General features: G+C 36.6%; 1 protein-coding gene across 1 annotated transcript; it reads right to left on the reverse strand.

Moving 5' to 3' along the window:
- Window positions 1-30,175: 30,175 nt before the first annotated feature.
- LOC113083912 (paired box protein Pax-2a-like) lies at window positions 30,176-60,561 on the reverse strand. The gene is made up of 9 exons (XM_026254735.1): window positions 60,359-60,561; window positions 59,121-59,318; window positions 56,004-56,083; window positions 54,800-54,919; window positions 41,251-41,426; window positions 36,874-36,988; window positions 33,728-33,829; window positions 32,207-32,293; window positions 30,176-31,251 (listed from the first exon to the last, which is right to left on the reverse strand). Exons 1-9 carry the CDS (start codon window positions 60,559-60,561, stop codon window positions 31,178-31,180), a joined length of 1,155 nt encoding a protein of 384 aa, XP_026110520.1. The 3' UTR covers window positions 30,176-31,177.
- Between the last annotated feature and the right edge of the window lie 10,532 nt (window positions 60,562-71,093).

A 71,093-nucleotide genomic window follows, 5' to 3' on the forward strand; every position in this document is an offset into this window, starting at 1 on the left:
TGCATTTAATAGATGATTTTATCTAAAGCATCCTATAAAAGAGGATAACATAAAAAATTCCATAGTGTACAAAAACATCTTCTATAATTCAATGAACATGCAATTTAAATGTTCCTTATTTAAAGAAGAAGAAGAAGAAGAAGAAGAAAACAAATATTTCTATATTTCTATAAGTTGAACAGTGTTTTATGTGCATTGCTCCTGCAAACAAATAAATTAAACTAAATTTAAAACAAGTGAGAGAGATGGAAATGAGAAGGAAGAGAGATGGAGGGAGATATCTGTAGCTCATGTGTCTTACAGGTAATGGAGAACCTCTCATATTCAGCTTTAGAGAGTCTGAAGTCTACACGACACAAAGAAGTGGAGATCTTAGACCACCCAGAAACAGGTAGACACACACACACACGCACACACACACACACACACACACACACACGCACACACACACACACACACACACGCACACACACACACACACACACACACACACACACACACACACACACACACACACACACACACACACACACACACACACACACACACAGGGCTTTGTAACTCATGTCTCTTTGGGGAACTGCCGAATGTCCGGTGTTTCTAAAGTCACAGCAGGTGTATCAGGTGTTACACACTCACACACACACTTTATTATCATTTACTAAACACAGGCCAATTTTCATTAGATTTAAAGGAACAGTTCACTCAAAAATGAACGGAAACGTTCCAAAACACAAAATTATAAATGTGACAGTGTATACACACACATATCAAACAACTGTATAGTTATGAGTTGGGTGTGAAAAATTCAAAATTAAAGTGAATAAACTTTTTATAACAGTTTATAATTGAAGCGTTTTCTACGGTCGTCTCCTTTCCTCTCTGTCTCCGTTTGTCTGTTTTAAGCTTTGTTAGCCTGGCCTTTCCTAACATTTTTAGCTTTCTCTACTACTACAAAAGCAACGCAGTGGTGCATAAAGCAGTTGTCGTGTGTGTGTGTGTGTGTGTGTGTGTGAGTGTGTGTGTGGAGGCTGGTGTTATTCCTTTCTCTGTGCCAGATCTTTATGAGTCATATAAACACAGGCTGGTCAGAAAACTTTGATAATTGGAGCGTTACATAAATGGCTAAATCCTCTGAGAGGGATTTTTGGGTTGGTTTTGAAAGGGAGGCCCCACAGAGATCCTGCAGCATTAGCGGCTAGCCAAAGAAAACTCGCTAATTACTTCCTGCTGTGGAGATTCAGAGGAAGGTGTTTTTACAAATTAAATCCTAGCCATCTACTGTAAGAGCCAGAGATGTGTGTGTGTGTGTGTGTGTTAAAGTCACGGGTCACTGTAGAGATTAAACATTAAAAACTGGTTCACATGATTTCATGCACACACACACACTCACACACACAAACACACACGCACACACACACACACACACACACACACACCTTGCCAGAACATTGCTGAGAATGTTTCACAAAAAGAAGCTAGTTAGGTTTAAAATAATAAAACAATAAGTTCAGGGGTTAAAACATCCACCAAACACCAGTTCATTAAAATATATGGAGCAAAAAATAGTAAAGAAGTGTCAGAAACCCAATGCAATGATATTTTTTTACTTCTAAAAAGTCCAAATACATTTTAAGGATGAACACGATATTTTAAGCAAGCAATCATCATAAATAAATCAATTGTAACTTCAGCACACAATCTGGAGTCTTGTGAATATGCATGACTCTGACTCTGTCCTGTCAAACTGGATCAGAAATGTGACAAATGTTCAAAAATATTGAAATGTGACCTTTCTCTGTTGTTAATCAGTCTTGTGTGTCTTCCCTTTCTCTCTGTCTTTCCTTCTCCTTTCTCACATTCATCTAGTGCTGTGTGTGTGTGCCTCAGGCATTACAGTGTGTGTGTGTGTGTGTGTCTCCAGAGGCGCAGGGATACCAGTCAAACATTGTGAGATTGTATTTGGTTTAACTCACTTGTTTTAACATATTGTAGAAGACTAGATCCTATTAGTTCAGAGGACGGCCTGCGGCACTGACTCACCACAAGACCCCTAATCTGCCATGCAAATTAAATCTTTCCCCTCGTGTGTGTAAGTGTGTGTTCACATTTCCCTATTATACGCTTTGACTTATTTATGACTGTTATTGCGGTATATGTGGCCCCTGGCAAGCGATTGCTATGTTTGGTTATGTGTGGACAGAAGGGCCATGATTTAATATCATATTCATACAGTAACATCTAAATAATACTTTTTTTTTCTGGTCAAACTTTATTATTTTTTTTTTTCACATCAGCACTGATTTGCAGTTATACTGTAGCTCTTAGAAAATAAAAGATTTTGACATTTTCTGTGGACAACTTTTGAGTGCAAATTCAAATTACTCTGACTTTCATTCAAAAAAAAAAAAAAAATCAAAAAAGTCTTTTCTGGAGAATATTTTTCTAATTTGTGCCATTTCTTTTAGGGTTTTCATGTGTCCTCAATCTTTCTTTCTTTCTTTCTTTCTTTCTTTCTTTCTTTCTTTCTTTCTTTCTTTCTTTCTTTCTTTCTTTCTTTCAAGTTCCTCAGTGACATCATGAACCAGGAAGTGACATCATTTTGGAGGGAATACACAAACGGCACAAACTTCAGTAAGTGTTTACAATTCATATTATTTATTCTGTGTTTTTAATTGATGCTTTAGTACGATTCTCTATGTAATCAATCAATCAATATATAATTAATTAATTTGTTTTCTCTGTATGTGCTTCTGTTTGGCCATCATTTACCAGTGATATGTATAGTATTATATATATAACATTATAGTATTTATTCATAGTCTGAATTAGCTTTTTATTTTCATATTTTTAGTTCATTTTATTTTTAGTAGTGTAAAGTTTGTAATTTATGTTCGTTTTTATATTTATATAAAGCTTTAATTTTAATAATACATTTTATTATTATTTTTATAAGTGTAATTTTCCTATTTCATGTTATTTAAGCTGTATTTCTGTCTTCGTAAACTATTTTTATGTTTTAGTTTTGTTTAACAGTATGATACTGTCGTTTATCAACCATCTTGTTGATGCAGCCCTGTATTTCTTCTTGTTAACACAAATTAGATGTTTTTCATACACCTTAAAGAACGAGTGATTTACGCTAAAACATTTAGTGCATTATATTTCCAAGTTGAAGCCATAAAGCTTTGAGGGAAATCACAATATATATTCATTTAAAATAGTTAGTTTAGTTCTCTGTAACAAACTTCCTCTAGTTCCACTTTTATGGTACTTTTTTGTCCTTTTTGGAACATCCACTTTGTTTATATAGAAACTGAAACTCAGAAATAATGTCTAATAAGAAAATAAAATGCAATAAAAATGTCCGGGTAAGTAATATTTCCCCTTTTCTGCGTGGACACTGTTTGTTCATTTAACTCCAGGCTTCTGTGAATGGTTGTGTGCTTGTCTTGTCAGGATGTTCTTTTAGTTTTTATTTATTTAGTAATTTTTTTGCCTAAATTGCATTAATTTCCTTGATAGAATATCTGCAATTGCTCCACACATTTCTGTTTGTACTGAATGAATGAATGAATAAACAGATAAAATAACAGCATTAAAATCAATCAATCAGTCAATCAATCAATCAGTCCATCCATCAAGGTTTCTCTTGAAGGTAGACGTGTGTGTGTGTGTGTGTGTGTGTGTGTGTGTGCGTGCGTGCGCGCGTGTGCACCTTATTTCAAGCACAATTAAGTTGAAATGAACTGGTGAAGGATCAATAACCTCAGGTTGAGGCCCAGACCTCCTTCACTCTTCTGAAAGAGGAACACATCAGGTTTACTGTCACAGGGACGCCCCTCTGGGACACACACACACCCTTTTGTTCCAGCCACAGTTCATCTTCAGGTTGAGCCACATCATGCTCATCAAGGGGATGTTAGAATAGTTTATCTTTCCAAATAGATTGATGCCTGTTCAATTTGTTTTTCACCGACAGTTTTATCGGTTAGTATAGTTCACCCAAAAATGAAGAAAAAACAATTCTGTCATTAATTACTCACCCTCATGTGTTCCAAAGCAAGACCTTTGTTCATCTTTGGAACACAAATCAAGATATTTGTTATTAAATCAGATAGAAGAGAAGACATTTCTGTTAAAAATAAAGTTATTTTTGTTTTCTTTGCGCATAAAAGGTATTCTCATTGCTTCATGACATTACACTTGAACCACTGACATCAACTGGACTATTTTTACTTTTCTTAAACGTCTTAGTTGCTATGCAGTTTGGTACGAGGGACAAGGGAGTGCAATTAATTGAAATTTTCTTAATTGCTTACATTTAAAACATTAAATCAAAAGGTGATGAATATATATATATATATTTTTTTTTATTTATTTTTTTTTTTCGGCAAACACAGATGAATTGAATCAAAGTGACTGTAAAGACATATATTATGCTACAAAAGATTTCTACTTCAAACTAAAAAAAAAAAAAATTGAACTTTCCATTCAACAGAAAAACTTGAAAAGAAAACAATAGATGTATCATAGTTTCCACAAAAATATGAAGCAACACAACTGTTTTAATCATTAATAATCAATAATAATCATTCATAATTATTAATCAATAATAATATTAAGAATATTTGTTGTGCATCAGATCTGAAGGATCATGTGACACTGATCAGTGGCTGAAAACTCAGCTTTGATCACAGCAATAAATTATGTTTTAATATAATGCAATATTTTCACAATATTACAGTTTGTACCGTATTTGTGATCAAATAAATGCAGTCTTGGTGAGCAGTAACAAATCAAAAAGACCCCAAACCTAGTCATATCACTTGCTGGGAAATTGATTTATTATTTTTAATACATTTCAGCTCTGTCTTTTATCATACTGCTTTCTGCATTGTTTTCTTAAACGAATAGGGCACTCAGGGTTGTGTTTCCCATGATGCATCATGCTTTGATATTTTGACCTTAATAAAATCACTGTATTTGTTCACATGCACTTATTTTTGGGTGGTCCAGCTTATAAACTCTTATACTGTGACAGATTGGCCATTGTTTTCCATGACGTGACTCCTTCAAAAGGTTTTATACTGAAACTTTACACATGATCAGGTTCATAGTAAAGCCAAACACATCTCTGTGTGTGTGAACGTGTGTCTATTCCCAGCACGGTACTTCCATTAACTGAATCTTCCCATTACATTTCCACTGAGTTCAGAATTCATCTTCTCGGCTCTAATGGGAAGAGCTGTGTGAAAGAGACTCATGGGAAAATCTGCCCAGTTCCTCCACACGCGCTGCATAATGTCTGTCTGAGAGGAAAATACAGTGTCACATCACAAACGCAGCCTGATGCTCACAGAAAAGCCTCCTGAGAGGACATTTCAGCTCAACATCCAGCCACACAAGCACGTCATTTTCTCTGAGATCGCAGGCATATATATACTGCAGAAAACGAGGAACTAGAAGCTGCATGTTTGAATGAGTTAAATCATGTTTTTCTGGTTAGAATTTTATATTATTTTAAGAAAATATTCAAAAAAATAATCTCAGGCAAGACAGCATAAGTTGATAGGGTAAAGTTTAAATTATAGATATCCCATACTTCCCCCTGTTGATGGAAGTTTTCTAAAACAATATGTTTAAATATTCAAATGATTCATTATGCAACTAAATATGCACTAATTGGAATTAATCTCCAGAAGATAAATCTGAGCATTGGATAAAGCCAAGTTCAAAATTCTTATTTTATTTTGTTGACAAAAGAGTTATTTTGATTATCTGTTTTCATCACTCCATCTGAAAATACCATCGATAAGCAGAAAAAAATCACCATGTTTTTGTTATAAAATTATATATAAACCAGACCAAGTTATATAGGAACAAACCTCTCTGTACTATCTTTCAATATATAGATAGGAATAAAAATGTTAGGTTTGGTGGATGTAAGTTCTGCTGTAGTGGAGAAAACCAATTGCCCTTTAAACAAATGTATCGCAATTGAAATGAATAGATAGTGTAATAAAATAAATACTTAAACGTAAATTTTGGATGTTTCCTTTCCATCAGTCTGACATAAGACTATAAGCAAAATACTCTAAAGAAATTGGCCAAAAATGTACCATTGCTCATGAAAAGCAAGTTTTGACTATAACGTCTTACCTAAGGGTAATTTATTTTAAATGCATTTATCATATTATTTATTCTTGCCTTCATGTTTTTCATGCATTTACTGAACGCCCTTGAATTAACAGCAAGGCCTGTTTTAGGAGTTTACATTATATTACGTTTTATTCAGTCATAAGCTGTTGAAATGTTCTCTGTATTGCTCTATAATGTCAATTCCAGATAACACAGTGCTATTTTGACAAGTACATAGCTGATGAGATGCTCTCATTATTGCAGACTGCTGAAAACTCAACTACTGAAGCAATCAGTACTTTAGAGGAAAAGGCAGCTGTTACATTGGCTGAGTGATTTTACCCATCTGCCAGGAAAGGGCTGCTTTGATCCCTCCGTGTTTGGTGCTTGCTGTTTAAATTTGTACATAGATATATGCAATGTGAAAATCTAGTTGTACTAATCTTTGCTTAGAAATGTCAGTGTGCAGAGTTGATTTGGGGCTTTCATGTGGAATCGTTAACAAACTGAACCGTCTGAGGAAATGCCCTCAGTCTGTGGTACACTCAATTTCGCCGTTAAATCAGAGAAAAACCAATGGATGTAAATTGTGTTAACAGTAGAGTTGAATGTGATTTGAGTGTATGATGTATCCTTCAGTTCACTTTAATAGGCCTCCTGTGGTTCAGACAAAAGGGAAATGTGGGTGTGGCCTATTTCTGATAGTTTGATTGACAGGTAAAAGAAAATGAACAGCAGGGTTCTCCAGTTATTTTAGAATGTGAAATGTCAACATTGAATCCTAAAACCAAACTTGCAGTTAATCACTGTCATATGATGACATTTTATTGAAGAAAAAAAAAAGAGTTTTTTATTTTGTTTTAAATGGAACTATTCTCCCCAAAAAAGGAATTAATGTTGTTCTGATCCGGAATTATTTACTTTCTTCAGTGCAACACAATCACATTTCAGGCAGAATGTCAAAGCAACTTAAATTGGATTGAGACTTATACAGAAAAAATCTCCAAAAGGCACAAAACTATCCCAAAATTAGTCCATGCATCTTGTGTTTTATTTCTCATAAGTCTTCTGAAGAATTACGCGTTATTCAAGTAATTACGTACACTCTTAAAAATAAAGGTTCCAAAAGTGGATTTTTTTTTCGAAGAGCTACTGGCTCCCCAAATAACTTGTTTTATCCCCCACATTAAAAACATCTTTTATTCAATGGAAAGGTTCTATGGATGTTAAAAGTTCTCCATGGAACCATCCATGCCAATAAAGAATCTTATTTTAGGAGTGAAATGATTATATCCCCCAATTCTTTTCTGTTTCTTGTAGAGGAAACAGATGCTCAGTTATTCTTTTAAATCTCCTTTTGTATTTCGTTGGAGAAGATCAGCATTAAAGGAAGTAAAATTTGATGATTTTCCTTGGAAATGAGCCTTTGTGCAAAGACAAACCATGTTTTCCAAACTTTGTCAAACTGCCGCCTCTAACTCTCTGTAAGTTTAGCATATAAATGGCGATTGCCTAAAGGGTTAACATGGATGAAATGCAAACTGTTACTTGTTTAAATAGACGCCCACCTACAGAGCCCAGCCAACTCTCTGCTTGTTCATATCAGAGTCAGCGGAAAACACAGAGCAACATACAGCCCACCCAACGGGGGGTAAATTAGACCTCCGAGATGAATGATCAAACAATTACAGAGTCGAGACTGAGCCAAAAAAGATGGGGCGAAAACATTCTGCCGTTCATTAGAAAGGAGGCCCATAACCGGCTTCACAGTTCTTTCTTCGCACGTCTTTGAAAACCAGAATTACAGAAAACTTTTCAATTAAAGTTGAACTTCTGCCAGATTGGAGCTCAAAAAGGTTCAATTGGCTTTTTGATACCGTACGGAGAGGGCCCTTAAGTCATCAGTGCGCACAATGCTTTATAATTCTCAGCTATTTGTTGCCATCTGCCTTCGTAACTGAATTCACCCTTCCTTCCACCGTCACTTACGTTCTCCTTCCTGGTCGTATTTATTTTCTTTTCAATTAAAGAGTCTGAATGTGCGACGCTAAAATTGCCAGCCCTTAATTAGCTCTTTTGGTGAAGAAGAGAGTCCATGAATGCAATTGTTACTTTCCCAATCTTGGCAGCCGTTTCATTTTGATAAAGCAGGATCCCATTTCAGGGTGAAGGCTGAATGAGGACCGCCTCCATTTACACTTTTTCGACCCTTGATGAATGTGCTTTTTTCCCTCCCCGCTTCCTTTCAGCAGTGATGGAATGATATTATCGATGTGTTTGAAGCTTCACGTTTCATGTGCACTGCAGAAGTGAGGGTCTGGTCTTGTGCATGACATTCATGTTCATGTGAGAGAGAGTGTGAATAACTTTCAGAAGTTATGGGAGTTAGGTTGTGTTCTTGAGCAAAATAAACGTTGGTTACTTAAGGACTGTCTTTCTATTAAGCAAGTTGACTGCCTTTGCAAGTATTTATTGAATAGTTTAGTTAATTTGACCATGCTTTCAGCTCCATTTTTGACTGCTTGCACACTAGTGGCATCACTGATGAAGTGTTCAATGGACAGGAAAGAGTAAGATGTGTTTTGAGGGTTTGAAAAGAGTCAAGCTAGTTTGAATACACTGAATTGGATTTCACTGAATTTCTCATTGGTCATATTGGTGCGTTGCAGAAAAGTTAAGTTTTCTCAACTTTACTATTAAAGATGTAATACTCTAGCTTTGTCTTTGTGTAGTTGAGCTCACATTTGTAGGTCTGAAATGTCAACTTGATCTCAGCAATTCATACATATTTTACGAGGTGGCTAATTCGTACTAATTTGTATGAACACACTCGTACAAATTCATACGATTTTTCCCAAATCGTCCGTATTTTACGAGTTGCACAATTCATATGAATCTATACGAATGGCCTACAACTAACCCCGCCCCTAAACCTAAGTGTTCCGTAGCAGCTACAGGAACACTTAGGTTTAGGGGCGGGGTTAGGTGTAGGCCATTCGTGCAATCAAGCTAGTGCAAGGTTAGGGGTTCGATTCCCTGGGAACACATGATAGGTAATAATTTATAGCCTGAATGCAATGTAAGTCGCTTTGGATAAAAGCGTCTGCTAAATGCATAAATTAAATTTTTAATTTTAATTTTAATTTAAACCTAAACGACACTAGGGTTTAGACAAATCGTATAAAATCATATGATTGAGGTCATACAAATTCATACGAATTAGCCAACTCGTAAAGTACATACGAATTGGTCGCGAAATAGTGTTGGAAATGTTGTGCTGACAAACATGGTAAATTGCATAAATCAAAGGAGTGTTCCAGGGAGAAAATAAATGAATACATAAAAAAGTTGTTGGTTCTCGTGGTTCTTATAGTATTTTGAATGTTTTTAATGTGTTAGCATGATGTTGTGGTTGTTTGCCAGGTAATTATGGTTGATTTAGTGTTTTTCCTGTCTTGTGGCTTGTGTATTCTAATTGGTTGTCTAGGTATTATCATTGTTTGGAATTTTTAGTGTTTTAGCATGTTGCTATTTAGTTGCTTGTGTTTTTGAGAGGCTAGCAGGGCATTGCTCAGTGGCTTCTAATGTGTTCTGAATGCCTTAGCACATTGCTATGTAGCTGCTTGGTTGCTTTGGTGTTGATAAGTGGAACTTTGAGCATTTTTAGCACATTGCTTTGCTGTTTGTTAAGGTATTTCGGTTGCTCGGTTGGCAGTGAGGAGCAGATTTTAGAGCAATGTCTGATCGTCTTTTGAAGAGAATCCTAGGCCTTCCTTCTTAGGCTGTCTAATCTCTATAATCGTTTATTAATGCTTTGTCTCTGCATGGCGGCCGTATGTCAGGCCACGAAGAGAATAAGGGAAATTAGCTGCACCTGAATGAGAAATCAGGGACTCCCGCTGGGACATTGACTGAGGCACAAACACCCTATTAATAGACTTACACCTCATTTTGGCCCTAAAGCCGGCTGAAGGGTCCCTTGGGGGGAGAGAGATGGAGCATACGGATGGAGGGGAGGTAGAGGTCAGCTCTCTTTTACCTCCTGAAAACCAGCTGCAGAGAAAAACTGCCATTTGATTAGCCAGCCCTTCCCGTCCAGAAGGGGACCGTCCGGAACAATGCAGCATTTTCCCTTTCAGGAACAACAGGGCTTTATGTCAAGGAAAAACACACTCCTCGCATTCAACGAGAGGTTGTCTCCACTGACCCGACCAAACTCTCTACTTATCCGAGAAACTATCGATCTGGTAATTAGAATGAAGGCAGATTAATAATGCATAGCTGAACATCACTTTGACGAGTTTATAATGATCTATTTGAGAGCAGCGGACACTGGGAACATAGAGGATATTGATATGAGCATCAATCAGAATTAGTAAGCATTTACAATCGCAAAGAAAAATTACAAATGAGGTCTCTTTGATATCTCTATGACTAGTGACATTTTTGCTGTGGCAAGTTACTAAACAAGTAATCTCGTGTGTCTCCTGTTGCATATATATTGATATTTCTTATTTATTTGAGTTCTTTATATTGTATAATAATAATACATATTTAATGTATATATTTTTTATCTTATTCTGTGTTTTGAAAGTGAAATTTAATTAATTAATTTATTTTTGTGGTTAAATATGATCTGGTCATGTCCTTGAGAAGTTGTGTAAGACAGATCTCCCTGATAGCTTTATACTCTTATGGTGTTTTTCATGCGTTAATAACTGATATTAAGTTCATGCTTAAATAAAAGTGTCATGAGCATTGAATTAGCAAACCTTTAGGGATATCATTAGCTTTTTGTTTGTAGAAGCAAGCATGAAGCAAATTGTATAGCTCAGAAGTTGCTCTTTAAAAGCTCATAAGACTCATTTTTTATTTATGGATCTTAATTTCCACCTAAAATTCACCAGTTTTATAAGATTTAATTGGTATCTTGGTATTAAAAATCTCAACTTGCTGACCATCTCATTGCTGTCTATGAGAAACAGTTGTGAGTTTGAAGAAATCCCATTTTATACTTGACTTTAGTGATTTGATGTTGTTCCTTCATATTCTGGTGGATCTTCTAATTCCTTGTTTTCTCTTTCCTCTCCAGTTCACTTCCCTGCCGTTGAGGCTTAATTATCTCTAGAAAAGCAAGTGCGCATCACCCGTGTTTCTTGGATGACATGGGCCCTGGTGCTGCTGGCCCCCTTGGGTCCCCATCTTTGCATTTTAAGCAGAAATCTGCGCAGACAGACCCTGGACTCCCGGAGTTAAACTCCCGTTTAGGTTAAGTGGTCCCCAGACTCATGACACATATATCTGCCTAGACATGACAGCTGGGGACCCCACTGTTGCTATGGAGATCACTGACATTCGCCAACTCCATTCCCCCCAAAACAAACACACACACACACACACACACACACACACACACACTGCTTGTGTAACAATAGCACACGAGGGTCCATGTCCTCTTCTACTGTTAACAGCTCTGCTTTTTACTGTGGGTCTAGAGTGTTTCATGAGGGTTTTACTGCTAAAAGGACAGCGTTTAGACCCTACAGCGCTGCTATGCCATTGTAGACTGAGAAGTGTCTTTGTCTGATAGCTCGACATAATAAACAAAAAAAGTAAAAACTAAAATAAATAAATAAATAAATAAAATAATAATAAAAAATAATAAAATAAAATAAAACAATTAATAATTAATAATAATAATAATAATAATAATAATAATAATAATAATAATAATAATAATAATTTCTTAGGCATTGTGCAAGTTAATTTCGAGTTTTTTAATTTTTTCATTATTTTCTTAAAAATTAAGCACTAATCATAATTTATTATTTCTTTTTAAAATTAATACACTTTATTTGCATTAGGAGGTACAACAACTAATGCCATGATATATTATATTATATTATATTATATTATATTATATTATATTATATTATATTATATTATATTATATTATATTATATTATATTATATTATATTATATTATATTATATTATATTATATTATATTATATTATCAGAATGTAATGTGCTTAAAAGTCTAAATAATGCCATAATACTAATTAAATAAATTAAATTATTATGATTTCTGAGAGTAAAACATAATTTTCTTTTTGCAGAGGAAACAAACAAACAACAGCAACAACAAAACCCTGTTCATAATTTAAAAAAGAAAAACTTGCCAGAACTTTCCTTGTTATCTGGGAGGTTTAAAGCATTCTGCTTTATTCATTCAGAATATAGAGCACAAGTTGTATGAGCTAGACTATGCACTTTTAAGATACTCCTTTCTATGATGCTTTATATCCATTCTGGAGTTCATGATCACGCTTAGCATCTCCTTGTGTTCCACTTCAAATCCCAGATTCATCGTAAATGAGTTAATATTAGTGTTTATGTACAGACACTTGTGGGGGGTTAGTGATCAAACCTCAAGGGCAAAGTAAAGCAGAAGAAGGGCAGTGTGACACTTTTCTCATCCAGGTGCATCAGACATGTGTCCCGGACAGCAGGGGTTTGACTGGGATCGTCCTGAATCTCCATCCGTCTGAGCCCTCAGAAACAACACACCGTCACACAGTCAGAGATGAAGCGCTGGAGTGGATTTGAACAGTCATGTGAGTCCACCTTCCTCCCTCGAGTCCCCACCAGCAGGTTCACATTAGCGGAAATTTGTTCCACAGTATTGCCGCCTCCTGTTCCTCTCCGAGGCTGGGAGCCTGCGCAGAAGGTGGAGGCAGAGATTTGGGTGATGGCCAAACGCTTCCCGGCCGTTTCTTGTTTTCCACAGCGTGTGTCGGTGACGGGTTCCCCGCTGCTCCTCCTCTCTCCAAACAGACTCCCCGCATATCAGAACAAATGCTGGACTGAAGGAAATAAACTTATCTCATTCAGATGACAACACGTTTCCCCAGGTTCTGATACGGCGCCAGTCTGAGAGCAGCAGCCGGGGTCAATTGCTCATTTCTCGCGCAGGGAGGGCGTCGATGACGGGTAATGGTGCTTCTCTGAATGGAGTGGAGCAAATCTCTGCTGTTTGCCAACTGTGGGAACCACGATCATCTATTCAGCAGCTCTGCCGCGATGTGAGATGGCAAAGCAAACTATATTAGATTTCCTCACAAATGGCACGTTGCATTATACTTTATTGACCATATAAAGAAATAAAGAAATAAAAGATCCACAGTATCTTCCCACTTAGAATTTTATCTCGAATTCAGGTGTCTTGTTTCTCACTCGAAAAAGGTAGGCAAACTGTATTTACTGAAACTATTTATTTATTTTTGGCAGATTCTCACTAATAATTAATTATTAAAAATTATAAACTATAAAAGATTGAGATCATTAAGTTTGTTTCAGTGTTTATAACACTACATTTAAAAAAAGTAAAAATTATTACAGTTTTAAATAAACGTCTTCAATTTGAATATATTGTGAAATGTAATTTATTCCTGTGATCAAAGCTTAATTTTCAGCATCATTACATCACTCTTCAGTGTCACATGATCTTCAGAAATCATTCTAACATGTTTATTTGCTTAGTAAAATCTTACAGACTCCGAACTTTAGTGTATTTTGTTAATATTTTGCATTCAACTTTGCATTATATATATATATATATATATATATATATATAATGCAAAGTTGAATGCAAAATATTGACATAAAGTCAATGATTCTGCAAATATGATATGTAATCAGGAATGATTATCAAGCTAAAGACCTACACAGGCCATTACGTGAAGCTCAAACGTGACCCTAAATAGCTGTAGACCGACTCCATTGTGTCTTTCTCTCTAAACCATTCCCCTAACAGACCAATCTGATCACACAGAGCCTTTTAACGAACTGCTTTCAGCTCAAAGCAGAAGTCCAAGTCAAGAGGAATCTGAGGGAAACAAAGGGGACTTCATTAAATCTCAGTTCATTGTCCCATGGGCCCCTGCTGAATCTTTCTCGCAGAAACTCTCGCAGGTCTTTAACTGCAGCAGAAGTAGGCCTAGTTCATCCAAAAATGCAACTTCTGACATTATTTAGTCGACCCTCTTGCTGTTTCAAACCTGTATGATTTTCTTTCTCCACTGGAACACAGTAGGACAACATAATGAAGCAAAACTAAATTTGATCTCTGTTCTCAGAGCGGAGACACAGGCCTGGAAAACTCTTCCAAATTGGCAAACACGGGGCATGTAAATGAGTAAATGGAGAGTGTTTTGATTGTGATCAGGACATCATTGTGCCCCGAGGTGTGTCTGAAAGCTCTGCTCGTCTGGATGTAACAGACGAACATCATCTGCCTCCGGTGACCCTCACAACGTCTCAGAGCCCTGGGATTCATTTCTTATCAAGAAGCAGTTTCTGGACTTAAAAGGATGAGGCCTAACAGAACCCCTTTAGAACCTAATCAGGACTTTAAGAGGTTTGTTAATTAAAGGCGTGCTGCGTTCTTCATTAAAGCATTAGATGCAGCAGGTTGTGATAGTAAATTCCTTTCACACCATGACATCCATTGGGAAATACTGGAATGAATCTGCCCAGTTTCAGACAATTAAATCTAGAAACATGAGAATGTGTTTTTGACAAATAGCACGTAATACTGTAGGTGTCTTGAGTGTAATAAGGCAATTTAATCAACTTTTTTTGTTTGTTTGTTTGTTTTTTAAGACATATTTAGCAGAATCTCTATTGCAGTTGAATCTACTGGTTTGTTGGACTTAAACAAAAAAACCAACTAGCTGAAGTTAAATAAGATGTTTTATAATACATTTTCAGCTTCTTTGTTATATTTATATTATTCCAACTAATGCATTTAAAAAAAAAAAAGTTGTTTTTTGTTTTTAATTAGTGATAACAACCCTGCTACACTGAAACAACTTATTATATTTCTTACTTTTTTGTCCTGTTTTTGTCATTAAAAATATCTAAATATTCTCAAAACCAATGTACTTTTATTTGAGAAGGAAAATTAGTAAAGATATTAAGTCTTTTTCTGAAGAAAAAAAGAGTAAGGGAGGTTATGCTTAAAACAAGAAAAAAATCTGTCAGTCTGGTAAGAAAAATAATCTTTATTTTTCTTACCTACTGACAGATATTTTATATGTATATGTTTGTTTGTTTATTTATTCATTTTCAGAAAGCAATTTGTCACATGTTGTCATTTTACTTCTCAAGCAAATATATCTTGATATAAGAATGTTTAGATGTTTGTACTGAAGAAAAAAACAAACAAACAAACAAACAAACAAGTGTATAGACCAGAATATTCAACCTGTTAAAATCTACTTCCTAATTGGGTTTTTCCCTCATATTACTGAAGACAAGCCATGAAAACAATAGTTCACCCAAAAATGATCATTCTGTCATTATTTACTCAGCGTACTGTTGTTTGTGACACGTATAACACAAAGATGCATTGCAAGATGTTTTGCATCAGAATTGAGGTCAATGATGCTAAGAGCACCACATTTGATGCATTCACAAAAAAAAATAAAAAATAAAAATAAGTAACATAAGGGCAAGTATAGAATGTTTTTGGTTGAACTTTTGCTTCCCTAGCGATCTCAGCTGAAGTTCTGGTAGTTTATGCTCCTAATATGACTCGTATCTGAGCTCAAGAACTTCTGTAGTTAAGAATTCTCCACCTGAAACGCAGGATTGATCCGTCTGTCAGCAGGCACTTATTTCTTTCTGCTGTGCACACAAATTGTTAACGGTTGTCCACTCTGAACGTCAGAGAAAATGGCACATCCCTGACTTCTGCTCTCCGTCTTCCTTCTCCTTCCTCTCTGGGTTAACAGGGTTTAATTTAAATCCAAAAGGCCTGACAGCACACTTTCTGACGCTTTGGCCGGGATGTTCTGCATGGCTGTTCGGATCAAAGCCGGAGCATCTCTCGTATTGAGCTGTTGTAACCTCTGTCTGTGCTGATTAACAGCGGCTGGATCTGAGAGTCCTGCATAATCAGGAGCAGCATCAGCCAGAGTCACACACGCTGATCATCAATATGGAGAAAACGCAGCGCTGTGCAGAAAACGCCTGACACTGAGCGTAAATCATAGTCTGCGGGGCGTTCTGAGGCATGCAAATGATTCGGGAAATGACCCAAAAGATTCATTCAGAGTGTTTATATTTGACACAGTCTTCTCTGTGGCCATACAATAGCAGAATACCGATTACATATTTGTTTGTAACAGAGAAATACTGCATCCCACAATGCAATGCACTTGATTTCACTGAGGTCATGCGACAGCAATTTTGCATAGTTTCTATACTGTTTAATTTTTGTTAAAATGTACTTAAATTTATATTATTATTGATTTTATTATGTAATAATGCAGAGTGAGATAACTATAATTTTTAATTAGTTTCTACTTTGGTTTGATTCATACCAATATTTAAATATCTTCATATTTATTTGGAAGGCAATGCCAAATCTGTGTTATTTTATTATAGTGTTTATTAACATTTTGAATTTCTTTTTGTGTTTTAATTAAAATTTTAATTGAGATTTCAGTCATTTTATATTGTTTTACTATTTATAAATTCATTATTTTTAGATTAAAATAATACAAATTTATAAATTATAATTATAATAAATTCATTTGATAAGTAAATCATCTCTGTTTACCTGTGTTATTTTAGTATTATTTATAACCTATCATATATTTTTTTTTTCATTTAATTATAAATTTAAGTATCCTTTTTATATTTAGTTTTTATTTTAATTCAGGTTTTAGCATTTTTACTGTGTTCTTTTGTGATTTTTATTAGACTTTGCATTTTTTTTTTTCAAAATTATATATTTATTTGGTTTTAATGTATTATTATTTTATATTGAATCATTTTAGTACTTATCTCAGTTAGTTTTAGATTTTTAAATTGTATGTTTTTCATCAAATATTTATTTCAGCATATATAAATTGCCAAATATATATATATATATAATAAGAAATTAGGATATATTTTCAGGAAATGTATATTTCACATGAGTGTAATATGCATTATTTTTAACATGCTCTAAACAAGAAAAAAAAATACAATTGCAATGGCAATATACCCTTCAGCATGATAAAATATAGTTTATATAATGTTTATATAAAGATTTAGCCTGTTGTGCTCTCTATAGAAAAGTAAATGTCCTAAATGTATTTCCTTTCTTTAAACACAGACCATGCATGTCTGTGTTCTGTATTAAATATTGATAATTAAATGCCATGTACTGTATAGTTAAAATGTGATTATACCTAAAGATAACCAATGTCTGTCAAAGTCCTTCAAAACGCAGTGAAAAGCGCATCAGAGCTGGATAAATGTTTCTGTTTTGAGGTTGCCATCAGCAAACTGCTGCTAGTTGCATCTGTCTCACATTCAGCTCTTATGTTCATTTCATGCAGCAAAATGTAAATGCTCATTGTATTGCTTACTGTAACTGGTTGGCTTAATACAGGCAATTCAAGATTAACAAGAGTAGAAAATTCAACTATAACAATAACTGGCATTTTGATTTGGTAGTGGATCAGGTCTGAATTGTAAAGCATTAGAGCACATTGATATTGTCCCCACAGGGTCTGGCCGAAGTGTGTGTGTGTGTGTGTGTGTGTGTGTGTTCAGGAGGTTAGAAAGGTTACGTGAGTTTAAATCTGAATCCCACCAGCTGTGTTTCTGACTGCTGCACCTGTAGAGGTCAACCACACACTAATCGTTCAGGCTTGAGCAGAAACCATGCTTTGTTTTCTGTTTGCTACTACATAGTGTGCACAAGATGTACATTTAACCCTCACCATTAAATGTCACCATTTAGTGCACATGCATCACATCATTTTATTTAGTTCTTCTTCTTCTTATTATTATTATTTTAATTTGCTGTGTGAATTCTGTATCTATGTAACATGCATGGACTTTATGCATGAATGTTTGAATATTTCATAAGTTCAGTCGGCCCTAATTGTCACATGAGGGATTTGTCCCAATCTTACTTTAATTATGATATTTTAATATAAAAGTCCAAATAACTGGTTGTTTTCAAACATATGTTTAATATACATATATATCATTGTTTTGTATATAATATTTGACTTTCTCCGATTTTGCCATACAAATAGCCCTTGCTGCTTAAATAAATAAAAACATAAATAAATAAGGTTATTCTGTTCTTTGATGAGGAAACATCATTTGGTCAGATATTCAGGGGACAAAAGCAGTTGGAACCAGCAGTTTTCACCACAGTTTGTTAATTCATGATTAAAACATTGACACTTTACTCAGGATTAGACTGTGGAGTGTAACTGAATGTTAAAGCATCTAGTTCAGCATTTCTCATGATCAAAAGAGACGGATAAAGACAGATAGATGTCAGATTGAATCCTCCTCTCGCTCGCCGTGATGCTAATTGTGCCGTTTACCTCAGTGAGACAGACTAACCACGATCCATTGATATATCCAACGATAACTAAAAGAAAAACGGAAAACTCCTCCGCATGATATACTGGCCACGACTAATATATATATATAAACAGCCTGAAAACAGCCTGTTCCTTCTGCAGAGCTCGCTCTCTCTCTCTCTCTCTCTCACTCACACACACACACTCATTCTGCTTAGCTATTCCGCTCAAGCCGCTCTCATTCTCAGATATCAGGCCTCATTATTGTCATCACATGCCACACTTGTACTCTGTTAGGGAGCAAATGGTGATAAAACGGAGCATGGTCTCTCTCTTAGGTGCACTTAAACAAACTGTCTCTGAACACACACACACACAAAACACTCTCTGTGTCCAAGGCTCTTTTTAACCGCTCTACTGCAGCAGAGAGACTCGTGCTGTTAGACAAAGAAACATCTTACAATCAGCATGAAACAGCTGCATGTTGTATATGTGGCAATGTTTGCTAACTTCATACATTTTCTCTTTAGATTAATGTGCACTGATGAATCAAGCATTCGTGTTCACTTTTAGAAGTATTTACACTGACGGTGTTTTCAATGAAAAGATCTCTTTCAATGAGAGATGGATTTGATGTTGGTCAGTGATGTGATCGAACATGCAGGAGGTCTGTCTGTTGTTATTTTTGTCGTTAGGCTATTTGTTGACAAAACTCCATAAAACAGAATTTGATATCAGAGATAAGTATTAATATCAGAGAACTTGATGGTTTATGACATGACATGTTCTTTCTTTGTTGATAATGGGTTTAAAATGACCCGAAACATATCCTTTTTTATTATATAAATATAATATATATATATATATATATATATATATATATATATATATATTTTTTTTTTTTTAACACAACAAAGTTAATTCAAGTTCTCCATTGTAAGAAAAGTTAAAGCCCTAAAAAAATAAATAAATAAATAAATAAATAAATAAATAAATAAATAAATAATAATAATAATATATTATTTCCATCATACAAAGATTTGTAAAAAAAAAAAAAAAAAAAAAAAAATTCCATCGGACCACATTCTTGATATACAAAAGCGAGATTAATTTAATTGTTTGTGAAATAATGTGTGCATGTTTATGTAAAGTGTTGCATTGATTAGAATTGTACTTACTGTATGGATCATTTTACAAACCATTTACTCAGAAATTCATTCTCCTTGAATTTCATGAATAATGACAAACATAAGCTTTGCTGAAAATTATTTATAAAAAAAACATAGTTTTCAAATGCATTTTTGATATCCTCCTTATTTCTTAGATCAAATATCAGATAAGTTGATGCTTTATGATGTCAATAATAAATCACATTCTCCACTGTTAAAAAGGGACAAACTCCTGAAAAAAAAAAAAAAAATTATGCTACATAAATTTGTAAACTTTTTGTTGTTGTTGCTATTATTCTTTTTTTCTTTGAAATTCATTTTTAGGTAACTTTTTAACATTATACTTTTTTCCATTAAATATAATGTCAGAGAAAATGATTTTAGTTCACATTCTCCAATTTTTCTTTTGGTAAAACATTTATATCTAAAGTATTGCATTCATTTACATTTGTGCTATGGATCAATTTTACAAACAATTTACAAACTTTTGACAAAGCATCACAATCTCTAGCAGCAGGTTAGATGTTGTAACACCATCCTCTTGAGAAAGTGTTGCATCATGTTATCAGTCGAGCTCTAGCAGCCGTCGTGATGTTCAGCACATGTGTGTGTAATGATTTGAGCAGCACCTCACTAGAGTAAACGTGTATTTACTGCGCTGAGGAACCGTCTGCGTCTGACCCGCGTGCTGCCAAGGTCTTTTCTCTCTGTCACGCCGTATTCCTCTGGGGTTTCACATGACAAACTGCAGAAAGTTGTTCTGTCACGCTGTACCTTTATACGCTGAGGTTTTTTTCCATCGTCAGTCGCTGTCTGTGCTGTCAGCCCACAGTCTGCACCTGCTCTCACATTCCTAATTAGACTGGTTTAATTCATTATACTCAGCAACAGAGCAACCTCTAAGCACTCTCTCGCTGTCTTCATCTGCTCAGAGGCTAAGCTGTTTGTAACAGTTAAAGTACATAAAAATAGTCTGGAAGAGTTTTTCATGGTATGAGCAAGAAATATTCTGAATGCACTGTAAGTCGTTTTGGATAAATGCATGAATACATCACTAGACTGCAATCAGAAATGTTGCTTCCTCTTATTTTACTTCCTGGTTACACAAAGTGAAATTTCACTATATTAGCAGGTATTTTGTCTCTTTTCAGGCCATTTTCATACATATAACTTTGCAAAATAAGTGGCTAAACATTTCTATCACACAAGTCTCATACTAACTTAAACTTCATGCAAACATATACTTTCAATGTTATAAGATTTAATAAGTATGTATATAACATTTGTGACATATGTAAGATTTTATATGGAATTTTTTAATGATCACCAAGGCTTTATTTATTTTATTTTTTTACGTATCAGTAATATTACTGACACTAAAGATGAAATGCAAGGTTACTTGCTGAATAAAAGTATTAATTTAATTACTGAACCCAATTAACTTTTGAGTGGTATTGGATATATAATTGATAAAAATGTAGGATAGGACTTAATTGTATCCATTAGATTTTAAAAAGTGCTTGTTGATGCCAAAATGGACTTGAATATGTATTCAAGTAGTTATTCGGATATATATTCATTTGAATATATATTCAATAAGTTATTTGGCAGTCAATTGTAATTATCCCACTCTGAAGTGAAGTCATTTCACAGGCAAAGCATTATATCATTATATATATATATATATATATTATCATTTTATCATATCATTATATCATATTTTTCATGAAATAATGTAAACACAAATTTGTTTTTCTTTCCAAGTCATGGGCACTGATGAATCTCCGCAATAAGACCAGGAATGCATATTAATACATTAAATGGGGTCATTTTTATATTTTATATTTTATATATATTTACAAAATGTAAAAGATGCATATTCAACATCCTTTGTGCTTGGTAAATTTACTGTAAATGCTAATCACATGCATATATTTATGCCAGACATTAAAAATGTAAAATGTTCATCTTCTCAGCAATCGAGTCCAGAAAGAGGTGGAGGCGTCTGTAATCAGGTGTGCCGTCTCCACCCACCTGCTCCAGGTAAAGCACACCTGTCACACTCAGCTGCCCTCCAGCTGTCCGATCCCCTCTTGATCTGCAGGAGCAGAAAAAAAGAGCCATGAAATATTCACTCCCTGATCAGCCTCTGCACAATAGAGGAGAACTTACTTCAGGCTGCAGTGTTGGACAACAACCTATTGGGTTTCCTGCTCGCTGGCATCAGCCATATGGAGGACAGAAGCTCATGCAACATGGTCCGGGTTATCACTCCCTGATCGTGACCCCGTCTGAGGTCATCACCCCTCAAGGGTAGCATAAAATCCTAAAAAAAATAAAAATAAATAACCAATGCACACATTATTTGCACGTTTCGGTAACTATTTACTTGAAGCCTTTAGTGGTGCATTATAAAATAATTTTTTCTGCATTAAAGGAATAGTTTACCCCAAACTAAATATTCCTTGAAAATGTGCTCACCATTTGACCATATAAAATTATGTTTATTTATTATTAATATTTTTATTATTATTAATGTTCTTGGGAACAGGTGTGGAGAAATGTATCATTGAATCACTTGCTCAGCAATGGATCCTCTGAAGTGAATGGGTGCCGTCAGAATAAAAGTCCAAACAGCTGATAGAAATGATCCACAGCACTCCAGTCCAAAAATTAACATCTGGAGAAAAAAAAAAGATAAAACAAATCCATCATTAAGACTTTTTTTTATCTAAAATATGAGTCCATAATCTATAATGACGCTTCCTCCAGTGAAAAGGTTGTCTGGTCTTTTGTGATGTTTTTATCAGCTGTTTGGGCTCTCATTCTGACGGCACCCATTCACTGCAGAGCATCCGCTGGTCAGACACTGATGCAATGCTACATTTCTCCAAATCTGATGAAGAAACAAACTCATCTACATCTTGGATGACCAGAGATTAATAACATTTTCAGCAAATTCTCATTATTGGGTAAACTATTTCTTTAATGATGTGTTATAGTGCTCATTCTGTAATATCATGAGTAATACTAACCACACTTCTAATATTTATCTATTCACTGTTACACTTATAATAAAGTATAATACATTAAAACACTTAACAAACAACTAAGGAATCTTAATTGCATTTTTACATTAGTTACAATTATTTATAATACATTGTGAATATAAAATGCATTCCTATGTAAATTCTGAATGCCTGTATAATGCATTATATAAAAAGGCTTCAAGTGCAGTGTTAGCAGTATTTCTAGGATGTGGAGTTTGGCGTTTGGCTGTGGGATGCCCCTGCTCTGGTCAGTTTAATTAATAAAGGCCGTGCCAGGGGACTCCTGCGATGTCCGCTATGACAGGATGTGTCTCCAGCGCACCAAAGCATTAAATGACCAACGCCTGTCAGGATAACTTCCACTGCCTTCCCTGGAGACCACTCACTTTTTGCTTTTGATTTTCTTCAGGTTCTCTCCTGAAAGAGAAACCCTTGCTAGTTTTGTTCTGTCTTCTTTTTCACTCCTTTTTTCTTTCTTAAAGAGCGCAGCTCGTGGCTCTCTGCTCTGGGTTTTTCTGTGTCTGATGGCTGTAGTTTATTTCTGCTGAATTAATTGGTCCCTGAATGAATTGGCTTGACAGGGTAATTCATCATGAGTTTACTCTGACAGAGAGGGGGAAGGGAGGAGAGATATACAGGAGAAAGAGTGGGAACTGGGAGCATGGAGGTTGATCATTTGGCTCTTTCTCTCGCTGTTAAAGAAATAATTAATCTGAAATTAAAATTCTTACCCTCATAATGTTTTCCCCAGGCAAGTCAGCAAGGATGCTCACACTATCCATACATAGAAAGGGAAAAACTATGGACACTGTTGAGCTCCATGAAAGGGCAAAAAGTACCATGAAAGTAGTGCACCCCATGCACCATTCCCTCTGAAAAAAGACTGAAATCTCATTTGCAATCATGTGCAAATTGAAAAACAGTGTCTTGATGCATTATGACAGGTTTCACATCATTGACAGCAGATGTTTTAAACAAACACAGCACGCCAGAATGTCATTTACATATTGATTTTTGTAAAGCATCTCTGTAAGTGATGTAATACAGTGAAAATAACCAAGATAAACATTTTGGAGATACTTCAAATAGGGAACTTATCAAAACTTTAGTTTGAATTGAATAAATAGATAAATAAATAAAATAAGGATACATTATTGAAGCTTAAAACATTTTCCTATTGTGCTTTTCTTTATTTATTTATTTATTTATTTATTTTTATATTTTCTATATTCAATTTTTATTATTTAATTAATGAATAAACAAACAAAGAAGCTTCAGGTGGATTTTAGTTGGGTAACAACCTAGGTAATTTAATAAATAAAAATATAGAATTTTTGCCAAATTATACACATTTACAATACACACACACACACACACACACAAAAATATATATAAATAGATTTTAATTATAATGACTTTTCTGCCTTTTTGTGGTTTATAGTTCATGCTGTAGTTTTAGTGTAATTGGTGTGTGTGTGTGTGTGTGTGTTTGTGTATATGTTTGCAAAAAGTGTAAATAGTGTTAGATGCTCATTAATTAATGAACATATTTATTTATTTTCTACAAATAATCGAATATACTATTTGCATCTCAGTATATTGTAGTACATTGTGAAACTGTATGCCATAAATACATATCCAATCTAAATAAAGGGATGCTTCAGCATTTTGCCAATTTTAGCGTTTCACAGAAAACTCCACAGTTGGCTTTAGAACAACATGGGAGTGAGTAAATGATAGGATTTTTATTTTGAAGTGAAGCGTTTCTTATATTTCAGTGTCGTAGCTCCACACATTCAGAAGTGTTAAGTGTGACAGACGTGACTGATAGCCATGAGACATCAGCACGTGTTTGGACACTGCCTGTCATTCTGCCTGTGGTAATCACACACATGCATAACATTAGCTTTTAATTGCATCATGTATCACACAATAGCCATTAGGGCTAATTATTGAGTGGTGAGGGAGAAAAGCTTGGCTCTGGCTGGACAGAATCTCTCTCTCTCTCTCTCTCTCTGGATCTCTCCTTCTCATTTGGTGTATTGAGTATGTACAACTTTCACCTGTTATGATTTCTCATGCCTGTTTGCTCTATTTTAAACTCCTTTAATACATTTTGCATACGTTTATTCAGTGCTCAAGAAGGTCTTATCATTGAATGTTCACTAATTATCACCATCCACCTGGAAGACCTTGCATCTCAGTCAAAAATCTTCTATAATTGTTGTTCATCCATCGGTCATCTGGGACGGCCTGCGAACACCCAGCACCACCCGAGGCCACGACTGGCCATGATGCTTCCTTAATGGACCCATTATTTATTGCCAGATCCAATTAGATTCGCAGTATTAAAGTGACAGCTTTGCTTCGTGGTTATGCTGAAGACATGCAACATGTCTGATTTTCTTTGTTTCCATCTTGCGATGAAAATGAGCGCATGAGATTCACCGAGAGGACGAAGTGATAACGAAATCTGTAATTGTGTCGTAACGGTGGTTTATTATAAACAAGCTGTGGATAGACGTTGTTAGCTGGCGTTCGGTGTGCACTGGGTTGTGAAACTGTGACACGTTTATGATCTGATGGGAAACTAATGCTGCTAAAATGACAATGTTTGAATCATGCACGGCTTGTTAATTCATCAAAATGAAACATCTGTTTAAATGGATCCATTCTGAGAAAGGTAAAGAAAAGTACAGAAATGTATTATGAGTTCACATTTTGCAAACCAAAAATAAATAAATAAAATAAAATAAAATAAATAAATAAAAGTAAAAAATAATCTAGATTAAATGCATTAATATTGGTGGGAGATTCTTCAATTATGGGAACGTCTCCACTCTGTTTTTTTTATTTTATTTTTTTATTGTTTTAAGTTTTTAAGCTTTAAGGATACATTATTGTAGCTTCAAACATTTTCTTTCTTTATATATATATATATATATATATATATATATATATATATATATATATATATATATATATATATATATATATATATATATATATATATATTGTACTATAATTTTTTTTCATTTTTTTGGGGAACTATTTTCTATTTATTTTGTTGAAATAAATAAATATTCTCAATATTGTATATAAACTTTCAGGTTGGGTAACAAGCCACAGAGTAGGTGACAGTGAATTAACCAGTCATTTACAAAAATAGAGAATTTGTGCCAAATTAAACATACAATATAAATGAGGGGGAAATTAAAACCTAAAAAATGTGTTACATATACTTTTTAAACTATGAAAGTTTTTAAGACTGCATTTTTTAAAATAGGTTATATATTATAATTTTTTTTACACTAAATATTTCATATCAAACATGCATGTTGAAGGTAAAATGAATGCATCTTGATTTGGTTTTTGTGATACCAGTGTCTGACCACACTGCTGAACATTAGCGGTCACATGCTTGTAAGTAACTGACCACAGCGCTAACACATCAGTTCAGTAACGGTCAGTGAATGGAGGCTTGTGTTTGTGCATTAAGCTGTGATTTAATGATGAAACATTCTAAAACCTAGACTGGATGGCAAAATGGTTAGTTTGGTTAAATGTGCAGGCCTGTAAGTTTTAAACAGTCTATATGATGTTACACGTGTGTGTGTGTGTGTGTGTGTGTGTGTGTGTGTGCAGCTTTTGAAAAGCTCTGACAGTGGCAGGTGCCTTTTTGTCGTTCTGATGAGAGCCAATCAGCTGGCAGCTCTCTCTCTCTCTCTGTCTGTTCTCTCTCCCTTCCCCGAATCCCGTCATCTGGCACGCTGAAGTAAAGCTCTGTTTGATTGACAGCTGCATCCAGGTTCACAGTTTACTGCTTTCAGTGAAAGAGCCAGAAATGCCAATTTAGACAGGAGTGACAAAAAGTTTCCATCTAAATGGAATCATTTTACCACAGGGAATTCTCCGCTCGGGGAGGGAAGGAGTCAACAGTGGGGTTTTTCTTCTCCTAACAAGGCCTGAATGACAAACATAGACGACAGTTAGAGGCTGAGATGCTACACAAGGGAGAGGAGAGATAAACACCAGCTGAAAAGATGAAACTACAGGGAAAACTTCAGCTACAGCCTTGCACACATTCACCATGGTATACACAGTTTTTCCAACAAAAAGCATGGTTAAAAACTTATAATGTAAAATAAAGAAATAAAGGTTTTTTATATGTTTGACATGGATGGCATGATTGTTTATGATTATAAAATAATAACTACTGAATCTGTAATTACCACTGTAAACAATTCTGTTATAGAGTCATGTTTCGAGTATATATTTAATTTACAATTAAATTGTATATGCAAGACAAACCTGCATTTAAATCAGCATTGCACAACAATTTCTATTCTGGAAAAGAGAATAAATGGTCTCATCTGTTTTTCTTTTTCTTTCGGTTTCATTTTTACTATAGATAAAAAAGCAATTTAACAGTCTGATTTTGTTCATAGACAAATAAAAAAATCTCTCCTAAAGGGCTAATGATTTTGTTCGAGCGGAATGAACTCACCTCAGTCAATCTGCTCTTTTCTCCTTTATTCATAATCAATAAAGAAGCGCCAAACAATTCTCCATAAGCCTGCAGGATTAAGAAATGGGAAGAAAAAAAACTCATTTCCAAAGAAACTCATTGCATCCTTTGTGAGAATCCCTGTTTAGACGCCTCCCTCTGTTTGTGAGGTCTCTGCTAATTGAATTCATCCCCGTTTCTTTAAAATATTATTTCAGCTTTTCAGGGCCTTGAGAGGTTATATATTTTATATGCTCAGTGATCCAAATCATAAAGAAAACATTCTCTGGCGCTCTTCCCAGCCACATTGTGATCTCTGGCGCCCTTAAATAAGTTCATCTATTTAGCTTTAAATTCCCTAATTACTGTTTTTGTGAATAAACAAAATAGAATTCAGTCCATTAAGCAACGAGGTGTTTATAAAGCCTCGAGGGGATCACGCTCCGAAATGCTTCTGAGAGAAATCTGAAAGTGAATTAAGGCTAAATTTTAATTACAGACTAACACAAGGCCTGTTCTTTATTTGCACTTATTCGTCAACATTAAGCTGTTATTGAGGACAGTGATATTCATAATGTCAGTAATCATGCTGTAATGAATCATTTGAACTTATATTGTGTTCCGATAGATGCTGTATTTGCAGAATAACTTTTACAGTAGATCTAGAAACCTACTGTTAAAATTAAATGTATATTTTTGAATGGATAGATAGATAGATAGATAGATAGGCAAGGCAAGGCAAGGCAAGTTTATTTATATAGCACATTTCGTACACAATGGTAATTCAAAGTGCTTTACATAAGAGAAAGTAAATAATCATGAAGAAAAATAATAACAAAAATAAAACAAGTAATTTTACTTTTAAAATGATTAAAACATTTTAAAACAGTTAATAATAAAACAATAATAAAACATAAAACAGTGAAAATATAGTGCAATCAGTTCGGACATTGCACAGTGCTCATTCAACAAATGCACAGCTAAAAAGATGCGTTTTGAGTCTAGATTTAAATGTGACTAGTGTTTTAGCACATCTGATAGATAGATAGATAGATAGATAGATAGATGATAGATAGATAGATAGATAGATAGATAGATAGATAGATAGATAGATAGATAGATAGATAGATAGATAGATAGATAGATAGATAGATGATAGATAGATAGATAGATAGATGGATGGATGGATGGATGGATGGATGGATGGAGGGTGGATGGATGGATGATGGATGGATAGATAGATAGATAGATAGATAGATAGATAGATAGATAGATAGATAGATAGATAGATAGATAGATAGATAGATAGATAGATAGATAGATAGATAGATAGATAGATAGATAGATGGAAGGATGGATGGATGGATGGATGGAGGGTGGATGGATGGATGATGGATGGATGGATGGATGGATAGATAGATAGATAGATAGATAGTAGTTAGATGTGGATGGCTTTTATACTATAGACATACTATAGATGTCCCATTCTGCATTGTTTTCACAGTAAAAAATAAAGTTTATTGTTGTAAGAAATGCTGGTAAATCATATACATTTTCTGCAATATTCCCTATATATATATATATATATATATATATATATAACAATTATTATTATTATTATTAATTTTATCAGACCGACAGAGATTATAACTTTGAATCTTGATATTAAATATAATTTACCATTTCATACTGTAAAAATAACAAGGACTTATTTTTTTATTTTTTATTTTTGGCACTAATGCCAAAAAAAAATTAAAAATAAATAAATAAATTCTATGTAAGTTTTGTTTTTTATAATAATTTAAAGAAATTGCTTATATAAATAAACATTAGGAAGAGTCAAATCCAGCTAACTGCTGTGTGTTTCTTTGTGAAGTCTGAGATATTTTACAGTTGTTACTGGTTGGTAGTAATTGTAATAAGTTCATAAAGTAAAGTATTGCTCAGATTAGAAGCTGTTAGATGCATGGTCTTCTCAGAGTATTCCTGTTTGTATTTAACCCATGTGTGTTTGTAACTGCTTGATGAAACCAGACACGAACCAGATTTGATCAGAATGTATTTACAGTCCAGAAATTACATTTCACACAAAATTATTTTAAAAATGATTATTTCACAAAATAGCATAAATAATGAACAAAACAAACATGTCAGTCGTTTTATAGTTTATGCATACAACAGCTTTTCATTGCTCTGCATAGGATTTGTACATATATTGAAACGGTTTTCACTATAATACTGTTTGTACAATGCAACGGCAGACTGTAAAGAAAGATATACATCAACAAAAAGTCTTTGGCAAAAGTACATTCTCTCAACTGTAACATATTAGATGAAAACTAAAGTTGTTTGTCAGAACATGACCTCGAACTGGATCTCAAACAAAAATGTTTTGCAGAATTGCACTTGTTTTAAAGCATTGAACAAAAGGTGTGTGTGTGTGTTACATGGAAACAGCTTGACAATCCCAAAGCAGAGATCTGAAAAGTAAATCATAAAGCCGATAACCAGTGACCGACCCATCTGTTGATTAACTGAACAGCTGCTAACTATTCTGTAAACACATTTGGAGGTTTAAGTGCTTCATCTGATCAGTGGTACATGTTTGTTGCAAAACACTGAGCATCCAATCCAAGCGAAGGGTAAGTTTGTTCACTGCTTATTCACTCAAGACATCTCATATAGAGCACATAACCATAGTGCAAACGATAAGACTGAGGGGAGAATTCACTAAAACACTACTGCATCTGTATTTCAGCACAGACACCTGTGTGCTATTTGCTCATCAGCTCTAAACCAGACTAGTCTTAAAAGTTAGTCATGTATTTTTTTTGTCTGCACAACGGCTTATAACTTTTTTTTTTTTTTTTTTGCATAAGTTCCGAAAAGTTTATGCAAACTGGCTGAAATAATGTTTGCTGTGTTTTGCACAAATCAGGCGCTTACAGGTTCATTCTTAGTGAATTCCCCCCTGAGAATTTAATATGATAAACACAAAAATAATGCATAACGAAGGAAAACAATCCATGCATACTGTAGAGTCCTTAGTGATACTTCTGTCATTATACAAAACAAACAAAAACCTTACAAAATTGTATCTGCGTATAACCAGGTTTTTACAGTTTGATGAAATATTGGTCTCCAGGTTTCTTGTTGGTATCTGATTGTTTCTCACAGAAGTGTGTGAGAGATCTTCTGCTGGCGTTGAGAGGGAGAAGAAGGCCTGTTTGATTTATATTTCCATGCCGAGTACATACTGCATTGAGTGAAAGTTTACTGTGCGATGATGAGTGGAGATTCACTGTATGTTTTTGCACAGTCCAGAGACCCACCGAGAGAGAAACCTATTAGGAGAATCAGGAGAACCATGCGCTGGAAAGGGTTTCTTCCTCGTCAGATGTGTACATCCAGGGTGAACTTGTTCGAATTTTAGGTATTCATTAATAAACATAAACATAGACATTTCTGTGAATTTGGATAGACACTGAAAATTACAAAATCAGCACATTGACAGCATCAAAAATGCTTTTACATATATGAACAATTTTCATTTTAGAAAATGTCCAACCGTTCATTTCCGTGACTATCCAAACAAACAAATACATATATATTTAAGCTAGAACCTCTGTAAGTATGAATACCTATGAATAATATTAATGAGCGGACAAAATATAAAAGTATTAAAAAAGCAGATGTTAATTCTGTTTTAAAAATCATATTTACCCTCAGTCTTTCAGATATACATTTATTGTTCGTTTATCGTTTTTCCCGACTGCTTGAATTGTCGTCGAGATGTTTTTGTTCCTGATTGGTCTGTTCTTCGTCATGTGACTGCAGGAAACCGCTCTGTCCAATCAGCTGCACTGCTCACACTCGCAGAAAATGAAGTCCGAGTCCATGAGCGTGCTGTCTAATTTGGTTTCCGTGGTAACTAGTGGCGGTCATAGGCAGTGGCAGCAGTTGGGGGGGCGGAGCCTCGGGATGCACTATAATAATAGGGGGAACCTGAAAGTTAATAAGAAAGGAATGTACCATTTCAATACACCACGACAATGACTGCATTTTAATAGATTAAATGCATATTTGTTTTATCCATCATATTGTATTGATTTCATGTTTGGCCAGGCTATCAAAATAATTCATGCAAATTCCATCAAATTCTTCATTGCTTGCCATTTTTGCATATGACATAAACTTCAGCCAAGATCCAGGAATTACAAACCAATACAATTGAAATGATTATGTAAATGACTGGATTGTTTTTTTTTTTTTTTTTTTTTTTTAAATAAATAGCTATTTTTATATACCATGTTGCTAATTGTGCAATTACATTAATTACATACTGATTTTTGGTAAATATTCACCCCATAACACTACAAAAGTCATAAATGCAAAAATAACTGTTGCAGATTCATGCGTTTTAGACAGCTAAATGAGAAACATCAATAACATCTGTTAATCCTAAGGGACTGTTAATTAATTTATAGCAAACATATTACTCTCAAAAGACAGTTAACCAGTAAAATTGATTACAATTTATTTTGGAATCATTTAGTAAGCTTTCTAAAACTAATTAACTAACTACTAACAATTATTTATTGTATTATTTTATTTTATTTTTTAATTGACAAGCCTCCATTTTTAGAATTGTTTTTTTAAATGTATGCATTTAATACTTTTTAATAAATAAATTAAATACTTTTTTATTATTATATACATTTTTTAATATATGTCATATGTCAAAGTGTATTTATGTATGTATTTATTTATATATTCAATGATTTATTTAATTGATTGACTGATTGACTGATTGATTGATTGATTGATTGATTGATTGATTGATTGAGGACAGTAGTGTGTAATACAAAGCATCAGTTTTATTGTCTTAACAAATACTGTACCTATGATGTTTTGTCAGAAGCTGTGTTTATCATGTATATTTTTGTGGGATGACACTCACTCAGTATTGCTGGGTTGCTGAATCTCCAGGCTTCGTTGTAGGTTGTGTACTGTGGATGGCTGTAGGGATTCCCTGAAAATTCGCTTCCTGGAAAGGGACACAGACGTACACCTTACAATAATGCACCATCAAGGTTACATCACAGTTGCTGAATCTTTGATCGACTTTGATTTTGACTGATCTATTATGTCTCTTTCTTTTCCAAAGTTTCTCTCTCTGTTGTGTGATTTGATTGTGCAGGAAGAAAGTCAGAGCGTCATGCTGAACAATGTTGGTCCAACGCTGTTTCATTTTTATGGGATAATAAAGAGGTGTTTTTATATGCACCGGTCAGTAAATCTCTCTGTGAAGCAGCACGACTGTAGAGAGCTGCTTCTGCTGCTCTTATTACCTGCAGCCGCTAAAAATAAAGCAAGATCGAACAACATTTTATGAATTAGTTTGAGCTCAGTGATCACAAAATGCCGTTCGTCTGGAAATCTCTTGGACCAGTTAATTCTTTAGTCAATTGAGGTTTGATGGTCTATAGTTAAAGGCTTCCTGCATGCACACACTCACACACACACACACACACGGGTGAAATGCTGCTTCTATGAATGTCTGCAGGCTGCTGGAAACACTACAGGACTGCTTTTATTAAGTCAGATTGGTAACAGTGTCTGGTCAGTTCATAAATGCATGCAGGCCAGTGTAATATTGTATTATTTAAGATTCCATAGATGTAGAACAAGGAATAGATGAAAAATGAAAAATGTGTCATCATTTACTCACTGGAAAGTTGTTCAAGACTTGTATGAATTGCTTTCAGCTGTTGAACACAAAGGAAGATATTTGAAATAATGTTGTTAACTAAAAAGTTGACGTCAAAAAAAGTTGAAATCAATGACAACTGTAAACTTTTTATTTACCAATATTCTTCAAAATACCTTCCTTTGCGATCAGCAGAAAATGAAGAACAATGTGCTCCGACAAAACTACAATATAGTTCAAAAGTTTGGCGTTTGTAAGATTTTTTTACATTTTTGAAAGAAGTCTCTTCTTCTCACCAAGGCTGCATTAATTGTAACAAAAATACGGTAAAAATATTAATATTTTGACATATTATTACAATTTAAAATAAATGAAAATTTTGTAAATGTGTAATTAATTGCTGTGATCAAAGCTGAATTATCAACATCATTGAGTAACAGTATTTATACAAATCAGAAATCTTTTGTAACATTATAAATGTATTTACTGTCACTTTTGATCAGTTTAACGTGTCCTTGCTGAATAAATAAAATATTATCAATCTGGGGCAGATGGGAAAATTACCGGTGCAGGAATTTATTATTTAGTAAACAAAAAAACAAAAAAAAGAAAATCTTAATGATTGAACTTCCTCTGCTGTTTTTTTATGCATTTGAAGATAAATTTAACTCCAGTGCCTTTAAAATAACAATAAAAAAAATGTATTTTGGTGTAAAATAATGTCTTGAGCAGCTAATTTCATTACACCTTTATCTGTCTGGGAATACTGACCAGGAACCATTCCAGCGAGTGTGGACGTAGGGTAGCTGCCCTGTCCGGTGGGTGGGACGTGAGGGGGATATCCAGGTAAGGTCGTGTTGGCCATGTCCCGACCTGCACACATTAATCACACCAACACTCACTTCCTGTGCCATCCATAAACTATAAATCATTCAGCTGATTCTCAATAGATTGCATTTACATTTTGAACTTCACTCTTGCAAATAAAGCCTCTTTTTGATTTTGGCGTCTACGGTGCACGAAGAACATCCATTGGACACAACTCCTTTTGGAATCTTTATTTTAAACAGTGTTGTTGTTGAATTTATTATTTATTTAAATGGCACGGAATCAGAACGTTTGCAGAAACACTGTGTATCAAAGGATTTATTCTTGTCATTTTGGGGTCAGAACGGAGAACAGATGTAAGCAGGGTCATACCGGCCTCGGCTAAACACTCAGTGTCTCTTCTTAGCACGAAGACGCTCCACATTCAGAGCAGTAATTAGGGCTGACGCTTGGCTGTCCTCCCCAACGGCGTGAAGCCTCGACCCGGCCGAGCGCTGGAGGCCTGACACCCCTCACAGACTAATGTTTTTGTTCAGGAAAGGGGAGATGTGGAGGGTTTACTGGGGACGCTGGGGGAAACTTGGCCACCGGTTCAATTCTAATGAGCAGGACAGTGTCCATCAAAGCTCAGCGAGTGTAATTCTGTGTGGACCAGGACGGTTTGCCAATGAGCAGATAACACATGCAGCAAAGAATGCACTTAAACAAGACACAATTTTAGTTTTTAGATAAAGAAAATCTAAAATTCTAGCCACTTTTCTCCAAATATGTTCTGACTCAACTCAAAATTTCAGCAAATTGCTATTTTTAAAACATTGTAAAGAACCTGTAGTTAGGTTAAGGAACTATGATGGTTGGATTATTATTTCTTGCATGTCAATGTCTTTCAGACTTTTCCAGTTTTAGGGATAGAGAATATCTATGTAAAATATGTAAAATATCTTCTTCTACTGTCCATTTTCTCATTCAAGCATGCTTGTTTGAATACTTGAGTATGTTTCTTACTTAACAAATTGCACGACTAGACTAGAACCCTAGTCGTGCAATTTGTTAACAATCTGCCAACATACAAGAAACATACATCCCTTATTGAATTTTCTAAACCAGGGTGACCTTAGTATTATCTGAAAAAGCTGAAAAGCTAACACTTGCTTCATCGCCGCTGTATTAAATTTGCCACGACAGGGACACCTTAATGTTCCAACAAGGAGGCTACGGGAAACGTTTGACCTCTATTTTCTATATTCAGGATGCAGCAATTTATCACCAGGCAAAAAACACGGCACCCTAATTAATTACAACACAGCAAAGGATGTTTGGAGAGCCAAATTGCCCTAATTCCCTGGATCCCTGGTGAAAGTCGTTTGTTATCAAATGTGTGCTCAAAGGTTAGTTTGCTTTTTGTGAAGATGGGATAAGCATTAATTTGTGTGACTAGGAGCGTGGTGCCCTCAGGTACGGACACGGACAGCCAGTTTGTCAGGAGAGAGAGAGAGAAACTACTGCTTCTTTTAAAGTGATAAATACACTGCATTTCTCAGCAGCATTTTCCATATAACTTCAGCAGAAACAGTAAAACAGATCTAGTCTTAAAGCTGTGGACGGTATTTATTTATTTTACTAAATATTTTACTACATTTTACAATATATTACTATAAAATATAATATCAATTTAATGATCACAAATCATATAAATATGCAATTATTTTTTATATAATATTGTATATTTATGTACATTTTTTTGCAGGCAGTAAGGATTTTACATAAATATTTATATAAAGATATAAAATTATATATTTTTATTTATATCAAGAAAGAATTTGCAGCAAACTAATATTTTATTTTATTGAATTTATTGTATTTATTTAGTTGTTTATTTGGTTAGTCAGTTCGTTTTTTAATAGGACGAGATGAGAACAGAAAAGATGTGTATCTGTGACGTGTTCTCCTCTGGCTGCTTCATGAATCATTCATTTTTAATAGATTATGCAAATTCCCTTGCATAAAATCAACAAGATCAATAACTGTGGGCTTTTTAATTGGGGTTGGGAAACAGTTTAAGGATGAGTGTAATCTGTGTATCTTTTCCCGTTAAGGAAACTATTCATCTGAACGTCGGATCTCAGCCTAACCGGTGGAAATCATTTAAATATTTTTTTTGTTTTGCTTCACAATTTCTATTTAGTAAGTTTATCATGCATGTTTGAGCTGGAATACTTTCATATTTAGTGCTAGTGCAAGTCGTTCCAAACCCAAATGCAAAACTGGTGCATTATATGTCATACGGACTATTTTTCTACAGAATAAAGTAAGTTATTTGGATTGAATGTAAGGCTCATGAAGGAAAGTAAATGATCACAGATAAACCTGATTGTTATATTCATACCTGATTAATATAAATAACACACAAATCTGTTGTGACGTGAAACTACTATGAAACAGATCATCAGTTCATCAACTACAAACCACCATTCTCTCTCTCTCTCTCTAGCTTTCTGTCACCAGCCAAACACACACACACAAACACACAAACACACACACACACACAGTAATGGCTTTTGCATAATTATGTGAATTTTAATAAAAGTGGTGTGTATTTATCTTTGACCTGAAGACGGTCGTAAAACTGTCAGTAAACTTCACACATTTCACATTAATAACTGGCACAACAAGCACCCTACGTTTTAATTAACCGTCCCATCATTTATTATTAACAAGAGCGAGCGAGCGAGAGAGAGAGAGAGAGAGAAACAAACACCCCACGTGCCCTGTCTGCCATGAGCAAATGATGAATATGTTTATGTAAATGTTAATATTTGATATCATTTTGAAGCTCAGCGCTGTGAAAGAGAAGTTAAGGAACAAACGTCCTCTGCGCAGAAACTCGTTAGTCTGAAGCGGGTTTCATTGCATTCGTTATAAGACCAATATCACATGAGAGTTTTAAAACTATAGAGATCTAATTAATGCATGTAGATAAAACATGACTGACTTTATGTCTAATTTGATTTCTAAGTTAGAAAGCATATTCAGTGCATTATTATAATTGCACTGAATGGTGGTGAATGGGACAGATCATGTGATCTTACCTACAGGGTAGCTCTGTGACACGCTGGCGCTCAGGTCAGAGGTCGTGCCGGAGGATAAACTGCGTTTGACTTCATCCAGACCTGCGTTTAGTGCAGGGAGGCTGTATTCACTCGCCTGCAGACCAGAGGAACATCAAGATCATCTCAGCATCGCTCAACACAGAGTATACAGTACCAGCCTTCATTATGCTACTGACACAGTCTGACCTCGGACCGGATCTACAACAGTCTGATACAGAGAGAGACTCGAACCTAGGACCGTATCTACAGACTACAATATCACAGACTTCTGGTTGAGCTCTTTATACTCGGGTCAGTCATTAACAACCTAGAAACTAGCAGAACACCTTACAGCAACCATATAATAATAATAATAATAATAATAATAATAATAATAATAATAATAATAATAATAATAATAATAATAATAATAATAATAATAATAATAAAAATAATAATAATAATAATAATAATAATAATAATAATAATAATAATAATAATAATAATAATAATAAAACAGATACAAAAAATGTTACCACATAGTAATAACCCTTGCTATTTTAATATTATTTATATACCATAATTATTCTGAATTAACTTTTATTTTATATTTTCAGTTTTCATTTAAATGCATTTATATTTGTTCAGTTTTCATTTTTTATTTTTTATTTATGTGCTTTAATCATTTTTATTATTTTTACATTACTATTTTTTATTTATTTATTTCAGTTTTAGTTTTAATTAAGTTTTAGATTTTATTTATTACAAGCTAGTCATTTCAGTCATTTTCCAAGGCAACATTTCTAATTTTTATTTTCAATGTTTTTTTTAATAAAACTATTTATTTATTTATTTATTTTTACTTCCGCTTTAGTTTGAATTTAATCCAGTTAGTAATTTTAGTGTTTTAACACAAACTTTAATGTGTCAATTGCCAAGCCAACATTTCTCATTTTTATATATATATATATTTTTTAAATCTAATATTTATATTTTAATTTTAGCTTAAACTGTGTTTTTAGTAGGTTTAGTTAATGATAACCTATCAACCCCTCACAGCATCCTCCTAATCTTATAAAACACCTTTATTTTGCTACAACAAGCAATCTTTTGAGGTAGTTGTACTTGCTTTTCCTGGAAACTAAAAAAGATGACCAGTTGTTATGAATTTAAATTGAGTTCACCTCCTTCTATAAATAAGATCATTTCTAAAGTGTTGTTTTAGCCTTTGCTGAATCACTTATGGTTGCAATGCCCGTTTCAGAAATGACATTGATAAGATTTATGATTTTCACAACCCCCTTCCATTACAGACATGTTCCTCAGACCGTGTCAGCAGATGGGGGGGATTTTTTTTTCTTTTTTTAACTCTTTTGTTATTTAATGAGATGAGACTTCCGGCGTCTGCATGTTGAGAATGTCTGTCCAAAGTGTGTGTGTGTGTGTGTGTGTGTGTGTCACAGGAAGGCCCCTGACCCCAGCCATGTCTGTCTCTATCACAGATAAACTCTAATTGTGGGCTACAACTGTTAGCGGCGGCCCTGCCTGATGTTCCTCTCTTTTCGGTGGAGGCTGTGGAGCAGAACAGGCTTTTCTCATGCAGATGGAGGGGAGAGTGAAAAGGATGAGCACATGGCTGGCAGAAGTGTGGGAGGAGAGCCTATCTCATTCAGCATCTCCAGAATGGCTTTTTAATGCCTCTTAACACAACCAAACCCCTGGCTCTGCTCCAGAAGCGAAGATCTATTCTTTTGGCCAAAAGGGAAGGCAAAACCAAAGCAATGCACTGCGACAAGCTCAGTGAAAATCTATAATATATAATATAAAATATATCTAAAAATAAACAAATAATCAATTATTTAGCTTTATATATTTTTATCTCACTGAGCTCAAATGTATGTATATATATATATATATATATATATATATATATATATATATATATATATATATATATATATATATATATATATATATATATATATATATATATATATATATATATATATATACACACATATATATTTTCAGTAGCCAAAAAATAATAACAATGGAAAAAAATTAATAATAATGTTAAAAACAAATTGTTAACAAATTGCAATTGTTAAAATTGACTACACATGAGGAGCACTATTTTTGCCGCACGTAAAATATAAAATAAAGTAAATATAAGCATGGTTCAAAAAATTTATTTTAATTTTGTAACGTTACATATTTAAAAATGTAACAGGATTTTCAAAAAGAAAAAAATATCCATGGGGAAAAATGTTTTTATGTGCACCAGGGTTATTATAGTAAACTAAAAAATAATAAAACACATAAATTAATTTATTAATTAAATAAATGTTAACTGAAATAAAATATATACTAATAAAAATATGGATGCATTTAAAAAAAATAATTAAATAACAAAAACACAAAATTACTAAAAAAAGAAAAAAATACTAAAATAAAACATGCATTTCACATGAATTGTGCTATTTCTTTATTAGTTGCTGGCATGTAGATCACTTATGGGATTCCATTGCAGTTATCAAGAACCCTTAGAAGGCAGCTACCTATAAGCAGCAACAGACAGCAAGGCAGCTCACTAGGTTTGGGACAGAGCCACTAATACCCCGACACAGAGAGAGAGAGAGAGAGAGAGAGAGAGAGAGAAGGAAAAATAGAAGGTGGTCTGGTTTTGGGGATAACAAAGGAGGAAAAAAAGAAAGAAGGTCTATGAAGAGAGAAAATAGTCTGATTAATATTGCTTTAAATTAAAACTGATTTTTCTAGAGCGTTCCGTTCGCCCATTTTTTCCTTCAAAGGCTCTCCGTGTTTCCTTCGTCTTTTCCCCCTCTTTTTAATACCCTCTTTGACGGCCTTTGTGATTGCGAGTCATTTCCAATTCATTTCAGTATTGATCTTGCAGTGAAAATCAGTTTTGTAATTAGCTGCAAATTAGGCCTTCTTCTGGAGGTGAGTGCTGTCGGCCTGATTAATCGGCGGAGTAATGTCTCCCGATCGCACCCAAATTAAAATGAACTCAATTAGGCCGTTGCCTTTGCTTTATGGCTCCGACTTGCTCTTTCGGGGAGAGAAATTAATCGTCACTTGTTGTTTAGTATCCTAATGAAAGTAAATAAAGGTTATCCATTATAATAAATCCTGCACTTTTCATTCAAAATTGTGCATAAAGTGTTTCATATGCTACTGTTTGCGTGTACTAATTGCTAGCATTGTTCTTGTGCGACTGTTTGTCCATATTTAGATTTTGTAAACAGCATTGAGGTAGCCGTACAGGAAATGACATCATTTCTCATGTGCAGCTGAGAGGGTGGTAGCTCATCTCGTGTTGTTTTTCCTGAGAATCTATTTCTTATTTCCATCAGAAAATCAATAAACGGAGGGAGTTCTGCTCTTTGATCCTCAGTGCATCACTGCGACACTTACTGAGAAACAACACGTATATTCATAAACACACAGACATAGAAGTAAAAACTGAAATAGCATTGGAAGCATCTCTTAAATACTGTAGTTTGCATAGACATAAAGAAACACCATGGTATTGTTTTGTTTATTTTTACATTTACCATGTTTTACTATGCTTTATTATTATTATATTTTGTGGAAACTGTGATACACCACCATTAAACAGTTTGGGGTGCATAATATTTGGTTTTTAAACAAAGAGAGATAAATTAATATTTTATTAAGGAAGCATGCATTAAATTACTCAAAAGTGCCAGTAAAGAAATGCATAATGTTACAAAAGATTAATATTTTAAATAAATGCTATTATTTTGAACTGTCTTTTCATCCAACAATCCTAAAAATAAAAAATAAAAAATCATGATTTACACAAAAATATTAAGCATTGATAATAATAATGGGAATCATTATGAATAACTGAGCACCAAATCAGCGTATCATGATTTCTGAAGATCATGTGAGACTGAAGACTGGAGGAACGATGCTGAAAATACAGCACTGCATCATAGGAATAATTTCATTTTATAATATATTTAAATAGAAAACAGTACTTTTAAATTGTAAAAAAAAAAAATCATTATATTACTGTATTTTTGATCTAAAAAATGTAGCCTTGGTGAGCAGAATAATAATAATAATAATAATAATAATAATAATAATAATAATAATAATAATAATAATAATAATATATATATATATATATATATATATATATATATATATATATATATATATGTTTAATTAATCCAAATTTTCACCTTGTGTATATCATGGTATTAGTATTGGATACAATTTTGTACCGTAGTACACTGCTATATTTTTGTAAGGATAAATAAGGCTGAATATCAATATAATTCCAGATGCAGCCTCACACACACAGGACAGAAGGTAACGTCCACCGACCTGCTCTGGTTTGATGTGTTCAGGAGTGGGAAAGACGTCTGGGAATGCCGGTCTCTCGAACACTCGGTCCAGAGCCTCTAACTGCTGCTGGGTGAAGGCATCGGCTCGCAGGTGTTTCCTCAGGCTCTCCACGCTGCCCTGAGAATCATTGCTCTGCGCTGAACCCTCAGATCCGTCTGCACACACACAAAACAGCCTTCTAGATTCAACAACAGCTACATGCTGCAAAAATATCCTAGAATCTGACTGAGGACCTTCAGAGCCACAAGAGCGAAGGTCACATTTCAGATTGTTTGAGATTTCCTCATATAGAGAACGGGAGGCCTCCGTTGTCCCTCAGCTGCTAAAACCAAAGAAATATCACGCTTAGAGTAATGCATTTACAATGGATGGCAATGGAAGACCTTCCTGGGGGGTTTAAAATCAGAAATGTGCAACTTCTATATCAGAACATCGTTGAAATAGTCCATGTGACATCAGCATGTATCGTGGTACTCTTGTGGAAACATGACGAAGACTTAGATGGAAGAGAAGAAATTGTTGAATAAAGTCACTATTTATATTTTATTTGCACACAAAAGTATTCTCGTAGCTTTATAACATTACGGCTGAACCACTGATGTCTCTGATGGTGAAGATGAACAAAGTTTTATGGGTTTGGATCGACATGAATTAATGACAGTTTTCATTTTTTGGGTGAACTATCCCTTTAAAAGACTTGTTTAACAGTCGTTAAAATGACCTTTTTTCAGCTTTAGGTCTTCATTTCTAGGCAGATGAACAATCTCAGTAACATCTTTACTCATAGATGTTTCATTTTTTTTTCAGGTTTTTTTGATGGATGTAACAGGAGTTTTCACAGAAAAGGTTAGTATGATCTTATCACATTAGTCTAACAATGAGGCTGTGCTTTCAAAACTGACTACTAAATGCAATCCTACTTATTTTTCTAGACTGAAGGTAAAATGTATTTGACATTGTATTGTCATATCATCTTTTTTAATTAATTTAAAGATGCATTTAACCAGAAATATTCCTGTAATACACATAAAACGTTTATTTTTTCTTCTTCTTCTTTTTTTTCTAGATATGCAGGCAGTATTTCTAGATCATTAATATCTTCAGAGGGGAAATGAATCAATGTTAAAACTCAAGCATCGCTTATTATAAAAGCTGTTTGTGTACTGGTATCACATTAGCCTATTCATTTGTTGTGAATAATCAGATTTTATGGCTTATATCAAATAAGTAAATCAAATCGGATTAATTACCTTTCATTTATGAAGTATTTAATTTAATGGATTATCCAATAACAGGCATTTACACATGCTATTTAGCATATGCACCAATTATATTTGAATTACCAGCAAGCAAGAAAAAAAAAAATAATAATAGAAAGTATAGTACAGTATAGTACTTATTGTTAGTGTTATGTGTATATTAATGCTATCTAAACTCTTTGGCCGTATCCTTCTTGTATAGCCCTGTATTAGCTGTATGTGTGTTTGTGTGTACATTTACACAATGCATTACATGCTCATCTCTCCTGTTTTCTCCAGGCGTGTGCAACACTGATTTAATTCTCCAAACCCTCTTTACTCTGAAGCTGTTATCCAAACACACACCTGAAGAAAACCTCTGCTGTTATTGTTCAATCCTTTTACAAACTGCACTTTCTCTCGGTTTTCCTCTGACCTGATTACCCTTGTGCTGAGTAAAAACCTTCCTCTCTCTCTCGCTCTCTCTCTTCTCCTTTTCACCCATGCCAAAACACTTTGGTGCTCCTTTAAATATCTTCACATCCCGCCTTCACGTCTCCTCACAGATCTGTCACTCTACATTCACAGTGTATTATGTTCTCTGTGTGGCCCAGTGTGATTTATGACATGCTCTGCTTCTATTGATTGACCCAAGAGAGAGATGACCTGAGAAAAATGTACTTTTATTTTCTTCAGACATTAAGCAAAACAATACTATATATATTATATATAAACAAATCCTGTTTTCCCTTTTAACTAGAAGAATCATGAAAAAAAGTATCACAGTTCATACAAAATATTAAGCAGCTTAGCTGAATATAAACATTGATAACAATCATTAATGTTTCTTGAGCAGCAAATATAGAATCAGCATATTATAATAATTTCTGAAGATCGTGTGATCATGTGTAATGATGCTGAAAATACAGCTGCACATCACAGGAATAGAATACATTTTACAATACATTCACATAGAAAACCATCATTTCATTTATAACGTCACGAGTTTTATAACTGTTTTTGCTGTATTTTTGATCAAACAAATGCAGCCTTGCTGAGCATAAGAGACTTCTTTCAAAACATTCAAAATCTTACCCAAACGTATATCACTAAAAGAAAAATCAATCAATCAATCAAAAATCTTCACTACATAAACTGATTTGTTTTGTTTTGTTTTATAGTAATCAAGAATCAGTAAGAAGAGAGATGAAGGGATAAACCGAAAGAGAATGGAAGAGAAAGAGAGAGGGATGGAAGGATGGATGGATGGATGGAGTGATAGAGGCTCAGGATGGAATGAAGTGTTGATGAGTATCCTGTCCCAGCTCATCGTGTCTATAATACTCTTCTTGATCGCACGTTTTTCACTGCAGCTGAATTCAATTGATCAATCATGTCTGTCTGATGGCATCATTTCAGCTGGTTATTACCACTGCGCTTGTCACGGTGACCTTTTCTTTCTGCACAGCTCTCTCTCTCTCTCTCTCTCTCTCTTTCTCTCTATTAGGGTATTGCTATACTGTTGTTAGGATGCTCTTTGTAGTTGCCACGGTCTTGCATTTTGTTTCCAGGTTACACTCTGTGTTGATAAAATGTTGTGTTTTTTTTAGCATGCTAATATGTTAGTTTCTAGGTACTGCATCCTCTAGTCTTTGAGCAACAGTGATAGTGATGCTTGATTTAGCCGTGTGTTTTTCCCTCTCCAGTCTGTTAAAACTATATGTTTTCTGAGCAGGAGCTCTGTTTGGACAGCTCCCACGGGGGTCCTTGAGGTGGAGTGGGTATTTGCTGTATCGGGCGCAAGGGCAAATTAAGTCATTAATTAGGTGCCATTAGGGAGCCTGGGCCACAAACCTGATCAATACAACTGCATTTGTCGTTCCCACCAGTGACAATAGCTTCCCACTCACTGGATGAGCAACATGCACATGTGCACCAATTACTGCTCTGGCTTGCTGTGTTGTTTTGGCAGGAGCGATGTGCGTAACACTTCAGCTGCTTCGAGAAAATCAACCACTGAATCCACATGTGACTCCTACTGTGACCAGGAACCAACATCATTATATTACTGCAAAATCGGTAAAAAAAAACAAGCAACTGAAACAATACTACAGGGAGTATTAGACGTAGATATTGACACTCTCTGGAAAAAAGGTACAAAAGTTGTTACTGGGGTGGTGACTAATATGCATAATTTAGTTACACTTTAGAAACAAATATTTACCTGTGATGTACTAAGATGCACCCTTTAGAGGTAAATAAGGTACAAATGTGTACATTTTGAAAGTGTACCATCCCGGTGACAGCTTTTGTACTTTTTTTCTTATGAGAATGAAGTCTTCAGAAGTTTCCGGCACATGCTGTAAACGGTAGACCAATCGCGACAGACTGGGCCATCTGACCAATCAGAGCGGAGCAGGTTCTCAGAAGGGAGGGGTTTAGAGAGATTAAATCCTAGAAATGTTTTGAACAAATCATTTGGCAATCATTGGAAAATGTGGTGATATTAAATGCATATTTTGAGAAAACTAAAGCATTTTTGACATTGGATGCATGTCAGGCTATTGTAGGAGACTCCCAAAACAATATTAGTGATCTTAACAATGGCATAACAGAGGCACTTTAAGACACTTTAGCGGAGCTTAGTCTCCAATACATTTCAATTTGTGTCTCATAAGGGTTTGCAACACCATGCAAAATTACTTAATTTTCATTTTTGCATTAACTATTGCATTACTCCCTCCACCTTTGCACAATTTCTTCTCTATTTTGTTACCAAACTGCAGTTGATCAAGACAATCACTGGGTTTCTTCAGTCACAGAATGAGACCGTGTTTCCTCCGATCAGCAGTGTTGGGGGTAATGCATTACAAGTAGTGCAAGTTAAGTAATCAGATTAGTAATTTTTTTTAAGTAATCTAGTAAAGCAACCTATTACTTTTTAATTTACAAGCTACTTTTTTAAATAAGTAGTTTTTCCATTTATTGACATTAATTACCTTTTATGAGTGTAATGCAATTTTGTAATGCATTCATTTTAAAAGTAACTTTCTCAACATTACCCATTAGTGCTTATGTAATGCTTTCACCTGGAGCCTCAGTGGCACCGTCTTTGAGGCGCTGGTGCACAGTCGCAATGTGTGCTGCCCTGCTGCTGGGGTATTGATCTGCAACTGAGTGGAGCGGATTCCTTTTGACGTGAGTCAGTATTAAGACTGAGGTAACGAGGGAGCGCGCTCTCTCAGAGCAGATAAGCAACTCCATAACGCTGCAGGATTCACACCCACAGGGCCTGACCCCATGGGAAAGAGAGAGAGAGAGAAACTGCACTCTATGGGCTTCTCTTATGGGTCCACATCAGGACCTGACTTTCTAAGTGGAGAACCAATACAGTATCAAAAAAATAAACTAGGGCTTTGCATACTTCATAGTACAGACTTAAAGTACATACTTCCTCATATTTTGAATGTGTGTTAAGGCTGTACAGAGGTATAAAGACGCTTTCAGGTGCACCATTTGCTTCTAAGCATCTAGAGAAAATGATTTCCTTAATTATGCAATCCAAATTTTGGCCTCAGTTTTTTACCTTGAAAAACCTGAAAAATAATACACTTTTCCTTTTCCAGTGGTTTATTGTTGGCAAAACTAGCCTAAGAAAAAAAAAAAAAAAAAAAAAAAACATGTACCAATGAAATTATGGAGATAATGTTAGAATAATATTTTGGAATTAGTTTGTTGTTGGCAAAATTAGCTTTAATAGCATATACAGTACAGACGTGCTATTGAAAACACACTGGAATTATTATAGCATCCGTGGATCTTTTGGTCATGCTTATTTTCATGGTTAAAGCATGTTAATATGTTTAATATTTGTGAATTGCAAGTTGTAACCCGTTATATTCACCATGCATAAGACAAATGTGTTGATTATAATGGAACTGTTCTTGTTTTGTTACTTTGTGACATTACGTTTACTGAAGAAACTAGATATATATATATATAAAAAAATAACAATATGCAGATAAATTGTAAATTCTATTTGAAGATCTTTTTGTGCTTATGTTTATTTTTGTAATATCTTATTTATAGGATTCTTTTACCTAATGATTAGGAAAATAAAAACACATATTCACAATGTGAGCTGAATCTGCGCAGCTCCAGCTCGCTCTCTCCTCCGTGGTGTCTTGGGTTGGCCGGTGTAAAACTGCTCTCATCTTTTTAATGGTCTGCTCTTATGAGACAGCTGTAAAGGGGGGTGCTGGGATGTGTGGATGTTAGATGTTAATTTGTGCCGTAATAGCTTTTCTCGGCGGAATTGCAAATTCTCTTAAATGTCACTTGCAGCATCGCGGCTGAGACAGCCAGGGTCCGTGCAGATAGCAGAGCTGTCTCCCTCTCTCTCTCTCTCTCTCTCTCTCTCTCTCTCTCTCTCTCTGTATCGTGCTACTTTTAATTTGCAGTAATACAGTAGTGCTGTCAGATTAATGGCTGGTGTGACACCTGTGTCCCCGCGGCCTGCTCTCTCAGCTCCGCCGTGTACATAACGCGTGTCACAGCACATTATCTCTCTGCTCAGCTCGTAATGGGCCTGTGTCTGAGGCCACTGCTGACTCCAAACCTACTGTAAGAACAGCGTGAGCTCTTGGCCTTTCTTGGCATGCCGCCACAACCGGGAGCCAAAAAAACACTCCTTATACCACTAAGATCTGTTACATTGCATCTGACAGTGCGGCCTTTAAAAACTCGCTGTGGTTTCTCAGATAATGGTTGTTTTCAGTGCAACTTGTTAGTGTGGTGGATTAAGAAACTTTTCCAAGCAACCATCTTAATCAACATGGACTTTCTTAACGCACGTTCATGCATCTGTTTTCCTGATTAACTAGGAAAAATACATCACATTAGGAAATAAAATGCATTGCTAAAAAAAAAAAAAAAAAAACAAGGATTAATTGAGTACATTTTACTTTTACAGTCTTTCTCCTTCAAAATGTCAGTGTGGTACTTCTGAGTGAATGTAATTATATCACTTAACATGTCATGCACTCATTTGTTTACAGTGCAGTTTACTTCCATAAAGATATCTTTTCGCTACACAACATTTATTTTTAGTGCTGAATGCTGAATTTAAACATGTAGCATTATGGGATTTTACATTCTATATTCATCAGAAATTGCTGCAGGGAAGACATTGTTTTAAAAGCATCTTTAGTCGTGTGTTTGTGTAGCTGCAGGTTTGCATGGCAAAGATAAAGTACGCCACATGTGTGTGTGTGTGTGTGTGTGTGTGCACGCACACATGTCCGTTTGTGAAGTTATACATAACATACACTGTCCTCCTCCTCTCCTCTCTCTCTCCTCCACCTCTTCATCCCCATCGTTTAAATCAAGAAAATGGCCACGCATCAAGAGGATCATTTGGTCCTGAGAACAACCCTCAAAACAGTCAATCATCTTAAAGACGCACACACAGACACAAGCAGATCTGAAGTGTCCCATCATTCCTGCCGCCGCTGATGTCACCTCTGCGCCCTTGCAGCGTCTGACAGCAGGGAAACGGATGAATGCAATGCAACACAAACGACTGCGAGTGCAATGCTCTAATCACATGAAGGACTCTTCCTGTGCGCAGAGCATCACGTGGTGCTTCATGCAGAACTGTATCAGTTACACGTCGAGAAATGGCAATTGCGCGGCTGGCACAGGGCATGCACGCTGCTATCTTTGCTCTGTTGTTTTGGTTAATCACCTTTTGCCATGAGTCATTTATGCCATAAATAATCTCTCTAGCTCCACAAGAAAATTACATCATGACAACGTATGGCACCATGTGAATGCACACTGTCCTCAAACCCCTGTGGCCAAGATCATCAGCTTTGACGTCAAAGTCAACAAGAAAATATGTAAATGCATTTATCATTTCTCTCAGTTCTCTCTCCATCACTATTTTATTACATTGCAACTTATGAGGTAACACTAGTCACTGTTTTTACCAAAAAGCATTAAATCTTTGAAAGATGCACAGAGTTTGAAATGTTATGTGGATATTCATAAGCAAACTGTATATTTTGAAACATTACTATAATAATATATTAATATGAATAATTATGAATATAATTCATTAATGTTAATTAATAATTTATATTGTACATTAATATACAACACATTTTAAATATACAATACCATTCCAAAGTTTGTAGTCGATTATATTTTATTTTATCTTCTGCTCACCAAGGATACATTTCTTTGATTAAAAACGTCCCAAGGTTACGCATGTAACCCTAGTTCCTTGAGGGAACGAGACGCTGCGTCGTAAAACGCTTTGGGGAACGTCCCTGACGAGACCGACTCTGAATATCGTGTGCAATCTGTCCAATGGACGAGCGTGACGTCACGGAGCGGGGTGACGTAGCGACCAGGAAGCTATATAAGCACGTGCCGTGCAGCTGGCTTCAGCTTCGAGTAGGGAAGCAAGCGCCGGCAGGGGTGCCGGGAGTATGGCTCTGCGACGCAGCGTCTCGTTCCCTCAAGGAACTAGGGTTACATGCGTAACCTTGGGACGTTCCTTTTCGGGAACTCGAGCTGCGTCGTAAAACGCTTTGGGGAACGATATGCCAACGCTGCCAGACTACCAAAGCCCTGCCTAGTGTGTATCCGAAGAGCACAGCTTAGGACGAGAGAACAGAAGAGCCCGGAGTGGCTCGCATATCAAGATCGTAGAATCTGACAAATGTAGAGGGCGTGGACCACCCCGCAGCGTTGCAGATGTCCAAGAGGGACACACCTGCTGAGAAGGCCTTGGAGGCCGCCATACTCCGAGTAGAGTGAGCCTTGGCCCCCAAAGGGGGGGGAATACCAGAGGACTCATAGGAGATGTTGATAGCCTCGACTATCCAACGACTAAGGGTCTGCTTGGTGGCAGGAGAACCCCTATTAGAAGGACCGTAGCATACAAGCAATTGGTCGGACTTTCTCCACAGGGCAGCTCTGTGGACGTATGCGTTCAGTGCTCGCACTGGACACATACAATTTAGCTTCTCTTGGTCTGGCTCCCGAAAGGGAGGAGGACAAAAGGCCTGCAGTACGATAGGTTGTGGCGTTACAGAGGGAACCTTTGGAACATAACCCGCTCGAGGGTATAAGAATGCTTTGGCCATACCAGGGGCAAAGTCTAGATAGGTAGGGGCCACCGAGAGGGCCTGGAGATCTCCAACTCTTTTTAGTGAGGTGATTGCCAGTAACAGGGCAGTTTTAAGTGTCAGATGTCTATCTGAGATATCTTGTATTGGCTCGAATGGAGCTTTACAAAGAGCCTCTAGAACCACAACCAAATCCCATGGGGGAATACGGGACCGTACTGGAGGTCTCAGCCTCAGTGCACCTCGGAGGAAACGTGTAACTAGGGGGTGTCTACCCACTGACTGATCATTGAAAGGGACATGGAAAGCAGCTATGGCCGCCACGTACACCTTTAAGGTGGAGTGGGATAACCCCGCAGAGAGCCTAGCTTGTAAGAACTCCAGAACTGTACCAACTGGGCAGTTAACAGGGTCAAGGAGGCGATCTCTGCACCATGAAGTAAAGAATGACCACTTCAGGGCGTACAGTTTCCTCGTAGAGGGAGCTCTGGATTGGAGTAGGGTCTCAACAACCTCAGTTGAGAGACCAGCTGCTAACAGGTGTGCCCCCTCAGGGGCCACACCCACAGCTTGAACGACTCCGGGCGAGGGTGAATTATCGTGCCCTGCGCCTGTGAGAGTAGGTCTGTCCTGATCGGTATCTCCCACGGAGAGCCGTCGAGGAGCGAGACTAGATCTGAGAACCATACTTGGCCCGGCCAGAACGGGGCTACTAATAGAAGACGGACCCCGTCCTGGCGTACTCTCGCCAGAACTCCCGGGAGCAGAGCGATAGGGGGAAAAGCGTACAGACGAAGCCTCGGCCAGGTCTGTACCGTAGCGTCCAGTCCCAGAGGAGCTGGATGAACTAGAGAGAACCAGAGGGGACATTGCGATGTCTCTCGAGTCGCGAAGAGGTCCACCTGAGCTTTGCCATACACTCTCCATATCTGCTTCACCACCTCGGGGTGAAGCATCCATTCCCCGGGCCTCGGCCCCTGCCTCGACAGTATGTCTGCTCCCACATTCAATCTCCCAGGAATATACACTGCTCTGATCGAGAGGAGTTTGCCCTGGGACCAGAGAAGGATCTGGTATGCCAGCTTGTACAAGGGGCGTGAGCGCAGACCCCCCTGGTGATTGATATAAGAGACCACTGATGTGTTGTCGGTGCGCACCAACACATGGTGACCTCTCAGGTCTGGGAGGAAATATTTTAATGCTCGATAGACTGCTAACATCTCTAGGCAATTGATGTGCCACGTCAGGTGGCGACCACTCCACAGACCGCGGGCAGGGTGGCCACTCATGACCGCACCCCAACCGGTGAGGGACGCGTCTGTCGCTAGCGTTACACGGCGACGAAGAGCTCCCAGCACCGGGCCCTGATTCAAGAACCAAGGTTTCTTCCACATGTCTAAGGCACGAAGGCATCGCCGCGTGACCTTGATAAATCGAAGTGGATTTCCCCTCGGGGAAAAGCCCTTGGACTTGAGCCACCACTGTAGGGGTCTCATGTGCAGCAGGCCAAAAGGTATCACGTTGGACGCAGCTGCCATCAGCCCTAACAATCTCTGGAATTGTTTGACAGTGAGTGACTGGCCTTCTTTGACTCTCTCGACTGATGTGAGGATCGACTCGATCCGAGCAGGAGACATACGTGCCTGCATCGTGGTCGAATCCCACACTACGCCTAGATAGGTGGTTCTCTGAACTGGAGAAAGTACACTCTTCTTGGCATTTAGTCTCAAACCCAGCTCCCCCATATGTGCGAGAACGACATCTCGATGTCGAACCGCCATCTGCTCTGATTGAGCTAGGATCAACCAATCGTCGATATAATTCAGAATGCGGATGCCCTGCATACGGAGGGATACCAGAGCCGCATCTACACACTTCGTGAACGTGCGGGGTGAGAGTGCAAGGCCGAAGGGAAGTACTCGATATTGATAAGCTTTGCCCCCGAAAGCGAACCTCAGAAACTTCCTGTGTTGTGGAAGGATGGATATGTGGAAGTATGCGTCTTTGAGATCTATGGTGACAAACCAGTCCTCGGATCTGATTTGAGCTACAACCTGCTTGACAGTGAGCATTTTGAACTTCAGTGACATAACTGAGCGGTTCAGGAGACGTAAGTCTAAGATCGGACGCAACCCCCCATCCTTCTTTGGAACTATGAAATACCGGCTGTAAAATCCGGATTCCCTGTCTAGAGGAGGGACCACCTCGATGGCCTCCTTCCTTAATAGGGCTTTCACTTCTTGTTCCATAACCAGAGCCTGCCGGGGGCCGACCACAGTCGGTGTAACCCCGTTGAATTTCGGTGGTGGATGACCGAACTGAATGCAATAGCCTTTTTCTATTGTACGCAGGACCCAATGAGATACATTTGGCAGTAGCTTCCACGCTGCTAAATAATCTACTAAGGGAATCAGTCTCTCGAGACTGACCTCTGGTGTAAGAGGCCCCCGAAGGGGCGGCGAGCATCCCAGCTCCGCTGCGCTCACGGGCGGAAATAGCTGGGAGTAGTACTCGCTGGAGGCCGCTGCGCCCTGAAACTCTGGCAGGGTTGGCAGGCCGACCTCCTGAGGGCACTGAGGTGAGGCGGGCACCGTATACTGAGGTGGACCGCGCTCTACCCCAGTAGGGGCTACCCTCTGGACCCTGATGTCAGGACCTTTTCGTCGAGGACTTCCGGGCCTCGATAACTGTTCTCAAATCGGGCTTTTTAACTCTGGAAGTCCCTGACTCAGAGCGTCGCTGGGGTCCTCGGTCCCGACGTGGGGGAACACGAGCGGCGACACTCTGTTTTTGCGCTTCCCGGTATGAGGAGCCGGTATGTGGCGTGGTGATCTCCCGCCCAGATGCACCACGAGAGCGACGAGGGAGGAAATTCTGGAACGCCGCCGCCTGCTTGTGTGCCTCCTGGAACCTGTCGACGACAGTATTGACTGTGTCGCCAAACAGGCCCGAGGCTTGGAGCGGGGCGTCCAGAAGGCAGACCCTGTCTCGTTCTTTTATTTCTGACAGGGTCAGCCACAAATGCCTCTCCGCGGCCACTAAGGCTGCCATAGACCGCCCAATTGCGCGAGCGGTCTCTTTAGTGGCGCGGAGGGAGAGATCAGCGGTCTTTCTGAGTTCATCGATATCTTCAGACTTAATCCCCTCCCCCTCATCGATATCTCTCAGCAGGTCGGCCTGATAAGCTTGAAGGACTGCCATGGTGTGAAGGCAAGCCCCAGCCTGACCTGCTGCCACATAACCTTTGCCCACAAGCGATGATGTAACTCGCAGCGGCTTAGTGGGCAATGCCGGAGCCTTTAGGGACGATGCCGAGCCGGGTGACAGATAGCCCGCGAGCGTCTGTTCAACCCGTGGCAACGTCCTATAACCCCGCTCTCCCAGCCCCATCACGTTGCCATAATATAGTGAATCGGGGCCAAAGAGGCGGGTCGAATACGGGTGTTTCCACGATCTCGATAACTCATCATGGAGATCGGGAAAAAATGGTAGACTCCGGCGTGGAGGTGGTTGCCTCGGCCGCAGAAATCGTTCATCTAGCTTGCTTTTCTGCGGCTCAGTGTGTTTTTCTGCAGGCCACTCGATTTTTAATTTATCAACTGCACGCGTAACCACCTCCAACAGCTCCTCATACTGGGGCGACAGGGGTGGCGAATCCCCAGCAACAGTCTCCACGTCAACCTCCTCGGAGGAAGAGAGGCGAAGAGCTGATCCCTCGCCCTGGGGGGAAGAAACCGACGAGCGTGCTTCCGAACCCAGGGTTTGGGCGCCTGATCTGGCAGATGAGGAAGGAGATAAGGACTGGCCCGTCTCCATTCCCTCTGACAGATCCACCTGTGAACCCCACGAGTGCAGCAGCCGCTCTGCCTCGGCAGAAGCGGGGCCAGCACCGCGAGGAACGCTGGTGAAGGCTCCCTCCTCGAAGAGAGCCCTCCGGGATCGAAGCGCCCGCATTGGCAATCGCTCGCAATGCGGGCAGTCGGCCCCCTCGAGAGCCGACTCAGCGTGCTTCGATCCCAGGCAAGCCACGCACAAATTGTGTGTATCCCCACCCGTGATATAGCGAGGGCAGGGAGGAACACACAATCTGTAACGCGGCTTGGAATCGCCCTTCATATACTTGGTCTTTTGCTTAGATTTAGGCATTATTGAGCTGTATTAGCGATCTCTTTATGGCTAAGAGACAGACAACAATAAATAGGACCAACGGGACAGACTGTTTAACATGCACACACAGAGCGCTTGCTGACAGAGCGAAGCTGAAGCCAGCTGCACGGCACGTGCTTATATAGCTTCCTGGTCGCTACGTCACCCCGCTCCGTGACGTCACGCTCGTCCATTGGACAGATTGCACACGATATTCAGAGTCGGTCTCGTCAGGGACGTTCCCCAAAGCGTTTTACGACGCAGCTCGAGTTCCCGAAAAGGAACTGTAATTTTGTGAAATATTATTACAATTTAAAAGAACTGTTTTCTATGTGAATATGTTGGAAAATGTAATTTATTTCTGTGATGCAAAGCTGAATTTTCAGCATCGTTCCTCCAGTCTTCAGTGTCACATGATCTTCAGAAATCATGAAAATATGTTGATTGGCTGCTTAAGAAACATTTCTGATTATTGGTCTAGTTGTGATGCTTCCTATTTTTGTGGAATCCGTGAGAGATTCATGAATAGAAAACAGTATTTATTTAAAATAGAAACCATTAGAACATGATAATCGTCTTTACTGTTAATTCCGATCAATTTAATGAATCTTTGCTGAATAAAAGTATAGAAAGAGAGAGAGGTCCTTGAGTTAAATGTCCTCTTAAGACTGTCGCTCTTGTTTGACTGAGTTTGTTAGTTGGCTACATCATCTTGACATGCAATTACTGAAGCTCTCTTAATCACTGCAGTGCAGATTAATAACGGGGGGCTTCTGTGGGGGGTCACATCACCACATCAAACCCCTCTCTGCCCCCCTCCGAGTCACACACTTAATAAATACTGCACCCAATCATCACACATTCAAGGGCAATCTGCTCCGAATATAATATGCTTGTGAATGCATAACACAAACGCACTCTGGACAACGTGAGTCCTCAGATACCAGCTATTTCTCTTTATCCAAACATGCATTTCAATGTAACCAATTTCATAAACCGCAGACTCACCAGCTTCCCGTTTCCTCTTTTCTCCATTGGAGCGAGGGATTCCCAGAATGCCGTTGATCGAGTAGGAGCCCACAGGGTCATTGGAGGAGCTGGAGACTGGAGGAGATGCTGTACTGGGGACTGTAAAGAGTGAAAGAAGATGATCAAACTCTTCCCATGTGTGAAGCATCGCATTAGAGTCACTACTGTGAACATCACTTGATATATACTGAGTATCCCAAGATACTTTGGGGTTCAAAAGTCTGAGACCACTAGTTTTAGGCGTAAAAAACGAAAACACAAACTCTATTTTCATTAATAACAGGACTGGAGTAATGAACAAAGCTGATGATCAGGATCTCCAGCTTGATTTGAGAGCGTCTTTATGGAAGCAATAACATCTGATTGTCTGTCATGTGATCAGTGTGACTGCCTGCATTTGATTAGTCAAATTAAATGTGCTTAATCCTTAACATTTCTTCTTTATTTTATGCCATTAAGTCTTAAAACTTTCTTTTTTTATTCCCTGATTAAAATAGTTTTCTCAGTTGTCTCAGAATTTTTGCCCTTCACTTTATATGATTTAGGTTTGATTTTTAACACAGCCCTTTTATTTATGCTGTTGAAAAAAAAAAAAAAAAACTTTTCAAGTTATATAAATTAATATCAAAATATCAAAAGCAGATGACAAAAAAAAAGTATTCAAAATGAATAATTTAACTTACAATCTACAAAAAAGTGAAAAAAATCAGGATTGGGCATGAAATAATAATGTCTCCAGAATCAATCATGCATGTGAAAATGAGCCAACATTTTAATAAACAGTTGTAGTCTTGCTCAGAGGAAGACAGGAATCATGTTTTAATACTGTTTTTATGCTGATCTTCACTTTACAAACAAATGCATAATATTTTGTGAGATGCTCAAGCTCTTTCTGGAGTCAGCGTATCAAAATTAGTAAGAAACAAGTATTGGATTTCATTCCGAAAAAAAAAAATGATGCACAGCCGTGTAATGAATTAAGACAATACAAATACTTTTGAGTTTTGACCTAAACCACTTGAGCAGGAAAGCATCTGATTGTGGTTTTTCTTCTGTTGACTGGTCCGGATGCGGGTAATATCCAGCTCTGAGCAGAAATGTTATGCCCTTAATTTGATTTGGAGGGATGACCTTGTCAACAAAGGTCTAAAGATGGCCCCTGCAGTTAATGAAGTGGTCTTACCTATAGTGTGTCCTGGGGTGGAAAGAGACGTCCCATCTGGAGAGGGGTGAAACGGTTGCTGAACCTTCGTCCGTATGATCCTGCACAGTAAATACAGTACATTCACTCACACGGAGCTCCAGAGCCAATCTCTCTCTGATAATCTCAGATTAACCGTATATATCTCTGAGCAGACAAAACGGATAACCGCAGTCGTTCAGATCCCGTTTCCCTCAGCAGACTCGGTACCTTTAACGTGAGATACAGCGAAAAACTCTCTGAGCTCTTTTGCCTTGAGTGATCTTGCAAATAAAGCATGAAATCACAACAGTTCACTTCGATAAACGTGTGTGTGTGTGTGTGTGTGTGTGTGTGTTTCGGTCCTGAGGAGAGCCTCAGGGTGGGTTCTAGTGTGGATGAGGTTCTATTGATCTAGACTCTAGGATAAAAAGTTCTGAATTAGCCACATGGGTACCGGGATGCAAATGGAAAGCTATAAATTATATGTGACAGGAAAGCAATAGTTGCTCAGTGCGGTGTACAAGCTTACGCCAGCGTTTGATTCTGTTAATCTAAACTGCACTTTGGGAAAAAGGCCCGCTGTCATTCTCATTTGTAAACTTTAGATCTATTCATCACCGGCGGCATTGCTTCTGTTTCAGAAGACATATGCAAACAAATGCAACGGAAGCGACATAAGTGTATGTTTACAAAAACCATGCTTTTTTTTGTGTGTGTGTGAAATATTTTTCATTTCATGCCCCATGAAGATTATTGATTGTAAAAATATTTAGAATAGACCACGGATACTACTGAAAGAGCAAATATATTTCCATTAAAATGAGTGTTCTGCTAATATTGATATCTGCAGAAATAACATCAGCTTTAGGGATGTATCCTCGGGGCATTGAAACAGAGGATGAAAAGAAACATGCAGTGACAACATATCAATATTGCATTTCATTTCTCTCTTAAAAACTATAGTTTGACCCCCTCGCGTGGCCTGGGGAGAATAAATCTGCAGACTTTATCCACAATCTATGTTTCTGTTATTGAATAAGGCATTTGGAAGAGGGAATTAATGTCTGGGTTGTGTCTGAAAATCCTCAGAAGAATTATTAAAATTGCTTTACATGTGAATCGATAATATTGAGCGCCGCTGAGGAGATTTTTATAAGTCTGCTGGTTTCGGTGCTGTCACTTGTTGGCTGTAGAGACACATTAGTAGAAAAGGAACTGTGTAACACTTAATAATGTATGTGCAAGAAAAGTGTTAAAAACATCCTCTCACTGTCTACAGCCCTGATCTCAGTTTGCACACACAACCAAGCTTTTTTTCTTTCATGCAACATTTTGCTTTATTCAATAAAGCACAAGAGGTTAGGTGCAACTGATTCTCTTATTGTACACCACATCTTTGCATATAATGAATCAGCAAACTCTTCTGCCAGTTGCAAACTGGATTTTATCAGAATTTCAAAATGATTTTATCTTATGTCAACAGTTTTTGCTTGGTTTTTCCCTTATTCAATGATCCAGACATTGCTTTGTGCATGAGTATAGTCAAAACACTGTTAAATATCAACAGACTTAAAGGTGAAATAAATAGTGTTTCATCAAAGTTAAGCTATTCCCAATACAGTCACATTTGCATGCATTCATATTTTAATTCCCCTCATAAACAAAGACCTGTTTCCTGTTTCAAAATAGCCAGACTGAATTCAATTGGATTTTAGAGACGTTTAAGGGCTTGGGTAATTACATTAACGTACATTTTGCGTTTATCTCCCAAGTTCATGTCAAAAGACGTTCAAATGGCCCTTTTTAGGTGACCATGAGGCATGAAATGAATTTTTTCTAGCCTTCTCTTGTGTTGTGTGAGGCGCTCTATTCTTCGCCATCGACTCATTAAAATGTAATGCAGAGTCTGGTTTTATGGAAGAGTGAATCTTAACCAAAGTTCAGCGCCTCACTGCTTCTTTTTAACGCTTTGATTTTCCACACAAGTCTAAAGCACAACCCTAAACCCCATTTTAAGGACGTGAATAGGATCGTATTGGATTGTGGATTGAGCATACTGCAGATTTCACATATTTGTAGGGTATATTATCGATCATCATTCCTTATGGAATATAGTAATGTTAAAAAAATAAAGCCTTGTGAACTGTGAAAAAAAAAGTGCACACGTTAATTTAATTATTATTTCACAGCTATATCTATTCAAAAATAATTTATTTTCTAGACTGTTTTTTTTTTTTTTTTTTTTTTACAAATAAATGAATAAATAAATAAATAAACATCCGAGAAATTTGAAAACCTTTGTTGCTTCCAAGTCTTCTTTACTAGGCTTTTATTTCGGAAAATAGGCGGAACAGATAAATTGCGGTATAAAGTCTAATCGAGCAGCTCTGTGTCTCTTTCAGCAGATCTGATCACCGTTCATTGATCGGTTTTCACTCGGATAGATGAGATTTTAGAGCTTCAGTCTGTCATTGTTGCGGTACTTTGAAGCAGGGGGTTGCATTTCATCCAAGAGACCACCGACAAAGCCACAGAACAGAGCTTTAAACCGCAACAATAGACAGCATAATATTCGCCAAACTACTTAATTAGGCTACCATAATGAATTTCAGGACATTTATACTTGAAACGCAAACGATTTGAAATATTTTTTGGGGTTATATATTTATATACATTTGATCAACGAATGGTGATCAGACTGGGTAAAAAAAAACAAAAAAAAAAATTGCTCGATCGATTAAAGTTGATTAAGTTTTTATTATTATTATTATTATTATTTTCTTTTTAAAAGGCTTTAAATTGATTATTTTTTCATTAAAGTATTAGTGCGTTTCAGATGTAGGCTTTGTGGTTTGTTTCAATTTAAAGGTTTAAAATCAAGGTGCGCCAGACAGAGACCGCGAAGTCCTTTCACCTGAGCTGGTAACCATAGCAACCGAACGCCGCTCACCTGCTCTCAGGTAAGATCGAAGTCTTGGCAGAACACAAATAGCTATTGTCAAATAATGTTTAATGCAGAGTTGCACGTCACATTGTTTAAATGTCTTCATAGAGAGTTTTCTCTCCTGGAGTCACTCAGTAATTGGCACAAGAGTTATTGTTAAAGGGTTTCGTCACCTGTTTATGGAGGAGACGCTGGGGACGCTGTCGTTATCACAGATGCCCTCCGCCAGCAGCCGGTCACGGATCTCCCAGGCGAACATGGTGGGATTCTGCCGTTTATAGTCCGCTATTTTATCCACCACCTTCGGCGTGGCCACTTTAGGTTTGGATCCTCCGATGACTCCAGGCTTTATGCTCCCTGTCTCATAATATCTGCAGAAACGAGCGTAAATCTCACATTCATAACCCGACCAAACCTATAATGACAATAAACAACAGATGCGTGCTAACAAAGCCATGAAAATGTTTTATCTAAGCTACTTAACACAGCCCATAGCAGCACTAGTAGGAAATTATCATATGATTAGAATACTAATTTAAAATTTTGCGCAGCAGGACATTAAACAGCCCATCTGCTTTAGTTACTCACTTATTAATCCAAGATGAAGAAGATATATATTTGAAACGGAATTCTATAGGCTACTGTGATGACCAAACTAAAAAAAGCTAAGCTAAAACCAATTTAGCCTATGTTAGAAACATTTTTGGACTAATAAATCAATGTATTATTAAATCCATTATTTATTATATTTAATAAAATGGACGCGCAATGTCTGAAAAAGCTAATTAGCATTTCTACTTCTGCCTTTTGACCTTGTTTAAATAGCTCGGACTAGCCAATTAAATTAATATTTTAATAATTAATAATTTTAAAGCATTAAAATCATTGGTCAAATAATTTATTTTAAGCATACATACCAAAATAAATTAACTGTCCCTGTTTCTATAAAAATAAAAGACATTTAAAGCATTTTAAAATATGTTTATAGTCTCGAATGGAAAACAGTTTTGGGGAAGGTAATGATAATAATCATCACTGATCGTACAAGCTCATTAGAGGTGAATCTTTTGGTTATGTTGATTTCAAATTGGATAATAAAAATTGGAAAAGGCAAACTTGCATGATTATCAATATTGTGCTGTTAAGAAGAGCTAATGTTTGCATGTTGGGTGGCTCATCATGTGCTCATTTTAAAACGATTGCCTGCATGTTGCTAATTCTTTTAAAAAATATAATTAATTCAGTGTTTCGTGTTCTCATTAATTGAGAGACTACATAAACATTTCTACTTCTAAAATCTGATTGCAAATTATTGAAGTTTTAAAAAAAAAGAAAACACAAAGCACCTGAAACACGCGTTGTTCTTTAATGGGGCATCCAGAACTGATTAAATGTGATGTTAGGGTCTCACCTGCCCAGGATCTTGCTGACGCAGCCGTGGCTGACCCTCAGCTGTCTGGAGATGTCACAGGGTCGGACCCCTTGATGCGCGAGCTCCACGATCCTCTGGCGCACGACGTCAGGTAAAGGCCTTCCGTTCACGAACACCCCGCCCAGCTGGTTCACTCCCCCGTGCCCTATACCGGAGACAACAGCACCAAACACCCACAACATAACATTACATACAGGCCGTCAGTGACGTCCGTCACAAGTCCATCACATTCATCCAATTAACCAAAGACGCGTTCTGTATACCGTCACACTCGAGCTGGAAAACGCAATAAAGGTTAAGTGCAATCAAACACACTTTGTGCAAATTAATCCCCGAATCACTGAATAATCAGACGCAAACGAATATGTGCAATGATAAAATAATTCTGCATAATCGATCTGCGTTATTTTAGTTATAGAAGAAGACAAACAGCGAAACATGCACACACATATTTTATTATAGTTTTTTTTTATTATTAGCACTATTATATATAATAATTAAAAATATTGCAACATATATTATGCATTTATATGCTTTATACAAAAATAATATATATATATATATATATATATATATATATATATATATATATGAATCGATTGTAGATGTCTAACACAATTACGTAAATGTAATTATTGCGTAAAATTATTGACCTAAAATATAATATTTTGCGCAAAATAATTCACGATCATTCGCATTTTTAAAACGTTTCACAAATTCTATACAGGTTCAAATATATATATATATATATATAATATATATCTTTTCCTCTATATGTTTTCTAGTGATGTACATTAAACTCCTGTCAGGGGTTTTAAAACAATGGTGGGGTTTGTTACTCGTAGGAGAGCGATTAAATTACACGAGCATTTATTGTTTTCATTCCCCATATATAAATTATTAAACAGTTTTGTTTGATCGCATTACATATTGTTATATTCTCAATTGATTGTTTTTCTTAAAACATTCCATTTTAATTCAATTGAAAGTACAAAGCTTGATGCAGAACCATTAGGCAATATATTTTAGTTACATATGTTTTAAATGTACAGTTTTTGCTTTTAATAATCATGAATATTTACTACAGTCAATCGACGTGGAATTTTTGTAATATTATCAATATTTCGACCTTTATTCATTGCATTCACCATTTTTGTAAATAATATTACAGCTAAAGCATGTTTTAATTTCCTCACCACAAGCATGCACGATTATCTCGGTTATTAACTTAGTTCTTAATGGTTTCGTTTTGTATTGTTTTATTTATCTAAATGCAATAAAAGAACAGTGCAATTTTGATCTTTTTATCCGAAAGCCTAATACTTTCCTATTCCAGTGAGGATCTTAATTGGCTCAAACGTGAAAGACATTCTCCAGATAAACTCCAGTGTAACTCACGGTGCATGGCGGAGAAGGGATCTGCCTTACAGTGAATATCCATCGGATAACTGAGGAAAGACAGGTAATCAACTGAAGTCGCCGTCTCGTCTTTCTTACGCGCAGAACAACTGAAAGAAACGATGTAAATTGAATCCAGCCGAGGAGAGGGGAACTTCGGAAAGTTGCAAATGGACGCAGGATTTGTCAGGTGTCAGACATGACCGTGCGTTCTAGGTCAGAACAAATTGCTCTCAATGCAATAAATGCTTAAATGTTTTCAGCACGCATGCTTTCCCCAGAACTCATGTTGTTTCGTCACATCCATCCGCGTGTTAGTATCTCTTATATCCCGGTGCTCTCGGTTAGCAGGTGCATCTGCGCATGGATGACAGACAGCAGAACCATCGGAGACTGCGGGTTTCCTGTGCACAGCTTTCCCTCAATAACAACACGACGAGTTTGCACGCGCGCACGGCCCGGGACTGAAGGACTTGGGTCGCTCGTGTTGGTTTGTAAAAGCCTCAGCCCCCTCCTTTACGCAGACCCTCTTTCGCCACTATGGATGCATGTATCAGACAAAGGCAGTGGATTCCAGCACTTTGTGATTCGCTCAGATGAAGCTCCATCCGCCTGTCACTCCAAAAGGGGAGGGAGAAACTGGACGCCTCTGAGTGAATGAGAGTTTAGTGGAAATTGAGCGAGGATAAAAGCAAATCATTTGTGATATAATAGTTTACGACTTGTGAGGAATTTTCTGTCAAAGCAGAATTGCCTTGTTCGCAATGAATCGTATAGGCCTACATTCTGTAACGAATATCAAACGAGCGCACAGGTAATAAGATGCGTAAAATGAGCATTTGTATTAAATTAACCTTCACCTTCAGTCAGCATCTCACAGTAACACGCAGAATAAATGCGCACAGCTGTGGCCTCCGGAATAGCCTGCTATGCCAAACACGCATTTTGCTGGAAAAGCACAGCTCTAATGTCATTAATGGAGAGGTCGATGGTGTGATTATGGTTTGATTTAAACACCATCTTGTTCTGATTTGCTGCGCTCGTCTCTGCGGTGAGCAGCTTTAGACTGGGTCAAACTGACAGAGGCTGACTGTAGGTGGCGCTATATCGTCTCCAAATCCTCCGGAGACACAACAAAAAAGATTTGTTTTTACACACACACACACACACACACACACACACACACACACACACACACACACACACACATATAGCCTATATATAATAATAAAAATAATCGTTACAGAATTTGAGGCAAAGGAAAATATTACAGTTGCGAAATAGTTATGTTCTATTGTATTGAATTCAGTTGACTGATATTCCTTAGTTTAGATTTAGAGTTAGTAGGCTACCTAAGATATAGCCTTCATTCAGACTTTTTAGATGTTAGGTAAAAGTAAATATTATATATGTGTATATTATTCCTATAAGAAATGCAAGTGTAGCTATTCTATCATATAAATATCAGATTCTTTTAATCATATAAATATCAGAATCTCAGTCAAAAACAGGAAGATGCAAAGGAGAGTCAACTTGTCTATTCATACATTGTCCCTTTTTGTTTTTAATTAATTAATTCATTTATTTATTAAATTTTTTCTAAATTGTTTTACCTTTATTCAGTGTTTGATGCTGTGCTTGTTATTCGCAAGAGGGTAACGCTTTATTTTTTTATTTCAGAGCCAATATTATAAACGAATACTAAATTGCAGATTCATTTTTAAATTAAATCAATATAATTAATAGTTAAATTATTAAAAATATTTGTCTACAAAATGTAATTTCAAGATTAGGAAGGGTTTGACTTAAATGTATGGAAAAATATAATTTTGTTTAAAATATTAATGCACGTGATATTACCTCATACAATATTTAACAATTTGACCGTTTTTTTTTTGTTTGTTTTTTTTTAGAATGTATTTTATGTTTAGTTATTTCATGGTGATATTTTATAAACAAAGAATGAAATACTCACTGGCTCTATAAAGACTGCAGAAAGCGGCAGTAAAGTGGAAATGTTTTGGACGGATCTCTGAGGGACGCAGGGGGCAAGTCGGCTAGTCTGCCTCCTAGTTAGGTTAGAGGATGATTTTTCTTTCTCCTGGTGTTTTTGGAGGAGCTTCTGGTACAATATGTAGCACTGCGGGCTCTAATTTCACCCTCCGTTGCACACCTTCCCCAAAGCTAGGGTTTCTCCCTCTCTCTCTTTGAGACCCCCTCCCAGCCTCCACCCTGCCCTTGTGCTCTCTGCGTTTTTTGCTCTTTTTTTTTTTTTTTTTTTTTTTTTTTTGTAGACTTCTAAAATTAAGTGTTAGTGTTTTTGTCACCCATGGAGAAATTTCACAGTGAATTTGAGCGGACATTGTAAATCATAGCAGGACTTGGCGTTATGTGTTTGAGTCCGTCAGGGTTTCCGATTCAAGACGACGCCAAATTTATTAAAAGCATTCAGACACAATCATTAATGGATCTATATAAATAAACTAAAAGATAACAAAAGTAATTAAAAAATAGATAAAAATTAAATAAAAAAATAAAAAAAATCAAATTATATAATGATCAGTTTAATTTCACTCTTATATATTTATAATATTAACAGTAATATTGACATTATGAGTAGACTAGCTTATAAATTTCTCCTGAGGACGTGCAAAAAAAAAAAAAATCTGCAAGCGATGCGAAGTGAAATGTAAAATCTAAAAAAAAAAAAAAAAAAAAAAAAAAAAAACAACAACAACAACAATCAAACATTTGGGCTCTTAATTTGATCAGGGCCTTGCTTCACTGACAGTGAGTAATCCATCTTCTCTCCGGCGCTGCTCGGAGTCTCTCCAGACTCAGACGGGAACCACACACATCCCGGAGACGGATCTCTCCGCTCGTCCCGGCTCTCCTCTGTTCTCCCTCGTCGTTCTGCTGAGCATTGAGGAAGCTCATCTCGCCAGAGGTGAAGATATTTCCTCGTCCTCTCAGCCTCCCGTTCTCATGGTAACGTCACTGATCGATCAGAGCAGCGCGCGCTTCATTAGCGAGCATCCGCAGAAGTGAGTCTGACTCCGAGCGAAACTCTGATAATCTATCTGGTTATGCATCTGATACAGCTTCTCGAAGTAGTATAGGCTGATATGATTATTTATATTTTGAAAATGTGTGCATGGAAGCCAAACGTGTAGGAATTTTCATATTAAACAAACATTTATAAAATATTCTTATTAGATTTTTTTTATTCCCTTCTTTGTAATTTATGATACTATTTCGATTGTTTATTACTTTTCTTATTTATTTATTTGTTTTATAAAATATTTTAGTGTGAGTTATGGGCACATTAACACCGCCGAATGTAAACAAAAGACATTTACATTTATAAGTGAAATTACAATCTTTTAACTAACTGAGCTCTAGAACGATTGGCTCAAAAATACGTAATGAAACCCTAAACTCCATTAGGAAAGTGTCAAGTAAAGGGCTTGTGTTATGAGGGAACAGATGGAGGCTTCGCGCAAGAGATTGATTCTGCGCTCTCTTTTAATTTCGACATAATTAATTAGATCATTACAACAGTTTTCCATTGATCTTGCCATTTAGGACCAAAATTAAAAGGTGAATCAGTTAGCTGTTAGATATATGTTGTCTATTAACAAAGGAATATTAGTAAGCAAATGGAAACACGCACGCACACACGCACGCGCGCGCGCACACACACATGCAGAGTTTTATATATACAAGAGCACATTAATGTGGCAAATAATGCGAATTATGGCACATTTTTACAATTCATTTATTCATGCATGCATTCATTATGAATTAGCCTATCATAAAATCCAACGAAATTTTCAATCTTACTTAAAAAACAAATACAATAAAATAAAAACGTTTAAATTATATATACGCAAAAAGTAAAGTAAAAATATATATTAAATTAATTAATATTATTTATTATAATATTGATCATTTATTAGCTTATGTATTCTATCGTATTTTTGTCGTGAGGAGTGTCTGTGTTCAGCACGTGTTGTCTAAGTACATTCACAGTTCATTTAAAGTTACTGCCTCCCATGAAAGCATAAAAAATTACGCCGAGAAATAAAAGTTCAATATTTAACTTTTACTGCTGTTCAGCCCACATTTTAGATCTTAAACCTGATTTCGCAGAAATATGCCTTTTAGAGGCCGGTCGTAAAACGCAATACACTGAAAATATAAATTAGGAAACGAAATGGGAAATTCTTCACAGATGAAACAACAGCAGGATGATCTTCTTCTGCCTCTCAGTCCCTCCTTCTCGCTCTCCTTTTATCTCTTTTATACACGACATAAAAGTAGCATATAAAACGAATATACTATACTAAACCATAATATAATATTAAATAATACATGCATGTGCTTATTTTCTTATTTTGTTATACACTAGGCATGGGTAGTAAAATCCTTTAAATAAAAATAAAAACAACTAATATAGTGCACTTCCAGCTGAAGTCATGCTCTGTTTTATTTTGCTCATCCTGAAGTGTCCCACAAGCTCATAATCAGGTTAATCTGTCTGATATGAAGCACACTGGGGAGGTAAGATCCAGCGCGTGAGAGTCAGTGGTTCATACAATATGCAGATTTAGAAAGAATTCCTAAATGTGCCCTCAAGTGTTTAAATATAAATAGTGTGGAGGTTATGCCTGGCTTTTTCACTGCCGCTGTCAAGGGAAAATGGAAAATGATAAGTCCTTAAACTGTTCACGCTTTACTGGTCAAACTTATCTCTCATCTGAACTTAAAAAGTGTTTCTGTAAAATCTGGTCTCAAATCAGACGTTAGATTAATCGACTCTGCATTGATTATAATGATGTGAAGTTTGAAGATGGTGATGGACCAGTTTTCCCAGTGCATGCCCTAAAGCAGGTCCATAGTGTCTCTATGTGTGTATCACACAGCTGCGCTGCTCTGAAGCGACAAAAAAAACAGCTTTTCTGCACCCCAGTGCAATATGGGAACCAGCCCGTCTGTCCAGGGCGGCCCTTGGGCATCATCTCTCATCCGTGTGGCCCTTGGCATCTAGAGCCTGTAGTTATGCTAATACTCTCATCACTTATCCGGACACAAACATTCCACTATTGTGTGAATAATTTGAATTTAATTCTTTGAAAGGGGAACAGAACAGTGTCCACCTCTAGCTGAGAGATGATGCTTTGACAGGTAAATGAATGCATGTGTTTTTCAATGAGAATACTCTTGACATGGACGGTCTGTCTTTCTATCTGTTTTCACGTTTGCCCACAACATGTTCTCTTTAAATGCAAGACCATTATTTTATCAAATAATTTTTCTGATATTCAAGGTAGACTTCAGTGTAAACTCAGACTTTTCCAGTGGTTTGAGACCTCTGCAGTGTGCTCTGATTAGTCTTTTAAATTTAAGTCATTTTATAGAATTTAAAACTCTGCTGTGTCTGTATGTTATGTGTCTATTTTTATTTCCTCTTTTTAGCAAAATCCATTGTTCTTTTCATATCAATTTTTTTTATAGTTTCTGATTAATAGCTTGCCTTTTATCTGCTTTTCCTTTTTCAGTAATTGTTTTGTGTGCTTTTGTCATATTTGTTGTTTTTCTTTGTATGTATATTTTGTATGTATACACACACACAAATTTTACAAGACATATTTACACAAATTCAGCAATAGCAGTATTCTTGTTCTGAGATGACAGAATTAAACCACCAAGATCCATTACAATTAGACTCTGAACATTTACTACCCATAAGTCTGTGGTGTGAATCTAACCTTTGAACCCCAGAGCGGGCGGCCCAATATGGTTGCCACAGGGCAGCACTCAGTGGACTTATCAGTCCATCACAAGTAATTTACCCTTTAGCATTCTTGTAAAATTTTTACTAAAAAGGCATTCTCAAAGTACATTTCATTTGGAGTATATGGATGGTTTTGGTATCTTTTGAAAGGAGACACTCTCAGATTCACTGTAAGTCTTACTGGTATTGAGTAATAGAACTTTGAACATACCGAAAAAGAAAAAGAAAAACTGTTTATTATTATTATTATTATTATTATTATTATTATTATTATTTTTAATCAGATGCCTGCAGATAACAGCTGGGAGCTATTAGCTGGAAAACTCAATGGGATCACAGCATGAAGCCTTGTTTGCGGTTTGGCAAAGACGCTGATTGTACCTGCTTTGTTGATTTGTATCAAAATGGTTTGCATCATTCGAATAACAAGAATCTCTGCTTCCCAAGGAGTTGTTGTATGTCACAAAGTTAACCCTCAAAAACCCGCAGTGTACCGCGGGCGGAATAGTGCACACTAACATGTTAACTGTCCCCTCCGTCAGCGTGATGCAGCGCTCTCTCCGCTCTCATCCATCCTGTGACACGGAGGCCATCGAAGGAAACGAGCTCTCGTTCATCATTCCTCCCTCACTCCCAACTCACACAAACAAACAAACAAATAAACACATAAACAGCCCATTACTGACAGTCTCAGGCCTCAGCGCGCTCACGTTCAGCCTGGGAAACACTGGGGATGATGATGTTTTCTTCTCTATACAAATGTTTCTTTTTTTCTGAAAAAGTTCAGGCTGGTTTTTGTGGTGAATCTGTTGAGCGCTGTATACGGCTCAGTGCTCGGTCTGACAGGCGTCTCAGCACAGCTGTATTCTGCATGTGTGTTTGTGTGTGTGTGGGCTGTACACATGCTTTAACACTTGTTTGCTGCTCTCAGGGCCTCACCTGTGGCAGGTAAACATCTGCTGCCGGCTCCCAGCAGGCATTGCTCTGGTTGAGGGCGTGGCATGCTGGTCTTGTGTGGCGGTGCTGCAGGTGGGCTTCGGCGGCCCGAGGGACTGATGGAGTTATTAACAGGTAAACAGGGCAGGAATGGCACATAAGTGGAATCAACCCCGCCAGCCTTAAGGAAGAAAACAAATATATGTTGTTATGTTTCACCTACTGAAATTATCATCCAATAGAAAACCTGCTTTTAAAGCCAAACTGGCAAAAAAAGAAAAAAATACATACTGTTCAAAAGTTTGGGGTGAGTAAGATTTTTAGCAAAATATATATATTAAGCAAGGATGCGTTAAATTGATAAATAGTGGCAGTAAAGAGATTTATAATAAAAACAACAACAACAATAATAAATGCAGCTTTGAATAAATTACAGAAACAAATCACATTTTACAATATATTCACACAGAAAACAGTTCTTTTAAAATTGTATAAAATTTCACTGTATTTTATGTACCGTTATTACTATATTTTACTGTTTTTTTCTTCAAATAAATGCAGATTTGATGAGTAATAAAATACATTTGTCTACATACATATGCATTATGTTATCATATATTTTATTATATATTTATATACACATAAAGTGTTATATGTGCATTATTTAAAAATATGTCTATTATTTATTTACTTCTAAAAGTATTAATTTTATTATTATTATTATTATTATTATTATTATTATTATTATTATTATTATTATTATTATTATTATTATTATAGCATTACTCAAAAATGTTTGAAGGGCATTGTTAAGATAAGAAAATATCAAAGCAAGTGTAATTTACAGAAAAGGAAGATCTCAGAAAAAGATAGCAGTTCACAAATAGACGTCTATGGTTAGAAATAATATGTGGGATATGTTAGGTCATGTGATTCTGTGTTGTCCATGTTTATTGTGATGTGTGTGTGTGTGAGTGTGTGCCAGGCTGTGCTGTTTTACTAACACTATTGATTGCAGGTGATGTTTTGGACAGAGTCCATCTGACCCCACAGAGCCTTAAATACATCACTGTCCATCAGGGACCTCCAGAGACGATGCCAAGCTTCATGTGAGTGTGTATTCATGCCTGCTTGCCTATACAACACTCTGTATTAAATTCCTTACTCATGCACAGAAGAAGAGTAATGCTGACTATCAAAAATCTAATACACAGTACACTGCAGTATGTTAACAGTCAAGCTGTCACTCCTAGCCATCAGTGTTTACAGAGCTGTCTAAATCAAGACATAGCATACACCTCTGTCATTTTTATTTAAAGCTACTAATGGTTTATGACTTCTTGAAAATATCTGTATTTGAAAAACATCAGGTGCACTTTTTTCCCATTTATTTTTGTGGTTTTTATGCTAAGCACATTATATTTTCTGTCCACTAATCCTAGATTGTAACGTAACTGATAAACATAATTTATTAGACTTTTACAATATTTATGAAATGTTCATAATTTATTGTTGATATTAAACTAAAGTAATTAGGATGCAATTCCAAGTTTTTCAAACTTGCCTCCATCAGTTTTTAACCTAAACATGTTTACTTTGTGTCTCTGTGTCAGTTTCCTCATGTAAGGGCTGAAGGGTAAATTAATTATAGAGTTGTTGACTAAAAGAACATTTACTTGAAATTACATAAAAATGCTAATTAGCCCGGGGTTATGAACTCCCGTTTAACCTTGTGGATATCTGTGTGAGTGTGTATGTGTGTGTGTGTGTGTGCGTGTGTGTGCGTGCGTGTGTGTGTGTGTGTGCTCTGTGTCGCCTGAACTCGTCACCTAATGGCTTTGACGGGGGACACACACTCACACACTCGCCGCGTCTGTGTTTCTTTTGTCTTCATTCAGATTGAAATGGACCGCTCACAGCTCATGTGTATCCATCTCTCAGAACCCCCAGCTGTTCTGGTGTCTGTGGCCCAGCTTCCACGCATCGCTTTACAAATTGTCTGTGAATGGTGTGAGCACACACACACACACACACTACCCCATTACCGCCGTGTCTTGACAAATGGTCCGTGTTTCTCTGAACGTGTGCATGTGTGTTTGCTGATTTCATCCACTGTTCAGTTGATTTCAACACAAAAATATCAAAAAGCCTATAAAATATTGAAAGGGATGAATCTTAGCCATATTCTTTTCCATACTATGAGAATTTATGGTGACTATCGTTTGTCTGTCCTTTTAAATGTCCTCAGAAGATTGCATCCCACTGAGCTCAGGTCACTGATTCTGTGTTAGGTGTGATATTTCACAGATGTCTATTGTTTCATATGTCATCAGCCCTGCTGGTTTGTAAGAACTGCATCTTTTATATATATATATAAAAAAAAAGAGTTTGATGGAATGGAAAGGAAACAGATTACAGAAAAACTGCAACTGCGAGACAAACAAATTGTCCTGCTTCCCTTTGAGAGAGTTTCAGAGGAAATAATTCAGACGGATGGGAAGATGAACGACCCGTCAGCTGAGGTCACATGCTGATTAGCCTTTTCTCTGCTACTTCACTCTTCACAAACCATTATCCCTGACA

Source organism: Carassius auratus, unplaced genomic scaffold, assembly GCF_003368295.1.
Source record: "Carassius auratus strain Wakin unplaced genomic scaffold, ASM336829v1 scaf_tig00039420, whole genome shotgun sequence".
Classification (NCBI taxonomy): Eukaryota; Metazoa; Chordata; class Actinopteri; order Cypriniformes; family Cyprinidae; genus Carassius; species Carassius auratus.

Excerpts from the sequence above, each read along its gene's own strand:
- LOC113083912 (XM_026254735.1), bottom strand. The coding sequence starts at position 60,561 with ATGTTGTGGGTGTTTGGTGCTGTTGTCTCCGGTATAGGGCACGGGGGA. Across the intron at positions 54,920-56,003 it reads CACCCCAGGACACACTATAG|TCCCCAGTACAGCATCTCCT; the intron begins GTAAGACCACTT and ends CACTCTTTACAG. Across the intron at positions 33,830-36,873 it reads GTCACAGAGCTACCCTGTAG|GTCGGGACATGGCCAACACG; the intron begins GTAAGATCACAT and ends TAATGTGTGCAG.